The following is a 71,272-nucleotide window of genomic DNA, read 5'->3' as shown; positions in this document are numbered from 1 at the left end:
ATACAGAAAACTCGAGTAGACAGGTGGTTTGGATGTAAGAAAACCAAGATTTTATTAAAACAGAAAATAAAACAGTCTTATAAGAAGTCACTAGTATAAAATACAGGCAAATACAAAATAACTATATTATACAGGGAATGGGGAACACACGGCACATCGAGGGAAAACAAACTACTTTAACAATCCCCTTATCCTAATCCCACAACCTATACCTAACCAGATTAAGCTATGAGGGGCCAGAATTCATGCTCACCAATCCAAAGCAAAGCCAACTGTTAACGGGTACAGGTTTTGAAGTTTGGTCTTTTGTCTTCTTAGGTACCCCATCGCCACGTGGTCTTCAGGGGCGCGCTGCTGGAGCTGCTGCTGCGACACACCTTCTGCTCCTCCGCCATCGTCGTCGTCTCGTCGTGATGGGTTCTCCTCTTCTTCTCCCTCGGATGGTCGTCGCCGGTAGCGTTGTGCCTATAGGGCAGTTGGCAGTTATTACTGCCTAGATTTTTCTACCCAAGCGTTAAAACGCCAGTATATTCGTTGTGGCATGGACACCTGCATTTTCGCAGTGCTCAGCAAATGTTCATCTCACCAAGTGCCAGCTTAATACTAGATGCTTGGCCTCATCAATATGTTTTTCGCTGCCCTGCTCTGCTCTTATCGAGTTGTCACCGTCTTCTTCGTCTCTGTCTCATTCGCCTCATTTCCTCTGCCCTCTCTCGTGGCTTGGGTGTCCTGGGTGACTTTGGACTCGGGTCTCATTTCACTCCCCTGCGCTTGGTATGGATGTCTTTGACTGTTGAAAATTTACTGCGGGGAGTGAGGAGAGAACCCGCCACGAGGCCAGGGCACGAGTTCAGGTGATGGCTGCCCAAGGCCCAACAAGAGGTCAGAGTCGAGAGAGCAGAGAGCAGAGTGCGATTGCTACTGGGGGCCTACAGTTATACTCCTTTCGATAGCCCCTTCTCTGCACGCCAAATCAGGTTAGTTCATTGTTTCAATTTTGGCAGGCTGTTTTAAATGATTATAGCAATCTAAGTTAGCTGGATTTAGATGTCAGTTTACCGCACCTAATGGCCTGATGTCCGGGCTGTATTGTTATTAATGCATTCAAATCGGCCTGTCCTGCCTTGACAGCTCCCATAAGCTGTTTCTGATTATTTATGCAGACAACTCAATGACCTCAAGTATAGGCCTAACTGGTTTTGATCTGTCTACGATCTGGCGTAATGCATATTCAATGTTTGCTGTCTGGTTTCCAAACACAAAGTCCTTTTTCACAGAAACTGCATTTTAAGTTTCGATTTCCCCAAAGCTGCTTGTGCTGCCACAGAGTCCAAGCTTTTAAAAATCTTGCAGGCTTTTGGTCACGAGGTGCGGATGCCATCTTTTGGGTACCCTTTTTGAAATGTCCCTTTTATTAATAACCTTGGGGGAAATGTGGGAATTTTGTGAATCTTACAATCTGGGGCAATCCAGCATCACCTCTATTGGCTTATATTAAAATAAACCAAGACTTGACCAATTCACCTCATCCAATCAGCTACTTGACCTCAACAGATCACTGCAGACTGCATCAGACAGTAGGTCATTTTACCCTGTTTAGATCTGGATCCAATCTCACTGTGAACATGTCTCCAATCTTTTTTAGGGCCTTGCACAATAAGGATTGTAAAAGAGCCCACGTGCAGCTTTAAAAACTACAGGAACTTGGCCTTATGTAGTGCCTATAAAATTGTAAACGTCCCATGGTGCTTCACAGGAGCGTTATCAAATAAGGTTTGACACTGAGCCACATATGGAGATTTTAGAACAAGAGTCCAAAAGCTTGGTCAAAGCGGTAGGTCTTAAGGAGCGTCTTAAAGGAGGACAAAAGCAAAATACTGCAGATGCTGGAAATCAGAAATAAAAACAGAAAATGCCGGAAAATCTCAGCAGGTCAGGCAGCATCTGTGGAGAGAGAAACTGAGTTAACGTTTCATCAGAACTTAAGGTTGATGACTGCTTGCCAGCGTCTTAAACGAGGAGATAGGTAGCGAGGAGGAAAGGTTTAGGGAGGATATTCCAGAGCTTCGGGCAAAGGCAGCTGAAGGCACGGCCGCCAATGGTGGAGCAATGGAAATCGAGAATGCGCAAGAGACCACAATTGGAAGAGCACAGAGATCTCGGAGCGTTGCAGGGCTGGAGGAGTTTACAGAGATAGGCAGGGGTGAGGTCATGGAGGGATTTGAAAACAAGGTTGAGAATTTTTAAATCAAGGTGTTACCAGACCAATAGTCAATGCAGGTCAGCGAGCACAGGGGTGATGGGTGAACGGGATTTGGGGTGCGAGTTAGAATATGGCAACAGGGTTTTTGATGAGCTCAAGTTTATGTAGAGTGGAGAATGGGAGGCTGGCCAGGAGAACATTGGAATAGTCAAGGCTAGAGGTTACGAAGGCATAGACGAGGGTTTCATCAGCGGATGAGCTGAGCCAATTTCGAAGTCGGGCAATGGTATGTGTTGTGTATGTACCTTTAAGGGAATAACTGGTCTTAGACTGCAGAACCGGCAGTGACCACCCCTGTATAAAAGGCCCTAGCAGGCTTCTGTAGTTTCAGTTTCAAGCTGCCTCTTGTTCAGTAAAGTACCTGTTAAACTGTTCTCCCGAAGTCCGTGTATTATTGAGACGCGGACTTTACAGTGGCGACGAGTAAGTTCGAACTCACCTGCAGTGTGGCATCATCTCACAGGGATCTCGCCTGAAAGGAAGGTCCTGGAAGGTCGTAGTCTGAGCAACGGGCGGCGACCGAGGGCAACCGCCCAAAGAATCCATCGGTGTTTGGAGAATTGCGGGAGAGACTGTGGTTCCAGCGAATCATGCTGGTAGCAGGTAGCGCGCTGACCCTTCCGGACTGCGGCGGGCTCAAGCTCGATCGAGCGGCTCTACAAATCGGGCCGCGCAGCGTCGCCAGGAAAAGAAAACAGGAGAGAGAGGGTGGAGCACACAGGGCGCGGTCAGTGCTCGGGAACAGGACAGCAGAGAGAAACTAAACGGGGGGGAAGGAAAGCGAGACGTGCCGAAGCTGCGGGTCGCCGCCATTACCCCGTAGAACGCTAGGAGCAGCGTGGCAGTAAGGGGAAGAAGCAAAAACGTGGGAGGCGCCATTTTATCCCGTTGGGGAAGAAGCAAAAGCGCGGGAGGCGCCATTTTATTCCATTGGGGAAGAAGCAAAAGCGCGGGAGGCGCCATTTTAAATCGCCCAAGGTGCCGAAAAGTGGCAGTATCACTGCTTTCGACAACGAGGTAGAAGACTGGATCACGTATGCAGAAAGAATCGAAGTGTACTGCAAGGCAAATTAAGTGGCCGATGGAAAGAGGGCGTCGGTATTATTAAATCTGATGGGTGCGAGTACGTACGGCCTATTGCGGAATTTAATTACCCCAGCTAAACCAATGGAGGAAACTTTTGAGGAGTTTGTTCATATCTTACAGGAAGATTCAAGTTCCATAAAAGAAACCAGCACAAAGATGAGAGCAATGCTGACTATCTTACGGAACTACGCAAGTTATCGAAGCACTGCCAGTTCGGAGCAGGACTGGCAGACACCTTACGGGATAAGTTTGTCTGCGGGCTCCAGAGTGAAGGAACCCAGAAACGACTACTTTCAAAAAAGGACCTGACGCTAGAACAGGCTTTCAGCGTGGCAGTATCCTACGAAGCAGCAGCACGGGGAGCTGCGGAAATACAACAGAAACCACAAGAATACAGCGCTAACGAAATGGCGTATGGAGCCGAAAAGTGCTATCGCTGCGGCAGAACAACCCATGAGCAGAAGGACTGCTGGTTTAAAGACAAAATATGCAGGCAATGCGGGAAAATGGGACATATAGCAAGATTCTGCAGGTCGGGAAAGAAGACCAACACGACAAGAACTACTAAGGAACAGTACAGGAAAGTAAAGAAACTGACAGATAGTAGTTCCGAAGATCAGGAGAGTGATAAGGACTCCGGGAGCAGGCGACTAAGTTGTTTAAAATTACACAACGTGATCGCAAAAGAAGATCACCGAACCATTTGGGTCACCCTCAGGATAGCAGGGTCCCCAGTGAAGATGGAATTGGACACAGGATCTGCCCTAACTGTCATGAATCGACGAGACTATGAGCGGCTATTCTCACACATACCCTTAATGGACACATCCATTGTATTTAAGACATACACGGGGCAAAAGGTCTACCCCAGAGGAAAAATAAGGGTGCCAGTTGAATATAACAGAAAGGAAACACAGAAACTATACTTGTATATACTACGAGATGGAGGACCACCATTATTGGGACGTGAATGGATCCGAAGACTACAATTGGATTGGCATTCCATTCTGGCACTAACTGTGACTGACAAAAAAGATGATGACGTCGCACCTGGATGTCTGTCACAAATTCTATCTGACGTGGAAGAGGTGTTCCAACAAGGACTTGGGACTCGAAAAGGAGTAAAGGCAACCATAAAGACTCAGGATAACGCAACCCCAAAATTTTTCAAGGCCAGACCGGTGCCATACGTGATACACCCAGCTGTGGAAGCTGAATTGGAGAGTCTGGAGCGTTCGGGGGTGCTGTCTAAGGTGGACTGGAGCGAGTGGGCCACACCCATCGTTCCTGTAATGAAGAAAGCATTGAGCAGCACGCCTGGGGAGCCAAGGAAGGCTCGCATCTGTGGGGACTTCAAGGTGACTGTGAACCCAGTCCTGCACACAGTACAGTATCCGCTTCCGCGGATAGAAGATATTTTCGCCTCACTATCTGGAGGGAAACATTTTACAAAGATTGACCTGGCTCAAGCGTATCTACAAATGGAGGTGGAAGAAGCATCAAGGAAATACCTCACGATAAACACTCACAAAGGCCTTTACCAGTACAATCGACTGGTATTTGGGGTAGCATCGGCCCCGGCTATGTGGCAGAGGGCCATGGAACAAGTCCTGCAAGGGATCCCGGGGACCCAGTGTTATTTGGACGACATCCTGGTTACGGGCGAAAATGACAATGAACACCTTGCCAACCTGGAACAGGTGTTCACGAGATTGCAGTAATATGGGCTACGAGCCAACCGTCCCAAATGCGAGTTCTTCAGGAGACAAATCTCGTATTGTGGCCACATGATTGATGAGGAAGGGTTGCATAAGTCGCCGGACAAGATTGAGGCTGTAGTCAAGGCTCCAGCACCAGAAAATGTGTCGCAACTGAGGTCGTTCCTCGGGTTGGTGAACTACTACCATAAGTTCTTGCTGAATTTATCTACAATTCTGCACCCACTGAACGCCCTCCTTCAAACTGGTGTAACATGGAAATGGAGTGATGAGTGTAAGCGTGCCTTTCAGGAATGTAAATGCCAAATCACTTCAAAAGAAGTATTGCCCCACTACAACCCAACACTACCGATTCGGTTGGCATGTGATAGCCTTTGCATCACGCTCGCTAACCTCAGCCGAGCGTAACTACGCCCAGATTGACAGGGAGGCCCTCAGCCTGGTGTGGGGGGTGAAGAAGTTCAATCACTATCTGCATGATCAGAAATTCACCCTACTGACTGATCATCAACCCCTGGTCTCAATTTTTAACCCAAAGAAGGGCGTTCCGGTGATGATGGCTGCAAAGATGGTCACTTTTTCTAGGGGCACATCAGTATGACATAGAGTACAAAGGTACGAAACAACATGGAAACGCTGATGGGCTGTCGTGCCTACCGTTGCCTACGGCGGAAGAAGCACCTGCAGTGGACCCTGTGGAGATATTCCATGCGACCATGGTCGAATGTTTGCCTGTTACAAACGCAAGTATTGAGAAGGAAACCCGAAATGACCCGACACTCTCTCGGGTCTATGATTTGACGGTGAAGGGATGGCCAGCATATGGCGACTCACTGTTGCCAGCATTCTCGCCAAGGAGGGAACAGCTGTCAGTGTGCCAGGGAACCTTGATGTGTGGATCCCGAGTGGTAATTCCACCCAAGTTGAGAGATAGCGTACTCAATGAGCTTCACAAGGGTCATCTGGGAGGGGTAAAAATGAAGAGCCTAGCCAGGGCGTTTGTGTGGTGGCCGGGAATCGATAAAGAAATCGAGGATATGACCAAGAGATGCACAGGATGCCAGAAGGTCCAAAACCCTCACCCCAGGCCCCGCTACATCCATGGGAGTGGCCCTCATCTCCATGGCAACGGGTACACATTAATTTCGCTGGTCCATTTATGGACTCAATGTTTCTAATCGCTGTGGACGCCCATTCGAAATGGCCAGAGGTCATTAAAATGTCCTCCACCACCACGGAGAAAACTATTGCAGTCCTAAGGACCATCTTCGCCAGGAATGGGTTACCAGAACAGGTCTGTTCCGACAATGGCCCACAGCTTGTGTCGGAGGATTTCCGGAGGTTCCTGAATAATAATGGGGTGAAACATTACACATCTGCCCCATATAATCCAGCCACAAATGGATTGGCTGAGAGGTTTGTTCAGACCTTTAAAAAGGCCATAAATGCAATGTATAATGATGACATACCACTGCAACACAAGGTGGATAACTTCCTGTTTGCTTACCGGAATGCGACACATGCAGTAACCAACCAAACTCCAGCCGTACTGTTTTTCAACCGGAGACTAAGATGTCGCTTGGATTTGCTCAAACCAAACATAAGACGAGATGTTGAGGATAAGCAGTTCCAGCACATAAATGAGAAGCCAACCAGGAGCTTCAAGATAGGGCAACCAGTCTTGGCCCGCGACTACCGAACAGAAAAATGGCTGCCAGGCACGATATGCACACAGCAGGGACCACTAATGTACACAGTGGACGTTGGAGAGAGCATCGTGAGACGCCATGCTGACCAGATTCTAGAGTCACAGGAGCAAGCCAAACCTGTACCACAAGCATGTGCACCTGGTAATGAGCCCGAAGTACAGATTGCGTCTACCTCAGAAGCAGGGGTATTGGAAGCTGACGAACCAACCAATGACAATGAGCCAGAATTGACTCCACCGCCAGAACAGGATACTCGAGAAAGGTGCTATCCAGTCCGGATCAGGAAGCCTCCTCAAAGACTGAACTTATAAATGACTATTTCAGTTGATATATATATTACTGAGGAAATTGTAATTGTAATTAGTTATTATTTAGTTGTTAAATGAATGTTATGTACTGTTTATCTAAAAGGGGAGGAATTGTTGTGTATGTACTGTTGTATCTGTGTGTTAATAGAGACACTGAAGGCAGGAGTTGGTTTCACAGGTGTTTACTGAACAAAGTCTGGAGGTGAACTAACTGATACAACACAATATACAGGCTTATATAGCCCGAGTGGCCATTACCAGCATTACAGTACACAGGGGGCTCTTAAAGGCACATACACTACAATTCCTCCCCTTTTAGCCAACCAGTACATAATATTTTAAGTAATCATTAATTACATGTTACAAGAACAATAATCTACACATTGCTGCAGTTAATCAATTATAAGTCAGTCTCTCTGGAGGCTTCCTGACTCGGTCCGGATAACGCCTCGGTGGTGTAGTAGTTTCTGGTGGTGTAGTAGGTTCTTTTGGCAAGGCTGATTCGGCTTGAATGCCAGTGTCGGGTTCATCTGGTTCCAGTATCACCGGATCGGAGGTAGATACTATGGGTATCTCTACTTCATCATTAGGCGTATAGAGTTGTGGTGTAGGTTGTCCCTTTTCAGATGACTCTATGATCTGGTCAGCATGGCGCCTTATTATGCTTTCTCCAATGTCCACGGTATACATCAGCGGTCCTAGTCGTGTGCAAATAGTTCCAGGCTGCCATTTCTCAGTACGGTAGTCCCGGGCCAAAACTTGTTGACCTATCTGGAAGGTTCTAGTTGGCCTTTCATTCATGCCTTGAAATTGCCGGTTCTCCACGTCCCTTCTGATGTTTGGCTTGATCAAATCAAGCCGGCATCTTAGGCTTCTATTGAAGAACATCATGGCGGGAGTTTGGTTTTTAACCATATGTGTTGCATTCCTGTATGCAAACAAGAAGTTATCTACCTTATGCTGAAGTTTTATGTCTTCATTACCCATGGCCTTTATGGCCTTCTTGAAGGTCTGGACAAACCTTTCAGCCAATCCATTGGTGGCGGGATGGTATGGGGCGGACGTGTAGTGCTTAACCCCATTGTTTTTTTAAGAACTTCCTGAATTCTTCGGACACAAATTGCGGTCCATTATCAGAATAGATCTGTTCAGGCAGCCCATTCCTGGCAAATATGGTCCTTAACACTGTGATGGTTTTTTCCGTGGTGGTGGAGGACATCTTTATTACCTCCGGCCACTTGGAGTGTGCATCAACCGCGATTAAGAACATTGAGTCCATAAATGGACCAGCAAAGTCGATGTGTACCCTTTGCCATGGAGATGAGGGCCACTCCCATGGATGTAGAGGGGCTTGTGGTGGAGCGTTTTGGACCTTCTGGCATCCTAGGCAGCTCTTGGTCATTTCTTCGATGTCTCCATCGATACCTGGCCACCATACAAACGCCCTGGCTAGGTTCTTCATTTTCACTCCACCCAGATGCCCCTCATGAAGCTCCTTTAGCACTTTATCCTGGAGTTTGGGTGGAATCACCACTCTGGATCCACACATCAAGGTTCCTCGGCACACTGACAGCTGTTCTCTTCTATGCGAGAATGCTGGCAACAATGGTTTGCTATGTGCTGGCCATCCCTTCACTGTTAAATCGTAGACTCGTGAGAGAGTCGGGCCATTTCTCGTTTCCCTTTCAATGGCAGAATTTGTTACTGGTAGACATTCGACTATGGTAGAGTGGAACATCTCCACTGGGTCTACTGTAGGTGCCTCTTCTACCGTTGGCAACGGTAGGCGCGATAAACCGTCAGCATTCCCATGCTGTTTTTATCCTTTGTATTCTATGTCATATTGGTGTGCCCCTAGAAAAAGGGACCACCTCTGTAGCCTTTGCGCTGTCATAATGGGAACACCCTGTTTAGGGTTGAATATGGAGATGAGGGGTTGATGGTCAGTCAACAAGGTAATTTTTTCTCCGTGTAGGTAATGGTTGAATTTCTTCACTCCCCATACCAGGCTGAGTGCTTTCCTGTCGATTTGGGCATAGTTACGCTCAGCTGAGTTCAATGAGCGTGACGCAAAAGCTATCGGCCGTTCCGAGCCATCAGGGAATCTATGCGATAATACCGCTCCTACGCCGTAAGGGGATGCATCGCACACCAGTCTGATTGGCAGTGATGGGTTGTAATGAGCCAAAACTTCCTTGGACGTGATTAAGTCTTTGCATTTATGGAAGGCACGTTTACAGTCTTCGCTCCATTTCCAAATTACTCCTGTTTGTAGCAGTTCATTAAGAGGGTGCAGAAGAGTTGATAAGTTCGGTAAAAATTTATGATATTAATTTATCAATCCCAGGAACGACCTTAATTGTGAAACATTTTCAGGTGCTAGGGCTTTTATGACCGCTTCAATTTTTTCAGGTGACTTATGCAACCCTTCCTCGTTAATTATGTGGCCACAATATGATATTTGTTTCTGGAAAAATTCACACTTGGGGCGATTTGCTCGTAGGCCCCGTTCTCTCAGCCTAGTGAGCACCTGCTCCAAATTGGCAAGGTGCTCGTTGTCGTTTTCTCCTGTTACAAGGATGTCGTCTAGGTAGCATTGAGACCCCGGAATCCCTTGGAGGACTTGCTCCATAGCTCTTTGCCAGATAGCTGGAGCTGATGCTACTCCGAAAACCAGTCGATTGTAGTGGTACAGGCCTTTGTGTGTATTTATCGTGAGATACTTTCTAGAGGCCTCTTCAACCTCCATCTGTAGATATGCCTGTGCCAAGTCAATTTTGGTGAAACGTTTCCCTCCGGATAGTGAGGCGAAAATATCTTCTATCCTCGGAAGAGGATACTGTACTGTGTGAAGGACCGGGTTTACAGTCACCTTGAAGTCTCCACAGATGTGAATTTTTCTCTGTTCTTCAGATTTATCATTATTCAACGTTTTCTTCATGACCGGGACGATGGGTGTTGCCCACTCGCTCCAATCTATCTTGGATAATACGCCTGCCTTTTCCAAATTCTCCAGCTCTGCCTCGACTGCTGGACGAATTGCGTATGGCACCGGCCTTGCCTTAAAAAACTTGGGAATTGCCGCATCTTCCACTTTTATTGAGGCGGTGATGCCTTTAATGGTTCCTAGTTTCTCTTGAAACACTTCCTTGGCGTTGGCCAAGATGTCTTTTAATCGTTCAGGTATGACATCATCATCATTTTTTTTCTTACTGGTCACCGTCAGTGCCTGAATGGAGTGCCAGTCTAAACGTATCTTCCTGGTCCATTCACGTCCCAATAGCGGTGGACCACCATCTTGTAGAACGTATAAATACAACTTCTGTATTTTGTTGCCGTTGTATACAACAGGCACCCTTATTTTTCCTTTGGGGTATACTTTCTGCCCCGTATATGTTTTCAAGATAATGGATGTGTCTTTTAAAGGTATATGCGGAAATAGCCGCTCGTAATCCCGTCGATTTATGACGGTCAGAGCTGATCCTGTATCTAGCTGCATTTTAACTGGCGACCCTGCTATCATGAGGGTAACGCAAATGGTCTGGTAATCTTCTTTGGCAATTACATTATGTAATTTGAGACAGCTTAGTCTCTTGTTTCCGGAGTCGCTATCATTCTTCTGGTCTTCGGAGCTACTGTCCGTCATCATTTGTACCTTTCTGTACTTTTCTTTATTGATTTTTTTTTCCTGTCCGTGGATTTTTTTTGTCCAGATCGGCATACCCGTGCAATGTGTCCAATCTTTCCGCATTGCCTGCATGCTTTGTCCTTGAACCAGCAGTCCCTCTGGTCATGGGTGGATCTGCCGCAGCGATAACATCTCTCAAAACCCTGTGTCATTTCCTGGGTGCCGAAGTCCTGTGTCTTTTGCTGTATCTCTGCAGCTCCTCTTGCGGCTGCTTCGTATGATACAGCCATACTGAAAGCCTTGTCCAGTGTCAAATCTATCTCAGAGAGCAGCCTTTTCTGTGTTCCTTCACTTAGGAGACCGCAGACGAATTTGTCTCGAAGAGAATCTGCCAGTCCTGCCCCGAATTGGCAGTGCTTTGACAGCTTTCATAATTCGGTGAGGTAATCAGCATTACTTTCATTCTTGTGCTGATTCCTCTTGAAGAATTTGAATCGTTCTGCTATCAGCAGCAATGTTGGGTTTAAGTGCTCCTGTAGGGTATCAACAATTTCCTTAAAATTCTTGTCCTTTGGTTTGGCTGGAGTGATTAAGTTTCGTAACAGCCCGTATGTCTTTGTGCCCATTAGATTTAGAAGTACTGACGCCGTTTTATCATTTTCTATTCCATTTGCTGTGCAATATACCTCCACTCTTTCCACATATGTGGTCCAATCCTCTATATCGTTATCAAAAGCATCAATATTGCCAGCCTTAGGCATCCTGGGAAAAAAATGGTGCTTCCCGCGCTTTTCTTTCTTTCCTTCAGAAAAGATTGGGTGCTTCCTGCACTTTCCTGCCGCTGCTGCTGCTGACAACGCTGTTTTCCGCGGTTTTTAAAAAAAAAATTGTATTTACAGGTGGAGAGTCGTTCCCGCCGGATTCTCTTGGACTTTTCACCCCCCTCTGCTACATCCGAACACCGACCTGCATTGCAGCGCCGGCCGTCTCCCGAGTGCTCCCCCCCATCTGTTTCTGCTTGCCTCCGCCTTCGCTGCTTGGCCTCGCCGCAGAGCCAGCCGATGGAGCCCCAGCCCACCCAGGAAGGATTATTGCAGTACTTGCCACCAGCTCGGCTAGCTGGTGAAACCACAGTTTTTTTTTCTTGCTTTTCTTCGACTTTGGACTTCTGAGGAATCGATGTCCTTGAGGTGCTGCCGAATTGCAGGTAAGTCCGTTTCCAATTCGTCGCCACTGTTGTATCCGTGTGTTAATAGAGACACTGAAGGCAGGATTTGGTTTCACAGGTGTTTACTGAACAAAGTCTGGAGGTGAACTAACTGATACAACACAATATACAGGCTTATATAGCCCGAGTGGCCATTACCGGCATTACAGTACACAGGGGGCTCTAAAAGGCACATACACTACATGTACCTTTAAGGGAATAACTGGTCTTAGACTGCAGGACCGGCAGTGACCACCAATGTATAAAAGGCCCTAGCAGGCTTCTGTAGTTTCAGTTTCAAGCTGCCTCTTGTTCAGTAAAGTACCTGTTAAACTGTTCTCCCGAAGTCCGTGTATTATTGAGGCGCGGACTTTACATTATGGAGGTGTAAGTAGACTTCTTTCCGTTACCTGTTATCACGTTACTCAATAAAATATTGGTCTGTATTTATTTGAAGTTGTAAAGTATGATTAACGTTACATCAGTTGAATACAATACATGTTCTTTAAGAGGCTGTACATGTTTCTTTCCTTATATCCTGTTTCAGTACATCAAAAAAAAAGCTGAACTTGTCTCATTCCCATAGACCCAGATTGTTCATGTTTATATGGATTGTGAGAGGTTGTAGCCCCTCATCCATTATTTGAAGGGCCTGCTCTTCGATTTCTGGCTGCACTTCAGTCCCACGCTCCTGATCTTTGGTCACCCGGTGCGGAGGGGAGCGGGCAGGTCGGGGGACCTCCTCGTTGGACTGCTCCTGGGCCTGGCCTAAGTGGCCATTAACTGGTCCAGGCAGTGGGCGGTCGGGGGGTCGTTTGGCCCGACTGCCTGCCTCTGTTCCGCAGCCACGTTTGCGCCTGGGTGGCCCTGGAGATGGAGCACGCGGTGTCCGCCAGCACGCTCGAGACCTTCCGAGACAGGTGGGCACCACAGGGACTGGAGAGCATTGTTTCCTCGGCCGATGTAATTTTAATTTAAGTTGTTAAGTCTTATTTAACATTTTGTTAAGTTGCAGCTAAGTTGTACACCAAAAGAGAGGGAGGCTCCGCTCGACGATGCAGAGAGCACTGCAGATGGAGAAGAGTGTCAACCAGAGTCTGCCAGATCTGCACAAACCCTCCACTAGAAGTGCCGACCCTCATCTGTGTGAATTCCTGGAGACCCACTATCTGGATGACCAAGTGAAGACGACCAAGAAGCTTGGAGTTCACATCACCAATTTGTAGAGACTGGGTCCCCTGCCTTGTAGGCATGAGGGCTTGTGACTTTGTACAAAGAGCTGAGAATTGAACTCTGTAATGTCATTCACTGCAAAATGTTCAAATTTTAAAAAAAGAAAAAAAAATCTGCATGAACAAGTGAAGATGATCAAGAAGCTTGGAGATCACATCACCAATTTGAAGAGACTGGGACCCCTACCTCATAGGGAATGACAACTTGTGACATTGTACAAAAAGCTGAGACGCTCTGTAAATGTCATATACTGTAAATAAAATGTTCACATTTTAATAAAATAAATAAATGACAGAACCAAAAGATTTATTGCCAAAAAACCCCACAATTTTAATTTAATTTTTAAAGTTTTATTTAAAGTTTTATTAATTTACAGTTGATTTAATTAATCAAAATGTTAAAAGGTTGATTTGTGCAATCAAAAGAAGCACCCCAGCCAATCAAATTCTAATTTAGTTTGTTGCTCTTTTGATTAAACAAATTGACTGTAACTTAAGAAAATATTAAATAAAACAAAACAAATTAAATTAAGATTTTGTTGCTAATTTAGTTTGTTCAGTTTTATTTCATATTTTACTAATTTACAGTCAATTTGGTCAATCACCCCCACTTGAAAGAGTAGCCACACCTGGTCCAATTGTTTTCAGGTGACTGCAGGCTGTGTGTATAAAAGGGGAGCAGTGGGCTCCACCTCAGTTCACATTTGAGCTGCAGTAGTTAGCATTATGGGGTAACGAGTGAAGGGTTTGTTTCCGCTGTTGCTTTTGGTTGGAGCTGTTTGTTGCTCTGATACTTGGCAGCAGTTTAGAAACTGGGACTTCCCATGGAGCATTGAGAAGGCCCCTTCTGTCCCCCCCCCCCCCCCCCCCCCCCCCCCCCCCCCCCCCCCCCCCCCCCCCCCCCCCAGGACCAGCTTTTGGTTCACTTTTCAGTGTGTCTGAGGGGCGAAGTGTGTCTCCACTGCAGACTGTGATGGTGCAGTGTGGAGAGCAAAACCTGCTGGTCACGGTACAGATGGATTTATTTGGAACCAGGCACCTAGTTAAAGCAGCTGATCTGACCTTGGGGACAACAGGTTGTCAGCCAACTAGGATCTACTTTCTAAACCACACCGTTCTATTTGAACATGGGCTCCATGAATGTGGCAGCACAGTAAAGGTAATGTAATTTCTGATTAAAACCTTCTGCAACCAGTGGATCCCTGGGAGGAGGCTCGTGTGAAGCATAAACACTAGCATAGGCTGATTGGGCTGTTTGTATGCTGTATGTTCTATGTAATTCTATGACCTGTAATGATTAACAGTATGATTTAAGTTTTAAATTAAACTTTAGTTTTGATTGAACTGCATGGTCAGAATATTGGGGGCACATGTGGTGGTTTTAGCCTGATTCAACCTTTTATTGGTTGAATCAAAACTGGGCAGCTGGACCAAAGAGCCAGGTTAATAGACTGTCTTTAACTGTGGTGGGTGTGAAATGAAGGGTTGTAGCTACATGGGGGGAATGTGCAGATTTTAAAATCTTTTAATACAAAGTCAATTTCTGAGAAACAGTTGGGGTTCCATGAAGTTCTGGATCCTGTTGTAGGAAGGATCATGGGAAGCGCCTAGTCAATATTCAAGAGATGCTTGGGGAAGATTGAGGCATTTTTCATCAAGTTGAGGTGTCTGTAGTTCAGACACAACTTGCTTCTGGTGAAATGGTGATGAGGAAACCTAGACTGAAGACAATCCTTTGGAGGAATTCTCTGGCTTGTTGGATGAATTCTCTGGTTTGTTGGGATGTGGACTGCTGTTCAGTACTTGTGTCTGGGAACCAAATGGAGCAGTTATCCCATTTGGCATTATCCCAGGTCACTTCCTCCCCAGGTCACTTCCTCCCCAAACCCCATTTGTCTGTCACACAACCATCTATTTAAGCCACTCCTTAAAACCTACTTATTTGACTAAGCTTTTAGTCACTTTTTTTTTTTTTGTTAACTTCCCTGTGAAGTGCCTTGATGTTCTTCCTATGAACGGTGCTATCTAAATGCTTCAGGTGGATGACTGAGGTGCCTCCTCTTTCCCTCCCACCCCTCCCACCCCTCCCTCTCCCCCTCCCTCTCCCTCCCCCCCTCTCCCTCCCCCCCTCTCCCTCCCCCCCTCTCCCTCCCCCCCTCTCCCTCCCCCCCTCTCCCTCCCCCCCTCTCCCTCCCCCCCCCCCCCCTCTCCCCCCCCCCCCCTCTCTCCCCCCCCTCCCCCCCCCCTCCCTCTCCCTCCCCTCCCTCCCTGGTGGCTTACAGTATCTCTTAAAATGGAATTGGATGGTTTTATATTTGGAAGGAGGAAAAGGGCTGGGTCTCTAATTTTAATTACTTAATTAATGTATGAAGGGCTGAGTGTTTGTTGTTCACAGAACACTGTCCTCTTGCCCAAGTCTACTGTTCTGTATCTGACACTAAAGATCTCCTCTCTCTCTCTCTCTCTCTCTCTCTCTCTCTCTCTCCCAGATGACTGAAGACCTGCTGATTTACACCACCCACCTGTCCTACAGGCCAAGCCCTATTGGAGGCGTCATTGTGAGAACCAATGGAGCAATTGTCCCTATTGAGTGCCATTATCCCAGGTGAGGTGCATGATTCAGAGGTTCTTTTTTAATCCCCCTCCAATTTGGGGTAGGGGTGTTATGGGGAGGGTATAGTGGGGTTTGAGAATTGGAAGTAAAGCTGGCCGCCTTCCCACAGGACGAGGACGGTGAGCAGCAAAGCAATCGTGCTGACCTGGGTCCCATTCTCCTCCTCCAAAGGGGCAGAGGGAAGTCTGTTCTCCCTGTGCCTGATGACTGGTAAGTGTATAGGAAAGAGCCATATTCCAAGAAATACACCATCCTATGAACAGATTTCTGGTATTAATACATGACATATTGGGTTTAGAAGTCTGGAAAGCTTTGGCAACACAAGCTATGTCACTACAGGCTTCTGAGATCAAATGAAGTGTTGACACAAGCTGTAAACACCACACAAGCTTTTGAAATGGTAATTGATTGTTAACGCTGAGACACAGACCCTATTGAAGAAGCCAATGCTTGCTTCTGAGATGTCTGCAGTTTTGGAAAAACACAAAAGCAATGCCCAAGTAAAGTGTTAAAAACTGACACTTCAAACAGGAACACAGATTATTAAAAAACATGTGCCTGTGATAAAAGTAATTTCAAATGAAAGACAGGAAACAGAAGTCAGTAATATAACTAACTAGATGGCTAGGAAAACCAACACCCTAGTTGGAAGTGTTTTTGATTTGCATGTTGTAAAAGGTACAAACAGAAGACTTTTAAAATTTGACTTCAATAGATGACACCAAGCAATCACATGGTTTTTGAATTGAAAATGGAATAGTTAGTAGACACAACATTTGCTTTCAAACCGCAAAGGTGATTTTAGAAATTGAATGGAAGCCCTTCGGTAAGAATGGCATCAAATAAATGACTCATTTTTTATGGTAAGTTTTGAAACACCTGTACAACAGAGAAGTCTGCAAGCTAACAGTTGAAATGACTAAGAATAGAAAATAATTCTAGAGAATGACTAGAGATAATTAGCTTACATCAGCAGAAAACTTCAAAGGATAAACGACAAAGCCTAAAAATAGCTTTTCAGATGGAAAGTCAGAAGTCGCTGGAAAGAGCAAGTGTTTGTCAACTTCAGAGGCAGTGTCTAAGTTTTTAACTGAGTCGCAGGGATCAAAAAGGTACTTTTTGTTTGATTTTTGGTGGATATTCTGCATTAAGAATAATAGAAATGTAAAAATGTACAAAAGATTTGAGAATCAGGATCTCTGAATAAGAAATGTAAGCTATTTGTATTTTGAACTGAGGAGTTGCAGATGCTGGGGAGTATTCCAGACCCTCATACTATCTGGAAGGTTACAGTCTAGTTAAACTTATTAAAGTGCTGTCTGGAGGATGGTAATGTCTTTACATCATTCCTTTAGGGAGAGATAGACTGGAACTTTAGACCCAATTAAGCACCTTAGAATTTGGCTATTTCTAACTTCAGTTGACGGTGAACATCTGGGGAACACGCCTGATCTGGGGTAGGCCAAGAAGGGCTAGGACTAGTAATTATCCCTTCAAGTGATGGCTGATAGTCTAACTTGCCTGTCTTTTACCTGTTCCTTGGAATCAATGGGAGGATGCTTGTGTGAAGCATTAACACCAACATGGACCAGAATGGCCTGCTTCTGTGCTGTTAATACTATTTTTAATCTTTCCCGTTCTCTTTTTTTCCCCCCCCCCCCCAATCTCATCCAGATGACTGGAGTGTAGAGCGTGCCTCCAATATCTACCTCCTGGGTGACCTCATTCACATCGAGGCCTCTGTTGTGACCATGAAACATATGCCACTGAGGCTCTACATTGACCGCTGTGTAGCTAAACTGAGCCCAGACCAGGACTCCACCCCCAGATACCACGTCATTGACTTCAACGGGTAAGGTCTTTAGCTGGGCTCCACGATCCCATAACTGATTGGCTGCTGGGATCCATTCTCAATGATGCAGCTCTGTGACCCTCTTTCCAGTTGCCTGTTGGACAGCTGAGGCGAAGACTCCTTTCCTCTTTCGTGTCTCCGCGAGATCACCAGGACAAGCTCCAGTTCAACCTGGATGCATTCCGCTTCTTTGAGGATGACCAGAACTTGGTAAGAGGAGGCCAGATGTTGATGGTAAGATGATGAGCATTGACGCTGAGTAACTCCTGCATGTTTCTTCTGCAGATCTTCATCAGTTGCCACCTGAAAGTAGCTGCAGCAGATCAAAAGCCAGATTCAGTCAACAAAGCTTGTTCCTTCCAGAAGCCAGCCAACCAGTGAGCAATCTACCCTAGAATGGGAACCTCTTTCTTTTTGAAATACAGATGCACTCTGACCAATGGCTTGCTTCCTTGTTCAGATGGTCCCTGGTGACTGAAGTGGACCGGTCCCCGGTGGAAGGATCCAATGCGGTTTGTGCCTGTTGTGATGGGGGCAACTGCAGAGCCCAAGATTGTGATCTGGTGGAAGACTGCCCTCCAGGTGCAGGAGGGAGCTCCTATCTGAGCTTGGTATGTTGTGGTGGTATTGGGTGTTGAGGCTATTGTTGGATGTTTGTCACTGGATTGAACTAATTGTTGCAGAGTTGGAGCCTGTGTGGGAAGGTGAGGCCTCCCTCAGACCCCTGATTATTCGGGATGCTGATCTGAAGGACATGGGAAGTGAAGCTGTAGGTTCTGAGTTCTTCTCCAGGTGAGTGTTGATTTTTTATGAAACCTCAATTCTAGTCCTGACTCCACTGGCTTTTCATTCTCTGTAGGTTCTGAGGTTCTTCTCATGGCTGTGAAGTTGGCAGCAGGAGCCCTGATCTCTGGTGGCCTTCCTAATGTTCAGGAAATTCAACTGAATCATTTCCCTCAATTGGGTGCTTCCATTATTTGTCAAAAAAATGGTTTAATAAATTTGAAATGTGACTTGTGCTTGAGTTATAGTCTTTGGTGATGAATTGGATTAAGTACACTGGTCTTGGTGGTTTGAATTTCAGTTGTCTTAATTGGTTTCCCCAACATTTTTGCTTCAGAGGCCCCTCTCCTGTGTTAAATCCCACAGACCCCCTGGAGCTCAACACAAGTACTGTGTAAAAATTCAGTGCCGCTCCCACTGCTATTGTAACACTGCAGAAAGTACTGGTCCCCACTCCCTCTTTCCCTCCATGACCCCACCCCACGCCCTGCAAGCCACAACTCCCTTACTGACTGTTCTGGCACATTAGTCAGTCCCAGTTCTCTGCTTAATTGTCAAACAGCCTTTTATCCACCTGCAATATTTTTATAACTAAAGTAAGCGTACAAGGAAAACACTTAGGACTTTTTTGCTTCCAAATTGGTCACCGCAGTGTTAAGATTAATCTTGGAAGGTTGAAATCAATCCCAGCTGGAGGCTAACATTAAGGTGGACAATCTGGTTTGCCTGTGATGAACTCCTTGGTAGAGCAAGACTGCCAACATGCAAGGTATAGGCTTGCAGGTGAAAAGTTAGGTGCCAAAGGGCTCCCTCATAACTATACTACAGTGTGAGTCAATGCTTTGAGGACAACAAGAGAAAATGATGGTGTAGGAGAAATTAGTGCAGATTAATTGAGTTTGCAAACTGTTTGTTTTGCTGCCAATTATCATAATGGTGACATACTCCACTGGTCTTCCTCCACAAAGCTCTGTCGAGATGGAGTGAGGAAATTGAATCAGAGACTAAGGTCCAGAACTTAAATAAAGGGAATTACAAGGGTATGAGACGGGAATTGGGTAAGATTGATTGGGTGGTGTTTCTGGGGGGATTGACAGTGGATAGACAATGGCAAGCATTCAAAGATAGAATGGAAGAATTCCAGAACATGTTTATACCGGTTTGGCACAAAAATAAACCTAAAAAGGTGACTCAACCGTGGATAACGAGGGAAATTAGGGACAGCATAAAATCAAAAAAAAGGGCATATCAACTGGCCAAAAAAAAGCACCAGACCGGAAGATTGGGGGCAGTACAAGATACAGCAAAAGAGGACAAAGGGATTAATCAGGAAGGGGAAAATAGAATACGAAAGTAAACTTGCAGCAAACATAAAGACAGACTGCAAAAGCTTTTATCGGTATATCAGGAGGAAAAGACTGGTAAAATCCCAAGTCGGTCCCTTGCAGTCCGATTCGGGAGAATATATAATGGAGAATAAGAAAATGGCAGACCAATTAAACTCATACTTTGGTTCTGTATTCACAAAGGAGGACACAAATAACCTCCCAGGAATATCGGCAAACATAGGGACTAATGAGAGGGAGGAGCTGACAGAAATTAGTATCTCTAGGGATATGGTGCTGGGTAAGTTGAGGGGACTGAAGGCCGACAAATCCCCGGGGCCTGATAAACTACATCCTAGGGTACTTAAGGATGTGGCCCTGGAGATAGCAGATGCTCTAAGGATCATCTTCCGGAACTCCATTGACTCGGGAACAGTACCCGTGGATTGGAGGGTAGCTAATGTTACCCCAATATTTAAAAAGGGGGGTAGAGAGAAAGCAGGGAATTATAGACCAGTAAGCCTTACATCGGTTGTGGGCAGAATGCTAGAGTCCATTATTAAGGATAAAATAGCGGAGCACTTGACAAATGGGGAAAGGATCGGACAGAGTCAACATGGATTTACAAAGGGTAAATCGTGTTTGACTAATCTGCTGGAATTTTTTGAGGAAGTAACTGGTAAAATAGATGGGGGAGAGCCAGTGGATGTGGTGTACCTTGACTTCCAGAAAGCCTTCGATAAGGTTCCACACAAGATTATCATGCAAAATTAAGGCTCATGGGATTGGGGGCAAAGTATTAACATGGATAGAGAACTGGCTGGCGGATAGAAAACAGAGTTGGAATAAACGGCTCGTTTTCGGAGTGGCAGGCAGTGACCAGCGGGGTGCCGCAAGGATCTGTCCTGGGACCCCAGCTGTTCACAATATATATATAAATGATCTGGATCAGGGAATTGGATGCAATATTTCCAAATTCGCTGACGACACTAAACTAGGAGGAGGGGTGGGCTCTGATGAGGATGTCAGGAGGCTACAGTGCGATTTGGACAGGTTGGGGGAATGGGCGGATACGTGGCAGATGCACTATAATGTGGATAAATGCGAGGTTATCCACTTTGGGGGTAAAAATAGGAGGGTAGATTATTATCTAAATGGCAACAGATTGGGAGATGGGGAAGTGCAGAGGGACCTGGGTGTTCTTGTGCACCAGTCACTGAAGGAGAGCATGCAGGTGCAACAGGCGATTAAGAAGGCAAATGGTATGTTGGCCTTCATATCAAGGGGGTTTGAGTATAGGAATAGGGATACCTTACTACAGCTGTACAAGGTGCTGGTGAGACCGCATCTGGAGTATTGTGTACAGTTTTGGTCGCCCCATCTGCGGAAGGATGTTCTTGCCATGGAAAGAGTGCAACGGCGATTCACCAGGCTGATACCTGGAATGGCGGGAATGACCTACGAAGAGAGATTAAATAGTTTGGGCTTGTACTCACTGGAGTTTAGAAGATTGAGAGGGGATCTCATCGAAACATATAAAATTATGGCAGGCCTGGACAGGCTGAATTCCGAGAGAATGTTTCCAATGGCCGGGGAGCACAGAACCAGGGGCCACAGTCTAAAAATAGCGGGCAAATCATTTTAAAACAGAGATGAGGAAGAATTTCTTCACTCAGTGGTGAGCCTGTGGAATTCCCTGCCACAGGGCTGCAAAGGCTAATTCAATAAATATTTTCAAGAGAGAATTGGATATATTTCTGAAGGCTAAGGGGATTAAGGGTTACGGAGAAAAGGCGGGGACGGGGTACTGAACTGGTAAGATCAGCTATGATCTCAGACGAAGATCAGCCATGATCTCATTGAATGGCGGAGCAGGCTCGAATGGCCTACTCCTGTTCCTATCTCTGTTTCTATGTTTCTAAGACAGTGACTCATGTTTTGACCCCAGCAGCTCCTTGCCCCTTCATTTGATTTTTATTTGCGTGTCAAAGGACGATCATTCAAATCTGAAGCAGAGCTGCCACTGGCTAACATGAACAGTTATTGGATACTCTAACTGGGTAATAGCTGCTGCTGGTCACAGATGGCAGTGAGGGTACAAGGAGCGAGGTGTTAAAATAAAGAGCAACTGGATCAATTAGACTGGGGGAGGGGAACACCAACCCATGCAGCATTGTTGGGTGGGGCACATTAAGTATTGCAGGGAACTGGAGAGTGGATGACTGGCAGCTTGCGCTGGGGATCTGCGACTAGCACCGCCATCTTTTTCCCTTCAGGGGGCCTGGGCTTAGTGGCAGCTGCTGCCAGCATCTCTCAAATGTGTGTGGGATGGTGGAGAAACTGATGTCGGGGCTAGAGCCACCAGTTTGTTTAGTTCGTTCCTACCTTTTTTAAAGCTTTTTTTAATCCAAGGCCCCTTGCAATCTTCTCATGAACCCATGGTCTAAAAGACATGATCAGTTTTGGAGGCTTATATTTTACTGACCTATTCACCACTTGATTTGGGCAGTTGAACCTATGCATTTCCTGGAGTAATATTGTGGCATCAAAAGATGGAACCTGCAATCATACAGCACAGAATGAGGCCATTTGGCTTTGTGCTTGTGCTGGCTCTTTGAATGAGCTCTCTGATTAATCCCAGTCCCCTGCTTTCCCCAGGGCTGTGCAATTTTCTACCCATCAAGTATATTTCCAATTCCCTTTTTGAAAGTTACTATTGCTTCTGCTATCTTTGCTCCTGTTATCCTCTTTAGGCTGTGCATTCCAGGTTATTATATCTACTTACTGCTAATATTTTTCTCTTCTCCCCTCAGGTTTAAAGAGGATTGGCAAAAGAGCCAGTCATCTGGTTACTGACCCTACTGCCAGTAAGTTTTCTCCTCCTGCCTCCCTTATCAAAACCTTCATAATTTTGAAAGCCTCTATTAAATTGCCCCTTCAATCCCTGCTCCTCTGGAGCAAATAGTGTGACCTCTTTAAATGGATGAAAGTAAGTAATAGGGAGTTGCTGTCACCTTGCTACAGAAAGTAGATGGGGTTACAGACACCCAGCATTCAAGTCAGCTGGGAAGTTGTTTGAGCAGGTTATAGTCTCTCTCCTGTGCAAAGGGAATAAACCAAAACAGCATTTCCTTAATTGGCCATCTTGCTCAATGTCCACTGCAGGTGGTTGTGTCTTGGCCTCCATGTAATGTGTTCCACATTTAGCATCCATTAATGGTTAGTTGTAATTGTGTTTAATTTTTATGTAACATACTCCCCACCACCAAAACTGGTTAGTTACACAAGGGTGGCTAGTGAAGTCAAACTGTGGTTTTGTAAAATCAATTTTTTTTTTCCCCATTTAAATTCTGAAATCTTGTGCCTTCAGCTGTCTGGAATTCCCTCTCTGCACTTCTCTCTCCTCAAGCCGCTCATTAAAATCTACCTCTTTGACCAAGGTTACCTGTCCTGAAGTCGTCTTTGGCTCAGTGTCAATTTCTGTCTGCTTTCGCTCCTGTTAAGTGCCTTGGGACGTCTTGCTACATAAATGCAAGTTTGTGTTAACAGCCATAACTCCAGGAGCTTTCAAAGGAGTCTGTCCATTCTGCAAGTTGGATTAATTCAATCCAGACTTGTGCTGCTTGTGTAGCAGTAGAAGATGGTGTTTAAGGGAGAGCAATGTGCACAGGCCAAGTTCTCTGGCAGAAGCAGCAACTGGAAACGTGATTCCCTTGGTGGGTTCATTACAGACCCACTGGTCTAAAATGAGAATTGCTCTCACTTTTAGCAAGTGTGTGCAAGTTGGAGGGGGTAATATTGATGTGCGACTGCATCCCAGCCTGACATAAACTGGGAATAGCCAAATGGTGAGGGCTCCTTGCTTGTCCATATGATGCATGACTGCTTCTTGAGTCAATGGAGTGTGTTGGTTGAAGGGTATTTATTGGGGCATCAGAACTGCTAAACTCTCTATCCAATAGTGCCATGGGATCTTCATTTACCTGAATAGGAACAAGTGTGAGCCATCCAGCCCCTTGAGTGTATTCTGCCATTTAAATCGACCATGGCTGATCTGGATCTTGACTTCATCTAGCTGCCTTGGTTCTATAAACTTGCATATCCTTACCTAACACACATCCATCAATCTCTGTTTTGAATTTTTCAATTGAGCCCCAGCCTCCACAACCATTTGGGGGAGAAAGTTTCAGATTTCCACAAACCTTTGATGTTTTGCTTGATATTGCTCCTGAACATCCTAGATTTAAATTTAACATTAAGACCTTGTTCTGGGTTCCCCTACTAGAGGAAATAGTTTTTCCCTGTCAAATCCTTTAATGATATACATCTCTATTAATTCGGGTTCGGGCCGCATTTCGTCGCCCGGATCCGACTTCTGTACGCCGCCGCAGAGTGTCTGATTAAAGTTAATGGGTCCTTGACGGCGCCCCTTCGCTTCGGGAGGGGGGAGCGTCAGCGATGCCCCATGTCTGGTCAGTTATACGCCATTTGCGTGGAGACATTCCTGCGCCTCTTGCGGAAGAGGTTGACGGGACTGGCTCTGCAAGGGCCGGGCGTGGAGGTGGTCCCCTCGGCTTACGCCGATGACGTGCTCCTCACGGTCACGGATTCCGCTGACTTGCGGAGGATGCGGGAATGCCAGCAGATTTACTCGGACGCATCCTCCGCCAAGATCAACTGGGAGAAATGTTCCGGACTCCTGGTGGGTCAGTTGCGGGTGGACTCCCTGCCGGAGGAGTTCAGGCCTTTCGCCTGGAGCACCACGCACCTCCTCTATTTGGGAGTCCACCTTAGCCCTGCCGAGGACGCCTGGCCGGCAAACTGGCAGGAGCTGGAGGCCAAAGTCACCGCTCGCCTAGGACGCTGGACAGGACTGCTCCGAGTGTTGTCCTACAGGGGTCGAGCGCTGGTCATAAACCAGCTGGTGGCTGCCATGTTGTGGTACCGGTTGGTCACTTTGATCCCTCCCCCTGCGTTTGTCGCCAAGATACAGAAGAAGCTCATCGACTTCTTCTGGGACAAAAGGAAGCACTGGGTCTCTGCTGCGGTTCTGTCTCCCGCTTAGGGAGGGCGGTCAGGCGCTGGTGTGCCTTCGCACCCAGGCGGCGACTTTCCGTCTTCAGACGCTGCAGAGATACCTGTACGTAGAGAATCCTCCGAGATGGTGTGCGCTGGCGACGTTTTTCTTCCGCCAGCTGCACGGCCTCAATTACGACACGCAGCTCCTGTTTGTGAAAGTGGGCTGCAGGCGTGCCGGCCTGCAGGAGCTGCCTGTCTTCTACGAGGAACTATGGGTTTGGAACTATGTCGCTTCCAGGCGGAGCTCTCCCCCGTCAGGAGTGGCGGCTCTCCTTCGGGAGCCGCTGCTCAGGAATCCGCACCTCCGTGAATGTGGGTTCGGGCGGCTGGCGGAGGGTGGGGCTGTGGCTGGCGGTGTGACCAGAGTCGGGGACCTGCTCGATGTCGGAGGAGTGGGCTGGATGGCGCCGGAGGAGCTGGCGTGGTGCCTGTCCTGGGCCAACGTCCGGCTCGCGGCCGAAGCCATCGAGTCGGTGAAAGTGGCACTGGGCCCCGATTCCACTAGGTGTATCGAGGCGGCTCAAGCACGTGGGGCGATCCCGTCCGAGCTTACCCCCGTCCGGACGGAATTCCTTATTGGCGCCCGGCCCCGAAACTCCCCTCGGGAGCCGGCGCCTCACAACTTGAGCCGTCTCGAGGAAATACCCTCCGTGCCTTTTCATTCCGCGCGGAGGGGTTTCCTGTACGGGCTGCTCCTGCACACTCTCCACTTTGCCATCTTCGTCTGCCGTCCAGACACGCCTTGGCGTGGCGTCTTGCTGACTGGCGGTGGCGGAGGTCCCCAATGGAGGGCTCTCTACGCAGGAGTCCTCTCTTGTTCCATCGGGGACTTGGCCTGGAGGGTGTTGCACGGAGCGGTCCCGTGCAATAAGGTTTTAAGTAGGTTCACGGACTCCCAGGCCGCCTGTGTTTTTTGCGGCCTGGAGGAGTCCGTTTTCCACGTTTATATGGAGTGAGAGGTTGCAGCCCCTCTTTCACTACTTGAAGGGGCTGCTCCTTGATTTTTGGTTGCACTTCAGTCCCACGCTCTTGATCTACGGTCACCCGGTGCGGAGGGGAGCGGGTAGGCTGGAGGACCTCCTTGTGGGCCTGCTCCTGGGCCTGGCTAAAAGAGCAATCAATTGGTCCAGGCAGCGGGCGATCGAGGGGGTCATCCAGCCGGATTGCCTGCCTGTCTTCCGCGGCCATGTTCGCGGCCGGGTAGCCCTGGAGATGGGGCATGCGGTGTCCGCTGGTACGCTTGAGTATTTCCGCGACCGTTGGGCGCCGCGGGGGCTGGAGTGCATCGTCAATTTGGAACACCAAATTTTAATTTGATTTATTAAGGTTTAGTTGAACTTTTGTTTATTTACAGTTGACCTGGTTTAAATTTTAAATTTTGGTTCAAATAAAAAGAGGACCTCCAAGTAGTAAAGACCTGTTGTACTTTATTCTTGTAGTCTGTGTCAGTAATTAATCTTAATACAACTGGAACACACAGAGTTAACAGTGGCGACGAGTCCGATTCTTACCCTGCGGCAGTTTATATCCACAGCGGCTTCGTCCACAGAACGGGCGTCGAAGAGAGGCATCCACCCTCATCACCCTGCTGGAAGACACGTCGCGCGGCAGGCATCGAGAACCCGGAGTGCAGAAGACATCCTGAACTCGAAGCCTCCATCAGCGGCAGTCAGCTATCTTCTTTCTAGCTCGGTAGTGGGTAAGCCGGTCAGCGACGCGAGCAGAAAGTCGGCCGCGTTGGCTGTACAGACGAGGGGAGGAAGATGGAGGAATAAGGGTGGTGAGATCGATCGTGACCGGAGATAAGGGCCGGGCCGCATTCGGGCCGAAAGGCGCAGCGCGGGGACATCGATCGCGGTTGGTGATAAGGGCCGGGCCACTTTCGGGCCAAAAAGGCACAGCGTCTGGGGCGACTGAAGGCGCGAGAGCCGCGGTGAAGGCGAATGCAGCCGGTGCTAATAACCGGGCTGCAAGAAGGGCTGCGAGGCGCGACATCGGGGGAAGCGCAAGTGCCCGAGGGAGCCGCGGTGAAGCGGAGACAGCGTCGGGGGAGTTACTAACCGCTGGGAAAGGGGAGCAGCAGCGGAACGCCATTGCAGCCAGTGGGTGAAGACCGCCAAGCGCGGGAAAACCGCCATTATGTAGGCGGAGGACGAAGACAAGAGCGGGAAGCCGCCATCTTGGGATAAAATAAATTGCAACGATGCCTAAATATGGGAACATTGATACCTTTGATAGCGACATCGAGGATTGGGCCATGTATGTAGAACGCATACAAAATTATTGTAAAGCAAATAAAATCCCAGATGCAGAGAAAGCACTAACTTTATTGAACTTAATGGGTGCAAAGACATACGGGCAATTGAAACACCTTTTATCACCAGATGAACCGGCAGATAAGACACTCGAGGAGATTGTTACTGTCCTGAAAAATCATCTAAACCCCACGCCGCTGATGCTGGCGGATCGATTTAAATTTTACAGCAGAAGGCAGCTGAAGGATGAAAGCAATGCTGAATATTTAATGGAATTGCGTAAGCTAGCAAGGTGCTGTCAGTTTGGAACGGGACTGACAGAAGCGCTAAGATAAATTTGTGTGGATTATTAAAAGAAGATACACAAAAGCGACTGCTCGAGGAGAATGAGCTGACGCTTGAGAAAGCGGTCACTATGGCAGCAGCGCACGAAGCCGCAGCGAGAGGCACGGCAGTAATGCAGCTACGGTCACCGGAACTCAGTACAAATAAATTGGGTTTGAGTACTGTAAAATGTTATCGTTGTGGAAAGACAACACACGATCAGAACCAGTGTTGGTTTAAAAACTAAGAATGCAGAACGTGTGGCAGGCTTGGCCACATAGCTAAAGTATGCCAGTCAGGAAAGAAGACCAGCAACAAAAAGTCACCGCAAGGAAAATACATAAAGGTACACAAGGTGACAAAGAACAGTTCGAACGAACAGAAGTCAGATTCAGACGCCAGCAGTAATGAACTGGGTAGCTTAAGAGTACACAACGTTGGTAAGGATGCAGATCTCCAGACAATTTGGGTCACTCTTCAGATAGCAGGAGTCCAAGTAAAGATGGAATTGGACACTGGATCGGCATTGACGGTCATGAATAAGAAAGATTACAAAAGGTTATTCCAACATATTCCCCTACGGGATACGGAGATTATATTGAAAACGTACACGGGGCAAAGAGTGTACCCCATCGGAAAGATAGAGGTAAAAGTGGTCCACAAGGGCGAAGAAAGCCAAGTAATGGACTTATGTGCTACCTGAAGGAGGTCCACCACTACTGGGACGGGAGTGGATTAGGAAAATGAATATGGACTGGCACTCCTTAAAAGCACTAACGGTAGATTCCGGGGAAACAGATGTCAAACCTAAACGATTGTCCAAAATATTGGATGATGCTAAAGAGGTGTTCCAGCAAGGACTGGGAACACTGAAAGGAATTACGGCAAACATCAAGATTGATGAACGTGCACAACCAACATTTTTCAAAGCCAGACCGGTACCCTATGCAATACGACCTACTGTAGAAGCGGAACTGGAAGCGCTAGAATGTTCAGGCGTACTGCCTAAGGTAGATTGGAGTGAGTGGGCTATGCCCATTGTTCCCGTTATGAAACGTCCTTCGAGCAACAAGCCAGGAGAACCAGGGAACGTTCGCTTCTGTGGAGATTTCAAGATCACCGTTAATCCGGTGCTTCACACGGTGCAGTATCCGCTTCCGCGGATTGAGGATATTTTTGCTTCGTTGTCTGGTGGGAAACACTTCACCAAGATAGACCTGGCGCAGGCGTACTTGCAGATGGAGGTTGAAGAAGAGTCACGCCAGTATCTCACGATCAACATGCATAGAGGTTTTTACCGGTATAATAGGCTGGTTTTTGGAGTGGCATCGGCTCCGGCAATTTGGCAGAGGGCCATGGAGCAGGTATTACAGGGAATTCCAGGCACAGTTACCTGGACGATATTCTGATTACAGGTGATGGTGATGAAGAACACCTCGCAAACTTGGAACTGGTGCTCAACAGACTGAAAGAGTATGGACTTCGAGTTAATCGGCAGAAATGTGAGTTCTTTCAGAAGCGGATCTCGTACTGTGGTCATGTCATTGACCGGGAGGGGCTTCATAAGTCTCCTGACAAGATAGATGCAGTTGTAAAGGCTCCCGCTCCGGATAATGTCTCAGTTGAGGTCGTTTCTGGGATTGATTAACTATTACCATAAGTTTCTACTGAATCTATCCACGGTACTGCACCCGCTGAATGTTCTTATACAGAAGGGGGTACCATGGGAATGGAGCGAAAACTAAGAAGGCATTTCGCAAAAGCAAAGAATTGATTACCTCAGGAAGTGTTGGCTCACTTCAACCCGACACTGCCTATTCGGTTGGCTTGTGATGCTTCTCCATATGGTATTGGGGCAGTACTCTCTCACGTTGCCAAATGGCACGGAAAGGCCAGTCGCGTTTGCATCCTGATCATTGACCTCCGCTGAGCGCAACTATGCGCAGAGCGATAGGGAGGCTCTCAGCCTTGTATGGGGAGTGAAGAAGTTTAATCATTACCTGCAGGGCCAAAAATTCACACTTCTGACAGACCATCAGCCGTTGGTATCCATTTTTAACCCTAAGAAGGGTGTTTCGGTGATGACAGCACAGCGACTCCAGAGATGGTCCCATTTCCTAGGGGCACATCAATATCAAATAGAATTCAAAGGTACAAAGCAGCATGGCAATGCTGATGGGCTGTCGCGCCTGCCACTACCTGAAGCAGAAGAGATGATGAAAGTTGACCCTGTTGAGTTATTTCATTCGACCATCATCGAGTGCTTACCAGTCACCAATGCAAGTATTGAAAGAGAAACCAGGAACGACCCGACACTGTCCCGTGTTTACGAGGTGAGTGTGAAAGGATGGCCAACACATGGTGATCCTCTGTTACCGGCATTCTCGGCAAGGCGAGACCAGCTGTCCGTCTGCCATGGTACTTTGATGTACGGGACAAGAGTGATTATTCCTCCCAAGTTACGGGAAAGAGTTCTAAAGGAACTGCATGACGGTCATCTGGGGGGAGTTAAGATGAAAAGTCTTGCTAGGGCTTATGTATGGTGGCCGGGCATTGACCAACAGATAGAGGAGTTGACAAAAAGCTGCGCTGGGTGCCAAAAAGTGCAAAATGCACCTCCGATCGCACCACTACACCCATGGGAATGGCCTTCAGCCCCATGGCAACGCGTACATCTTGACTTTGCTGGTCCATTCATGGACTCCATGTTCCTAATTGCGGTGGACGCACATTCCAAATGGCCAGAAGTGATCAAGATGAATACCACTACTTCAGAAAAGACAATTGCGGTGTTAAGAACAATATTCGCAAGGAACGGATTGCCAGAACAGATATGTTCGGACAACGGACCACAGTTCGTGTCGGAGAATTCCAAAAATTCTTAAAGAAGAATGGGGTGAAACATTATACCTCTGCCCCATATCATCCGGTGACAAACGGGTTGGCCGAGAGATTTGTCCAAACATTCAAAAAGGAAATAAAGGCCATGAACGATGATCAGATTCCGTTACAACACAAGGTGGACAATTTCCTAATGGCATATCGAAACGCCGCTCATGCAGTGACTAACCAAAGTCCTACCATGATGTTTTATAACTGGAGGTTGCGGTCCAGGTTGGACTTGTTAAAACCAAATGTGCGGAGGGAAGTGGAAAACAAACAGTTCCGGCATATTAATAACCAAGTCCACTCGAAGTTTTGACGTAGGACAACCAGTGTTGGCAAGGGGCTATGGAAACGAAAAATGGCAGTCCGGAACAATTCGGGCCAGACAAGGACCTCTGATGTACACAGTAGATATTGGTAACAATGTGATAAGGCGTCATGCGGATCAACTGGTAGAATCAAGAGCAAGGGTCGAACCCATGGTTGTGACAGGGACAACTGTGGAAGACGTTAATGAACCTGAAGCATCTACCTCGGCAGGGACTGTACCTGATGATGACGTCCAATACATAGGAAACGAACAAGAAGAGTCACCTCGGCAACAAGAATCAGAGACCACTGAAAGGCGTTATCCAAACCGAATCAGAAGGCCTCCTGAGAGACTGAACCTTTGAACTGTTTATACCTGAAGTTATATATGTATATATGTTATTATGTTATGTTAAATGGGGATATGACTGTTAAGCTAAAAAGGGAGGATTGTGGTGTATGTAACCTGTTCCACCTTAAGAGAACTTAAGCCTGTTCCACCTTAAGAGATGTACTACTTTCTCTGGCTGCTGTATATGTAATACCGGTGGTGACCACCAGTATATAAGTACTGTAGTGATGTATTTAGTATAGTCCCTACCTCCAACCAGTAAAGACCTGTGCTTTTCTGGCTGTCTCAAGCAGCAAGAGGAGAAGGAGCTGCCAAAGCAAGAGAGTGGAGAGTGGTGGTCTCCTGACCAGGAAGAGGAGTAGCTGAAAGATAGATCACCACCTCCACCTCCTCCAACATCTTCAAACAACTGAGGTGCCTGGAGAGATTGGGCAGAGGAGGAGAAGGAGAAAGGAGGTCTACATCAACATCAACTGGGGAGAGGCCTTTTCTATCACTGCCTCCCCAAATTGGCCTCCACTTCAGGAGAGAGGGGAGAGAAATAACAGAAAAAAAAAAAACCACCAACTGTTTGGAAGGAGGGAAGATTCATCTCGTTTGAAACATCTACAGGTGGGTGTTATTTGGGGCACTCTCCCAAGACTTTGTATTTTAGGTGGGGGGAGAAAGAAGAAGCAAGGCCGTGTGTGCGTGTGCTAAGGCACCTCAGTCCCATCACCTTTTATTAATTGCCTATTGAGCAGAGGGGAGAGGGCCCCTCCCCCAATTTCATTCAGTAAGGGGAGAGGTGTGTCCTCATTTTAATCAGCTCCCTCTGCTCAATAGAGGACAAAAAATATATATATTACCTGAGGCCATTAACACCTTCAGGCCTGTGACTTGGGGTGAGTGTAGCCCTTAAAAATGCACCCCAGAATGGCGACAACATCTTCGCCGGTGGCGGGGCAAGCCAAGACTTATGCGGGAGCGGCAGCCACAGCTGCTTCTGCTGCCCCGTCACCATTTAAACTCATAACGAAAAAGCTTGGGGTGAAGAGCTACACTCACCCCACTATGACCATCGAGGCCTGCGTCAAAGCCATGGCTGGGGTTGTCGGCCCCTCCGCCATCGTCGCGGCCTCAAAAATGTACGGGAAGGCTGTGTTCTTCCTGGGGTCGGAGCGGGCGGTGTCCCTGGCCGTCACCAAGGGGCTCACCGTGGGCGGGACCTTCCTGCCGGTGGATCCTCTCGAGGCCACCGCGCAGAGGATTGTCATCTCTAACGTCCCGCCCTATGTTCCCGGTGAGCTCCTCCTTCCCCATTTGCGTCAGCTTGGGGAGGTGAGGTCGGGGATCACGCCTATCCCGCTCGGCTTCCGGGAGACCAGCCTTCGCCACGTCTTCTCCTTCCGGCGCCAGCTGTTTATCCAGCTGGCGCGGGAGGAGGACACTGACTGACGGAGCGTTCGTCGTCCTCCACGAGGGGACCGCCTATCGCGTCTTTTGGATGTCGGACGGTGTGCGGTGCCACGCCTGCAAGGAGGTGGGGCATATCAGGAGGAACTGCCCTGCCTCCAAGGCCGCCGGATCATCTCGTGCGGCCGAGGCGGGCGCCGCCGCTGCTCCTCCCCCCGGGTCTGCCCGCGCGTCAAGTACGTCTGATGCGCGGTTGACGTCGGGGGCCGATGCCACCAAGGCCTCCGGCGGGGGGGAGGGAGCGTGTCCGGTCGGAAAAAAGGCGCGGGGAAAGAAAAAACACCTTAGGGCGGGTCGCCCCGTGGATGGCGAGCCCTTGCCCCTTGAGCCCCCTTACACCCGCGCTCCTCGCGGAGTTGACCGGGGCAGATGCGAGCGGGAGGGGCCTCGTGCCCGAGCCTGTGGCCGCAACCGCCGCAGCGGTATTGCCATTACCTGCGGCAGGGCTCGGGCCCGACAAACCTGCTCCGCCGGAGGGTGTTGAGGAGGAGGCCTTTGCAGACATGGAGGTCTCCCTCGCTCCCTCCGCGCTAAAAAGAAGGCGCGACACCCTGGATGAGGAGGAGGACCGGGAGGAGGAGGGTCCCTCCAAACAGGGGGAGTCGTCGCCCGCCGCGGGTGCTGCGCCCCCCCCCCCCCCCCCCACCGCTGTCACCATCACCGGTGATCGGCAGGGGTCGCCTGTCTCGCCTGTCCCTCGGGAGGCTGAGGCAGATGTGTCTGTGCAGCACGTGCCTCCCGGGGATGAGGACAAGACCCTGCCCGTGGGGGGGGTCGCGGATCAACCCGCGGCTGAAATAGACTATTTATCGGTGCCGTTACCCCTCGACGGGTCGGGCGGCCTGGGGTCTGGGTCGGGCGAGTTTGAAGAAAGTGAGCTCGCCCAAAGCGGCCCGGTCATTTCCCAGGGGCTGGTCGAGGATTTAGCCAAAGGCGCCCCATCTGCCGGGTCAGAGGCCGGTGGCGCGGAAGAGGAAGGCCCTCTGGCTGTGTCTCGGGCGCCGGACGTCCTGGGGGAGTTCGGATTTGTGTTGTCCCCGATTTCTCCGGTCGATCTGGTGTCTGGGGCGGAGGGGGGCTCCGAACCACTGCCGCAGTCTTCTGGCCCGGCGCCCCCGGCGGAGCCCAGGGAGAATTCCTCCGCCACCGATCCTGGGGGGTGGGATCCGGGCGGAGGCGGGGCCGGCTGTTGCGGCCGAGCCGTCCGCTGCGCACTGCGCGGTGGGCGGGTCGGCCGCTGGTGACGACCCCCTGGAGGAGGATGGGGACTCGGTGATGGGCACGGAGGACGAGTCGGACTCCGGCGCCGACGAGGCGGTGGACGACCTCGTGCCCCTTGCCAAGTCTCCCCTCATTCCCGCAAGGGAACTCCGGGATTTTATGGCCACGTGCCTGGGTCGGCGCGGGAAGGTCCGGCTGGCCCTCGACAGGTGGTCGGAGCTGGCGCTGCTCATTGATTCCGTCCGCGCCGCCGTTAAGACTATGGACGCAGACGAGGGTGTGAACCCACTTGAGCTGCGTCGGCTCAGAACATTTCTCACTGGGCTGCTGAGGAGGTGGTGGCTGACTAGCGGCTGCGCTTCCTCCCCCCATTAGTTGTAGGTAGATGTTGCACTATGCTTCTGACATGAAGATAACCATAGCCAGCCTCAACATCAACGGCAGCGGGGAGGCGCGCCGCAGATTCAATAACTTCTCGGTCCTTCGGGACGGGAAATATGCGATGTGCTTCCTGCAAGAAACCCACACCGTTCCGGGAGACGAAGCCACGTGGCTCCTGGAGTGGCAAGGAGGGGTCAGCATGAGTCACCTCTCCAATAATTCCAGCGGGGTGGCTATCTTGCTGGCCCTGCATTTTCAGCCGGAGATCTTGGGGGTCAAGGAGCACGTGCCGGGCCGCTTGCTCCAGGTCACTGTTCGCCTGGGGGGCGTGCCGCTCCATCTAGTGAACGTGTATGCCCCTCAGGCCGGTGTGCAGCAAGTGCGCTTCTTTGAAGAAGTGTCCGCTCTTCTGGGCTCCATCGACGTGGGCGAGTGCGTCATCCTCGGGGGGGGATTTTAACTGTACCCTCGAGGCGAGGGACCGTACGGGTCCCCCGCGATGCCCGCCGGCGATGGAGAAGTTGAGGGACCTGGTCGGGTCCTTCGACTTGGTGGACGTCTGGCGAAATCTTCATCCCGACTCCAGCGCCTTCACTTACGTGAGGTCTGGAGGAGGAGGGTCCAGAATCGACCGCCTCTACATTTCCCGGGCGTACGTATCCTGCGTTCCGGCGGCTTCCATGTGGCCGGTGCCTTGCACGGACCACCACCTGGTGTGGGCGGAGCTCGTCCCGCTGCGCGCTCGGGGAGGGTCCGCGTACTGGCACTTTACCAACCTGCTGGAGGACGCGCGGTTCCGGGATTCGTTTCGTCGGTTCTGGGCCGACTGGAGAAGGAAGCAGGGGGGCTTCCCCTCCTTGAGGCTGTGGTGGGACGTGGGCAAGGCTCACGTGCGTCTCTTCTGTCAGGAGTATGCGAAGGGGTCGACCAAGAGGCGGGAGGCCCGGGTCGGGTGGTTGGAGAAGGAGGTGCTCGACCTGGAGTCCCGTCTCGGTCAAGTCGTCGGGGACTCGGCCCTGCGGAAGGTGTACGAAGAGAAGAAGGGCGCGCTGAAGGACCTGCAGCTCGTCGGGTCCCCAGGCGCGTACGTGAGGTCGCGGATCCAGCTCCTGCGGGACCTGGACCGCGGCTCCCCCTTCTACTCGCTGGAAAAAAGACGAGGGGTCCGTAAGCAGCTCTTGGGGCTGCTGGCTGACAACGGATCTCTGGTCTCGGATCCGGAGGGAATCAGCGCGGAGACCCGCGCCTACTACGGGGCTCTGTTCTCTCCGGATCCGTCCAGCGAGGATTCACGCAGAGTTTTGTGGGAGGACCTGCCGAAGGTCAGTCCGGAGGGCGCCGAAAAATTGGACGCTCCGCTAAGCCTGGCGGAGCTGACCGACGCCCTCCGCCAGCTCTCTAGGGGAAAGTCCCCGGGGCTGGACGGGCTGACCGTGGAGTTCCACAGGGCGTTCTGGGACGTCGTGGGGGGCGACTACGCGCGGGTCCTGGGGGAAAGTTTGGTGACCGGGGAGATGCCCCTCTCTTGGCGCAGGGCGGTCATTGTCCTGCTGCCTAAGAGGGGCGAGCTCCGCCTCCTCAAGAACTGGCGTCCGGTCTCCCTCCTTAGCACGGACTATAAAATCTTTGCCAGGGCTATGTCTGCTCGCCTTGGCACCGTGCTGGCCCACATGATCCACCCCGACCAGTCCTACACGGTCCCGGGAAGGACCATCCACGACAACATCCATCTGGTCCGGGACTTGGTCCACCACTCCCAGAGGGCTGGTCTGTCGGTCACCTTCCTCTCCCTGGATCAGGAGAAGGCGTTCGACAGGGTGGATCACGAGTATCTTTACGGGACTCTGCGCGCATTCGGGTTCGGGACGCATTTCGTCGCCCGGATCCAAATTCTGTACGCCGCCGCAGGGTGTCTGATTAAAGTTAACGGGTCCTTGACGGCGCCCCTTCGCTTCGGGAGGGGGGTGCGTCAGGGATGCCCCATGTCCGGTCAGTTATACGCCATTTGCGTGGAGCCATTCCTGCGCCTCTTGCGGAAGAGGTTGACGGGACTGGCTCTGCAAGGGCCGGGCGTGGAGGTGGTCCTCTCGGCTTACGCCGATGACGTGCTCCTCACGGTCACGGATCTCGCTGATTTGCGGAGGATGCGGGATTGCCAGCAGATTTACTCGGGTGCACCCTCCGCCAAGATCAACTGGGAGAAATGTTCTGGACTCCTGGTGGGTCAGTGGCGGGTGGACTCCCTGCCGGAGGAGTTCAGGCCTTTCGCCTAGAGCACCACGCACCTCCTCTACTTGGGAGTCTACCTTAGCCCTGCCGAGGACGCCTGGCCGGCGAACTGGCAGGAGCTGGAGGCCAAAGTCACCGCTCGCCTAGGACGCTGGACAGGACTGCTCCGAGTGTTGTCCTACAGGGGTCGAGCGCTGGTCATAAACCAGCTGGTGGCTGCCATGTTGTGGTACCGGTTGGTCACTTTGATCCCTCCCCCTGCGTTTGTCGCCAAGGTACAGAAGAAGCTCATCGACTTCTTCTGGGACAAAAGGAAGCACTGGGTCTCTGCTGCGGTTCTGTCTCTCCCGCTTAGGGAGGGCGGTCAGGCGCTGGTGTGCCTTCGCACCCAGGCGGCGACTTTCCGTCTTCAGACGCTGCAGAGATACCTGTACGTAGAGAATCCTCCGAGATGGTGTGCCTTGGCGACGTTTTTCTTCCGTCAGCTGCACGGCCTCAATTACGACACGCAGCTCCTGTTTGTGAAAGTGGGCTGCAGGCGTGCCGGCCTGCAGGAGCTGCCTGTCTTCTACCAGGAACTACTATGGGTTTGGAACTATGTCGCTTCCAGGCGGAGCTCTCCCCCGTCAGGAGCGGCGGCTCTCCTTCGGGAACCGCTGCTCAGGAATCCGCACCTCCGTGAATGTGGGTTCGGGCGGCTGGCGGAGGGTGGGGCTGTGGCTGGCGGTGTGACCAGAGTCGGGGACCTGCTCGATGTCGGAGGAGCGGGCTGGATGGCGCCGGAGGAGCTGGCGTGGCGCCTGTCCTGGGCCAACGTCCGGCTCGCGGCCGAAGCCATCGAGTCGGTGAAAGTGGCACTGGGCCCCGATTCCACTAGGTGTATCGAGGCGGCTCAAGCACGTGGGGCGATCCCGTCCGAGCTTACCCCCGTCCGGACGGAATTCCTTATTGGCGCCCGGCCCCGAAACTCCCCTCGGGAGCCGGCGCCTCACAACTTGAGCCGTCTCGAGGAAATACCCTCCGTGCCTTTTCATTCCGCGCGGAGGGGTTTCCTGTACGGGCTGCTCCTGCACACTCTCCACTTTGCCATCTTCGTCTGCCGTCCAGACACGCCTTGGCGTGGCGTCTTGCCGACTGGCGGTGGTGGAGGTCACCAATGGAGGGCTCTCTACGCAGGAGTCCTCCCTTGTTCCATCGGGGACTTGGCTTGGAGGGTGTTGCACGGAGCGGTCCCGTGCAATAAGGTTTTAAGTAGGTTCACGGACTCCCAGGCCGCCTGTGTTTTTTGCGGCCTGGAGGAGTGCGTTTTCCACGTTTATATGGAGTGAGAGGTTGCAGCCCCTCTTTCACTACTTAAAGGGGCTGCTCCTCGATTTTTGGTTGCACTTCAGCCCCACGCTCTTGATCTATGGTCACCCGGTGCGGAGGGGAGCGGATAGGCTGGAGGACCTCCTTGTGGGCCTGCTCCTGGGCCTGGCTAAAAGAGAAATCAATTGGTCCAGGCAGCAGGCGATCGAGGGGATCTTCCAGCCGGATTGCCTTTCTCTCTTCCGCGGCCATGTTCGCGCCCGGGTGGCCCTGGAGATGGAGCACGCGGTGTCCGCTGGTACGCTTGAGTATTTCCGCGACCGTTGGGCGCCGCGGGGGCTGGAGTGCATCGTCAATTTGGAACACCAAATTTTAATTTGATTTATTAAGGTTTAGTTGAACTTTTGTTTATTTACAGTTGACCTGGTTTAAATTTTAAATTTTGGTTCAAATAAAAAGAGGACCTCCAACTAGTAAAGAACTGTTGAACTTTATTCTTGTAGTCTGTGTCAGTAATTAATCTTAATACAACTGGAACACACAGACTTAACAGGTGCGGGGGCTGGGAGCGGGAGCAGGGGCAGGGTCAGGGGCTGGGAGGAGGGGCTGGGAGCAGGGGTAGGGTCAGGGGCTGGGAGCGGGGGCTGGGAGCGGGGGCTGGGAGTGGGGGTAGGGTCAGGGGCTGGGAGCGGCGGCTGGGAGTGGGGGTGGGGTCGGGCTGGGAGCGGGGTTAGGTTCAGGGGCTGGGAGCGGGGTATGGTCGGGCTGGGAGGAGGGGCTGGGAGCGGGGGTAGGGTCGGGATGGGAGCGGGGGCTGGGAGCAGGGGTAGGGTCGGGCTGGGAGCGGGGGCTGGGAGTGGGGGCTGGGAGTGGGGGTAGGGTCAGGGGCTGGGAGTGGAGATGGGGTCAGGGGCTGGGAGTGGGGTCTGGGAGCGGGTGTGGGGACATGGGCAGGAGCGGTGCCTGTGGGAGGCTCGATTGCCGCAAGACTCTCCAATGATAATCCAGAGAGAAGGAAAATTCTGCAATAATATGACCTCTGACCCGGGGCCTGGTGAAGACGGACATTCACAGGCCCAGGCTGAGTGCGGCCTATGGGTGGGGAGGGGTCGCTCTGGCTCCCTTCCTCACCTCTGCGGTCTTGTCCATGCTTGGGTGGTCCTGGAGAGGGAGTGTGTGGTCCCGACCAGTCCACTTGAGGCCTCCCGCGACCGGTGGAAAGTCTTATCGACATGAGTAATAATATTATAATTTAAATTTTGAGTTTATTTTTGTTTAATTGGAGTTAATGTTTAATTATATTAGTGGTGCCGCCTCAGTTCGAGGGGCACTTGTAGTTGCCTCTGTTGGTGTAACTGGGGCAATCCAGCATCACCTCTACTGGTTTATTAAAACAAACCAAGACTTGACCAATTCACCTCATCTAATCAGCTACTTGACCTCAACAGATCACTGCAGACTTCATCAGGCTGTAGGTCATTTTACCCTGTTTAGATCTGGATCCAATCTCACTCTGAACATGTCTTCAATCTTTTTATGGCCTTGCACAATAAGGATTGTAAAAGAGCCCACGTGCAGCTTTAAAAACTACAAAAACTTGGCCTTATGTAGTGCCTTTAAAATTGTAAACATCCCATGGCGCTTCACAGGAGCGTTATCAAACAAGGTTTGACACTGAGCCACGTATGGAGATTTTAGAACAGGAGTCCAAAAGCTTGGTCAAAGAGGGATGTCTTGAGGAGCGTCTTAAAGGAGGACAAAAGCAAAATACTGCAGATGCTGGAAATCAGAAATAAAAACAGAAAATGCTGGAAATTCTCAGCAGGTCAGGCAGCATCTGTGGAGAGAGAAACTGAGTTAACGTTTCATCAGATCTAAAGGTTGATGACCTCTCGTCAGCGTCTTAACGGAGGAGATAGGTAGCGAGGAGGAGGGGATATTCCAGAGCTTAGGGCAAAGGCAGCTGAAGGCACGGCCAACAATGGTGGAGCAATGGAAATCGAGAATGCGCAAGAGACCATAATTGGAGGTGCACAGTGATTTCGGAGTGTTGCAGGGCTGGAGGAGTTTACAGAGATAGGCAGGGGTGAGGCCATGGAGGGATTTGAAAACAAGGTTGAGAATTTTTAAATCAAGGTGTTACCTGACCAACAGTCAATACAGGTCAGCGAGCACAGGGGTGATGGGTGAACGGGACTTGGGGTGAAAGTTAGAATATGGCAGCAGAGTTTTCGATGAGCTCAAGTTTATGTAGAGTGGAGAATGGGAGGCTGGCCAGGAGAACATTGGAATAGTCAAGGCTAGAGGTTACGAAGGCATAGACGAGGATTTCAGCAGCAGATGAGCTGAGGCAATTTCAAAGTCGGGCAATGGTACGGGTGTGTAAGTAGACTTCTTTCAGTTACCTGTTATCACATTACTCAATAAAATATAGGTCTGTATTTATTTGAAGTTGTAAATTATGATGTAAAGTTAATCAGTTGAATAAAATGCATGTTCTTTAAGAGGCTGTACATGTTTCTTTCCTTACATTCTGTTTCAGTGCATCAAAAAACAAAAGCTGAACTTGTCTCATTACCATTGACCCAGATTGTCCATGTTTATATGGATTGTGAGAGGTTGTAGCACCTCATCCATTATTTGAAGGGGCTGCTCCTCGATTTGTAGCTGCACTTCAGTCCCACGCTCCTGATCTTTGCTCAGCCGGTGAGGCGTGGAGCGGGCAAGTCAGGGGATCGCCTCGTAGGACTGCCCCTGAGCCTGGCCTAAGTGGCCATTAACTGGTCCAGGCAGTGGGCTGTCGAGGGTGTCATTTAGCCCGACTGCCTGCCTCTGTTCCGCAGCCACGTTTGCGCCCGGGTGTCCTTGGAGATGGAGCACTGGCCTTCCGCGACTGGTGGGCACTGTGTGGACTGGAGTGCATCATCACCCTGGCCGGTGTGATTTTAGTTTAATTTGACATGTCTTAAAATGAATTTAAGTATTTTAAGTTCCCTTACAGTCCATTTGTTCGGTCAGTAGAGCGGGAGGCTCTGCTCGGCGATGCAGAGAGTCCTGCAGATGGGGAAGAATGTCAACCAGAGGCCGCTGGATCTGCACAAACTCTCCACTGGGAGCGCTGACCCTCATTTGAGTGAATTCTGGAGACCCACTATCTGGATGAACAAGTGAAGATGACCAAGAAGCTTGGAGACCACATCACCAATTTGAAGAGACTGGGACCCCTGCCTCATAGGGAATGATGGCTTATGACTTTGTACAAAGAGCTGAGATGCTCTGTAAATGTCATATACTGTAAATAAAATGTTCACATTTTAATTAAAAAAAAGAAAGAATCAATGGATTTATTGCCAAAAAACCCCCACAATTTTAATTTAATTTTTAAAGTTTTATTAATTTACAGTTGATTTGATTAATCAAAAGGTTAAAAAGTTGATTTGTGCAATCAAAAGAAGCACCCCAGCCAATGAAATTCTAATTTAGTTTGTTGCTCTTTTGATTAAACAAATTGACTGTAACTTAAGAAAACATTAAAGATAACTTAACAAATTAAATTAAGATTTTGTTGCTAATTTAGTTTGTTCAGTTTTATTTCATATTTTACTAATTTACAGTCAATTTGATCAATCACCCCCACTTGAAAGAGTAGCCACACCTGGTCCAATTGTTTTCAGGTGACTGCAGGCTGTGTGTATAAAAGGGGAGCAGTGGGCTCCACCTCAGTTCACATTTGAGCTGCAGTAGTTAGCATTATGGGGCAACTAGTGAAGGGTTCGTGTCCTCTGTTGCTTTTGGTTGGAGCTGTTTGTTGCTCTGATACTTGGCAGCAGTTTAGAAACTGGGACTTCCCATGGAGCATTGAGAAGGCCCCCTTCTGTCCCCCCAGGACCAGCTTTTGGTTCACTTTTCAGTGTGTCTGAGGGGCGAAGTGTGTCTCCACTGCAGATTGTGATGGTGCAGTGTGGAGAGCAAAACCTGCTGGTCATGGTACAACTGGATTTATTTGGAACCAGGCACCTGGTTAAAGCAGCTGATCTGACCCTGGGGGCAACAGGATGTCGGCCAACTAGGATCTACTTTCTAAACCACACCGTTCTATTTGACTATGGGCTCCATGAATGTGGTAGCACAATAAAGGTAACGTGGTTTCTGATTTAAAAACTTCTGCAACCAGTGGGTACCTGGAAGGAGGCTTGTGTGAAGCATAAACACTAGCCAAGCATTGGCTGAATGGACTGTTTGTATGCTGCATGTTCTATCTAATTCTATGACCTGTAATGATTAACAGTTAACAGTATGATTTTAATTTTTAATGTCAACTTTAGTTTTGATTGAACTTCATGGTCAGAATATTGTGGTGAGGCCTCCTTAGATGAGGGGGCACATGAGGTTTTTTCCTTATTCAACCTTTATTTGTTGAATCAAAACTGGGCAGCTGGACCAAAGAGCCAGGTTAATAGACTGTCTTTAACTGTGGTGGGTGTGAAATGAAGGGTTGTAGCTACATGGGGGGAATGTGCAGATTTTAAAATCTTTTAATACAAAGTCAATTTCTGAGAAACAGTTGGGGTTCCATGAAGTTCTGGATCCTGTTGTAGGAAGGATCATGGGAAGAGCCTAGTCAATAATCAAGAGATGCTTGGGGAAGATTGAGGCATTTTTCATCAAGTTGAGGTGTCTGTAGTTCAGACACAACTTGCTTCTGGTGAAATGGCGATGAGGAAACCTAGACTGAAGACAATCCTTTGGAGGAATTCTCTGGCTTGTTGGATGAATTCTCTGGTTTGTTGGGATGTGGACTGCTGTTCAGTACTTGTGTCTGGGAACCAAATGGAGCAGTTATCCCATTTGGCATTATCCCAGGTCACTTCCTCCCCAAACCCCATTTGTCTGTCACACACAACCATCTATTTAAGCCACTCCTTAAAACCTACTTATTTGACTAAGCTTTTAGTCACTTTTTTTGTTAACTTCCCTGTGAAGTGCCTTGGGATGTTCTTCCTATGAACGGTGCTATCTAAATGCTTCAGGTGGATGACTGAGGTGCCTTTCTCCCTCACCACCACCACCTCCTCCCTTTGGTGGCTTAAGATATCTCTTAAAATGGAATTGGATGGTTTTATATTTGGAAGGAGGAAAAGGGCTGGGTCTCTAACTAATTTAGTTAATCTCTCACGCAGGACATCAAGAAGCACCTGGCGTCAATCAGCGACCAACCGGAGTTCCACACCGAGGCGGGCAAGGTGCGAGAGAACATCAAGAAGAATCGCTACAAGGACATCCTGCCCTGTAAGGCACACCGAGTGGGCCAAGGCTGGGCGTGGTTGTGGGGGAGAAGGGTTCTTGGCCAAGGGTTGGGGTCTTGGGCACGGTGTGAGGGATTGGGTTCCCAAACAAGGGATGTTATGCTAGAGATTGGTTCGATTAGGCTTATATTTGCTAGAGTTTAGAAGAATGAGAGGGGATCTCATTGAAACTTATAAAATTCTAACAGACTAGATGCAGGAAGGATGTTCCTGATAGTGGGGGAGTCCAGAACCAGGGGTCACAGTCTAAGGATAAGGGGTATGCCATTTAGGACAGATGAGGAGGAATTTCTTTACCCAGAGAGTGGTGAACCTGTGGAATTCTCTACCACACAAGGCAGTAGATCTCTCTATCTCTCTAAGCGTTCCCCTCATTAGCGACCGTGTGAGGTCGACCAATCGGACGGGCGCGTGCCATCCTACAGTTGAGTGTCGAGTGACTCGATGATTGACCAATCCTACGCTTCGGTGACCTGACCGGTCGACCAATCGGTGCATGTGTGGGCGGGCCTTATCCTTCTGAACCAAGGTGAGTGGCCGCCATCTTGATTTTTCGCAATTTTTTTCCCCCACACTTTGTCAGGGAACTAAAGTAAATATTTTAATGATGTTAGGGAATTAAATAACAATTTAATAGGAGGGGGGGGGGGGAGAGCCTTGGGAAATCGCGCGGGGGAGGGTAGGTGTGGGGGAGGGAGACAGGGGAGGGAGGGATAGGACAAGGAGAGGGGGGATACACAGCGGCAGGGAGACCAAGCGCCCCAAAATTGCCCTCGCAACGTGGGGCTCCCCAGCTAGTTAAATATATTCAGGAAGGAGTTAGATATATTTCTTAAGGCTAGAGGGATCAAGGGATATGGGGAGAAGGCAGGGACAGGGTACTGAATTTGGATGATCAGCCATGATCTTATTAAATGGCAGAGCAGGCTCGAGGGGCTGAATGGCCTACTCCTGCTCCTATCTTCTATGTTTCTATATTTCTGTTAATTAACGTATGAAGGGCTGAGAGTTTTGTTGTTCACAGAACACTACACTTTTGCCCAAGTCTACTGTTCTGTATCTGACACTAAAGATCTTCTCTCTCTCCGATGACTGAAGACCTGCTGATTTACACCACGCACCTGTACTACAGGCTGAGCCCTATTGGAGGAGTCATTGTTAGAACCAATGGAGCAATTGTCCCTATTGAGTGCCATTATCCCAGGTGAGGTGGATGATTCAGAGGCTCTTTTACTTTCCCCCTTCCAATTTGGGGTGGGGGTGGTATGGGGAGGGTGTAGTGGCTTTTGAGAATTGGAAGTAAAGCTGGCTGCCTTCCTTCCCACAGGAAGAGGATGGTGAGCAGCAATGCAATCGAGCCAACCTGAGTCCCATTCTCCTCCACCAAAGGGGCAGAGGGAAGTCTGTTCTGTGTCTGATGCCTGGTAAGTGTAAAGGAAAAAGCCATATTCCAAGAAATACACCATCCTATGAACAGATTTCTGATATTAATACATGAAATACTGGTTTTAAAAGTCTGGAAAGCTTTGGCAACACAAGCTGTGTCAATACAGGCTTCTGAGATCAAATGAAGTGTTAACACAAGTTGTAAACACCACACAAGCTTTTGAAATGGGAATTGATTGTTAATACTGAGACAAAGACCCTGTTGAAGCCAAGGCTTGCTTCTGAGATGTCTACAGTTTGGAAGAAACCCAATAGCAATGCCCAAGTAAAGTGTTAAACTGATACTTCAAACAGGAACACAGAATATTAAACCATGTGCCTTTGATAAAAGTAACATCAAATGAAAGACAGGAAACATAATTAGTAATATAACCAACTAAGATGGCTAGGAAAACAAACACCCTAGTTGGAAGTGTTTTTGAGTTACATGTTGTAAAATGTACAAACTGAACACTTTGAAAATATGACTTCAATAGATGACACCAAGCAATCGCATGGTTTTTGTATTGAAAATGGAATAGTTAGTAGACATGACGTCTGCTTTCAAACAGCAGAGGGAATTTAGAAATTGAATGGAAGTCCTTTTGTAAGAATGGTATAAAATAAATACTACGGTCATTTTTTTTTATAGGTTTTGAAACCCCTACACAACAGACAGAAGTCTGCAAGCTAACAGTTGAAATGACAGTAAGAATAGAAAAGAATTCAACAGAGAATGACTAGTTAATTAGCTTACATAAGCAGAAAACCTCAAAGGATAAACCACTAAAGTCTAAATAGAGCTTTTCAGATGGAAAGTCAGAAGTTGCTGGAAAGGTAAGCATTTCTCAACTTGAGTCAGTCTCTAAGTTTTTAGCTCTTTGTCTCAGGGATCAAAAAGGTACTCTGATTTTGGTGGATACTCTGGATTAAGAATAATAGAAATGTAAAAATGTATGAAGTTAAGATTTGAGAATGAGGATCTGAATAAGATATGTAAGCTATTTGTATTTTGAACTGAGGAGTTGCAATTGACTCAACACCTGTTCACTGCATGTCGGCTCTTAAATAACACTATTTTTAGAATTGTCTCAAGTAGTATTTCTGCAACAAATTCGCAAACTCAATTTCTGTACACACTTTGGTGAGTTGTAGATTCTGGGGGAGTATTCTGGACCCTCACAATATAGAGTCATAGGCCTAGATATTGGGTTTTGGCTTAGCCAGGGCTTTAGCGCCGGAAGTTAGTGCCGGCGCTAAGTCCCCCTGCGTGCGCCAAAAATTCAGCAGGGCCGCGCCCAAACGGCTGCCAGCGCTACTGAAGGGTCTTTGCGGCGGTAAATCGGCGCTAACTGCCGTTTCGCGCCGCAATTCTGGCGCTGCGGCACCCGATGCGGTGCGGCAGGCTCGGGAAGTGCAGGCCTCCTCCTTCCCTTAAGGAGGAGCTGCCTGCACCCGGCCGCGGCCCGCGCAAATCTGTCTAAAAATGAGCCCGGCACCTCGGACAAGTGCCGGGCTTGCATCTGTTCCGGGGGGTGGGGGGGAGAAGTCCGGGGAGGGAGCTGCGGGCAGGCGGCCGGCGGGAAAGCGGCCGGCCGCCGCGGGGCCTTTAATGCGCCGGCGCAAACTCATGCAAGACTCTGTTGCCAGAGTCTTAGTTGAAGCGGCCGCAACTGAATTTCGGCGCTAGGGCCCGTCGGCATGGCAACCGGGACGCTGCGCACACCGATGACGTCATCGGTGCCGGCGCAGCGCTACCGGTGCAACGCCGATTTAGGGCCCCAGGGAATTTTTAAACTGGCCATAACTCTGGCGCTAGCGCCTCAAAAGCGGCGCTAAGGCAACTGAATTTCTAGGCCAAAGAGTTTTACAGCACAGAAAGAGGCCCTTTGGCCCATCGTGTCTGCGCCACCCATCCATCCCTGTCCAGTCTAATCCCATTTTCCAGCATTTGGTCCATAGCCTTGTATGCAATGGCATTTCAAGTGCTCATCCAAATGCTTCTTGAATGTTAAGGGTTCCTGCCTCTACCACCCTTTCAGGCATTGAATTCCACATTCCAACCACCCTCTGGGTGAAAAAGTTCCTCCTCAAATCCCCTCTAAATCTCCTGCCCCTTACCCTGAATCTATGCCCCCTTGTTATTGATCCCCCACTAAGGGGAAAAGTTCCTCTTTATCTACCCTATCTATGCCCCTCATCATTTTGTACAACTCAATCAGGTCCCCCCTCAGCCTTCTCTGCTCCAAGGAAAACAACCCCAGCCTGTCCAGCCTCTTCATAGCTGAGGCGCTCCATCCCAGGTAACATCCTGGTGAATCTTCTCCGCACCCTCTCCAAAGCAATCACATCCTTCCTATAGTGAGGCGACCAGAACTGCACACAGTACTCCAGCTGTGGCCTCACCAGCGTTTTGTACAGCGCCATCATAACCTCCCTGCTCTTATATTCTATGCCTCGGCTAATGAAGGCAAGTATCCCATATGCCTTTTTAACCACCTTATCTACCTGCTCCGCTGCCTTCAGGGATCTATGTACATGTACACCAAGGTCCCTCTGACCCTCTGTACTTCCTAGGGTCCTACCACTCATTGGCCTAGAAATTCAGTTTGGACGCTATTGCGGCGCTAAAGTCGGGCGCTCATCAAATTTAGCGGCCGCCGGAAAGTGCAGGCGAGCTCGCCGAAATTCAGTAGATTTGGCCAACTTTTTGGCCGAGCGCTGCAAAAGGCGTTGGAACCCTGTGTTCAGGCGCTAATCCGGCGATGCAGCCTGATAACGCCGATTCCGGGCGCAGCGCAGGTGCGATCATGTGGTGAGTGTCAGCAGACACCCTGACGCCGGCCAGCTCTTAAAGGGGGAAGGGTCAACTTTGACTGCAGCCACGCCCTGCATGCTGTAGCCCTGCAACTAGGCCTCAGGACTGGTTGTGTGCCATATCAACGCCTGGAGGTCATGGAGAGGGCCCGTGAAAGAGCCCAGCGGTTCTCTGAGCATGCGCTGGGTGTGCTCCTTCATGGGGTGCGCAAAAGAAGACGGGTCGTGTGCCCGGCTAGTGGCAGGAAGGCTCCCAGGAGCCAGTTCAGGGAGGCGTGGACCAAAATTGGCCGGAGGGTCTCCTCCAACTCCGATGTTCCCAGGAGTGCGGACCAGTGCCGCAAGAAATACAATGACCTATGTCGGCTGGTCAAGGTGAGTACCCTTTCCAATGTCCCCCTCATCCTTGCATGTGCACCTCCCATTAGGGCCAAAGGGACATCCAAGGTCTAATGCCCAGCCCTGCTGCCGCTGCAATGGCACTTGCATGTTAATCAATAGCTCTTTCTGCACTTACCACACTGTGCAAGCTATTCCACCATGGGAGGCCTCACCCACAGCAACAGGGCACCACACTGTGCAAGCTATTCCACCATGGGAGGCCTCACACACAGCAACAGGGCACCACACTCTGCAAGCTATTCCACCATGGGAGGCCTCACACACAGCAACGGGGCACCACACTGCAAGCTATTCCACCATGGGAGGCCTCACACACAGCAACAGGGCACCACACTCTGCAAGCTATTCCACCATGGGAGGCCTCACACACAGCTACAGGGCACCACACTGTGCAAGCTATTCCACCATGGGAGGCCTCACACACAGCTACAGGGCACCACACTGTGCAAGCTATTCCACCATGGGAGGCCTCACACACAGCAACAGGGCACCACACTGTGCAAGCTATTCCACCACGGGAGGCCTCACAGCTACAGGGCACCACACTGTGCAAGCTATTCCACCATGGGAGGCCTCACACACAGCAACGGGGCACCACACTGTGTGCAAGCTATTCCACCATGGGAGGCCTCACACACAGCTACAGGGCACCACACTGTGCAAGCTATTCCACCATGGGAGGCCTCACACACAGCAATGGGGCACCACACTGCAAGCTATTCCACCATGGGAGGCCTCACACACAGCAACGGGGCACCACACTGTATTTAGACGCCCTCCTTTCTCTTGCAGGCCAAGCTGGCGAGGAACGCCAGGAGCCTGCGTGTCACTGGTGGAGGCCCTCGCGATTACCAGGAGCTAACGGCTCTGGAAGAGAGGGTGGCCTGACTGCTGCGTCACCCGGTGATTAGGCCTGTGGCACTCGGCGACGCCGACCCTATACTGGAACCCACTGGTAAGGACAGGACCGGGTGCACCTCTCTCCTTGCCCTCGCGCATCAGATCTACATCCTTCCCCACTGGCCGAAAAATGCGCATAATGCACCAATGCGGCCTCCCTCGCTGTCGGCCTGTCCTCACTCTAAAGCTACACTTGTGCCTTCCTGCTTTCAGCTGGTGAGGAGGAGGTGCTCCCTGAAGCCCACACAGCCAGGCCCTCGGAGGCGGAGGACGTCGAGGAGCAGCAGGAAGGCGCCACCTCGGGGGAACCCTCCTCCGCTCCAGGAGATGGCAATGAAGGGGAGACGTCTGGCGTGCCGGAGAGCCAGGGGGAGGCGGGGGAGGGGAGCCCCGAACCTGGTCCCAGTGGCATGGACGCACGCGGCAAGGCTCCGGCGGCACACCAGCCTTCTGCCCAGAGGGGGGAGGCGGTGGAGGGGAGGGCAGAACCTGGTCCCAGTGGCGTGGCCGCACGCGGCAACGCTCCGGCGGCACGCCAGCCTTCTGGCCAGAGGGTGGAGGCGCCCTCCAGTCCGGACTCGGACGTCGCCCAGGAGGTGCGCCTCCTGGACGAGATGTCGGCGGCGTCGGAGCGCCGGCACGTCGAAATCATGGAGGTGGTGGCACAGATGCCTCACGCCATCGAAAGCCTCGCTCAAAGTGTGGTGGCTTTCAGCCAATCCCAGGCCAGGGGCCTAGAGCTATTCGCAGCAGCGCACGCCAGGGGGGTGGAGCTCCTTGTGGCAGCGCATGAGGGGGGTCGAACAACTCGAGGCAGCGCAGCACGCCAGTCGCCAGCTGAGAGGTGCTGTGCAGACAATGGCACTGCAGATGCGGGGACATGCCGGCGCAGTTGGGGCACTGACTTCTGCCACCCTCGCACTGGCGCGGAGGTGTCGCCAGGCCAGCCGCCGCCCTGCTGCTGCGCACCGGTCTGGCGACCAACAGTTTGGTGCGCTTGCTCCCCGGCCAGGCCGGCCGAGTGCACGTGTCTGGCGACCAGCGCGCGCCTGGCATCACCCACCTTGTCCCCATTGGTGCAGGCGAGCCTGCGACTCCCCCAGCCAAGGTGCAAGGAGCTACTGCAGCCAGTGAAGAGGGCCACCCACAGCTGCAGCAGCCACCAGCCGGCCCCTCCCGGGCCCGCCCTCGTGTAGGCCGACCCCCAAGGGCATCTGGCGAGACGCCTTGTCGCCCTGAGGATTCTTCCCCCAGCCTCACGGCCCAGCTTGAGGCGCAGCAGCAGGACGGGCCGGGGCAAAAGACGGCTGTCGACAGACTCGCCCTCTCGCCACACCGAATAGAGTGTGTTGAGCGAGGGTTTGGGTGATGCGGGGGCTTCTGTTCTGGGGGGCATTATGTGGTTTGGTTTTATGGGGGTCTTTGTGTTGTGGGGGGGGCTTGTTTTTTAGGCCAGTGACGAAGGCCATTTGGATGGTGATGTTATGTTAGTCCTCCCCAGGTTTTGGGAGTGACAGAAGTTTGTTACTGTTTTTTGGGGGTCTTCTCTGTTTTGCTCTTCCATGTGGGAAGGGCCCTGAGTTTTTGAAATAAAGATGTTTATTTATTCCCCATGTGCAGGTGTCATGTTTCAAGTGGTTGTTGGGTTAACCGGCTGAGGGCTTGCGAAGCGGCTGCGTTCAGTGGGCCAGGCCATTCCCTGACAGGGGGCCTAGAAGTGTCGAGCAATAAGCCCCCGGCGGACGGCCCTTGGACCTTGTCGCTCCCTCCTGGCCTGGTGCTCCTCCTCCTCGGGGTCCTCCTGCTCGTCCTCCTGAGGTGGTGGGGCAATGTCAGGTGGCAGTGCCTGAGTCCTGCGGATAGCCAGGTTGTGGAGCATGCAGCACACCACGACGAACTGGGAGACTCTATCCGGCGAATACTGAAGAGACCCGCCCGAACGATCCAGGCAACGGAACCGTTGCTTGAGGACGCCTATCGTTTGCTCTATTAGGTTCCTTGTGGCTTGATGGCTTTCGTTGTATGCCAGCTCCGCTGGGGTCCTGGGCGCGCGGAGCGGGGTCATGAGCCATCTGCACAAAGGGTAGCCCTTGTCCCCGATAAGCCATCCCCTTGGTGGAGGCTGTGCCTGGAACATGTCAGCCACAGTAGTCTGGCGCAGGATAAAGGCATCGTGGCTGCTTCCTGGGAAGCGGGCGTTGACAGCTAGGATGCGCTGCCTGTGGTCACACACCAGCTGCACATTTAGGGAATGGTAGCCCTTCCGGTTGCGGTATTGCTCGGCATTGTGGATAGGTGCCCGCATAGCCACATGCGTGCAGTCAATGGCGCCCTACACCATGGGGAAGGCCGCGATCCTGGCAAATCCGAATGCACGCTGCTCCTGCTTGTGTTGGGTCATGGGGAAGGAGATGAATTGGTGCCTCCTCGCGAAAAGTGCTTCGGTGACCTGTCGGATGCAGCGATGCGCGGCGAACTGGGAGATGTTCGCGATGTCCCCAGCAGCGGCTTGGAAGGAGCCGCTTGCATAAAAGCTGAGAGCCACCGTGACCTTCACTTCCACCGAGAGAGACGCCCTGGACATGAGCTGTGGCTGCAAATCTGCATGAAGCAGCTGGCAGATCTCTTCAACCACCTCCCTTCTGAAGCGCAGCCTCTTAACACAATGCGCCGCAGTCATGGTGAGATATGAGACCTGCTCCCGGTATTGCCTGACTGGGTAAGGCCTACGTTGGCGACGCCTAATGGCCCCTCTGCGTCTAGGCATGCCTGGCCCCCTCTCAAAGCGTCTGCGAGCCCTTCGCACAAAATGTAGGAACTGAGGGTTGGCCCCCCATGCAGCCCCCATTACAAAGTTCCAAACAGCAAAATCACAAGGATGCAAATGTCAAAGCACTGGCTAGAAGCCAAAAATACCTCTCCTATGGTGTCCGAAATCAGTAATCTCTGTGCCTTGCTCTCTGTGCAGAAATCCAAACCAGTCAAGTCATTGCAGCGAAATGGCTGGCTTTTATGGGTGAGTGGATGTGCCCTTTAATTAGCGCTCCCCGAATCCCACAGGGCCTCTGAGTTCCATTTCACAGTTCTTAGCAGCGCCACGGCCACATCGGCCGGGCGCCACTGAATTTCCGGTTTGGGGCGCACAAACGGCGTTGCACGACGGAATGACGTCATAAGATGCGCGCGCAGCTGAGCGGGCGCTAACACTTTGCGCCGGCGCTAAAGCCCAGCTGAATTTTGGCGTAGGCGCAGATCCGGCGGTGCCCGGGCGCTAAGTGGATAGCGCCGGAAATCTGGCGCTAACGGCTGGCGCAAACAGCTGAATTTCTAGGCCATTGTGTATTCCCTTGCCTTATTTGTCCGTCCAAAATGCATCACCTCGCACTTTTCAGGGTTAAATTCCATTTGCCACTTTTCCGCCCATCTGACCAACCCGTTTATATCGTCCTGTAGCCTGAGGCTTTCCTCCTTGCAATTTACCACCCCACCAATTTTCGTGTCATCTGCGAACTTACTGATCATACCTTTTTACATTCTCATCCAAATCATTTATGTTGATCACAAACAACAAGGGACCCAGCACCGATCCCTGAGGTACCCCACTGGACACAGGCTTCCAGTCACAAAAGCAACCTTCGACCATCACCCTCCTGCCACTCAGCCAGTTTAGGATCCAACGCGCCAAGGCACCCTGGATCCCATGGGCTCTTACCTTCTTGACCAGTCTCCTATGCGGGACTTTGTCAAAAGCTTTACTGAAGTCCATGTAAACCACATCCACAGCATTTCCCTCATCCACCCCTGTAGTCACCCCCTCGAAAAATTCAATCAGATTTGTCAGACATGATTTACCCTTGACAAAGCCATGCTGACTAGCCCCGATTAATCCTTGCCTCTCCAAGTGGAGATTAATTTTGTCCCTCAGAATTTTTTCCAATAATTTCCCCACCACAGATGTTAGACTCACTGGCCTGTAATTCCCAGGTTTATCCCTGCTACCCTTCTTGAATAATGGTACTACGTTAGCTGTTCTCCAGTCCTCTGGTACATCCCCTGTGGCCAGAGAGGTTCTGAAAATGTGTGTCCGAGCCCCTGCAATCTCCTCCTTTGCCTCCCACAGCAGCCTGGGATACATCTCGTCCGGGCCTGGGGATTTATCCACTTTTTGGCCTGCTAAAACCGCTAGCACTTCCTCCCTCTCGATGCTAATATGTTCAAGTATGTCACAGTCCCCTTGCCCGATTTCTATGTCTGCATCGTCTTTCTCCATAGTGAACACAGATGCAAAAAATTCATTTAAAACCCCGCCTACATCCTCTGGCTCTACACACAGATTGCCACTTTGGTCCCTAATGGGCCCTACCCTTTCCCTGGTTATCCTCTTGCCCTTAATATACTTATAAAACATCTTAGGATTTTCCTTTATTTTGCTCGCCAGTGTTATTTCATGGCCCCTCCTCGCCCTCCTAATTTCTTTTTTAAGTATGCCCCTGCACTTTTTATACTCCTCTAGGGCTTCTTCCGTCTTTAGTCTTTTTTGTAACTGCCAAAAGCCCCCCTTTTATTTCTAATGCATTTTTGTATATCCCTTGTCATCCAAGGTTCCCTTTGCTTGTTGGTCCCACCCTTGACCTTTACAGGAACATGTTGGCGTTGTACTCTCTATTTCCCTTCTGAAAATCTCCCACTGTTTTGATGTGGATTTTCCTATAAGCAGCTGCTCCCAGTTCACTTTGGCCAGATCCTGCCTTATCATATTAAAATCGGCCTTCCCCCAATTTAGAACCCTTATTTCCGGGCCGTCTTTGTCTTTTTCCATGACCACCTTAAATCTCACCAAATTATGGTCACTGTCGCCAAAATGCTCTCCTACTGACACTTCCACCACTTGCCCGGCTACATTCCCCAGAATTAGGTCCAGTACCGCCCCTGCTCTTGTAGGACTTTCTACATGTTGGCTCAAAAAGCTCTCCTGGATGCACTTTAAGAATTCTGCACCCTCTAAGCCTTTCACACTCTGACTGTCCCAATTTATATTGGGGAAGTTGAAATCCCCCACTATTATTACCCTATTATTTTTGCACTTTTCTGAGATTTGCCTACATATCTGTTCCTCTAGCTCCCCCCTGACTGTTTGGGGGCCTATAGTACACTCCCAGCAAAGTGCTTGCCCCCTTTTTGTTTTTAAGTTCTACCCATATGGCCTCATTAGAGGAACCCACTAATATATCATCCCTCCTTACAGCAGTAATTGACTCCTTAATTAATATTGCAACACCCCCTCCCCTTTTACACCCCCCTCTGTCTTGCCTGAAGATTCTATACCCCGGAATATTGAGCTGCCAGTCCTGACCCTCCCTCAACCATGTCTCCGTGATAGCAACAATATCGTACTCCCATGTGCTCAACAACAACTTCAGTTCATCCGCCTTATTTGCAAGACTCCTTGCATTAAAATAAATGCCTTCCAGCCCTGCCATATTCTCTTTTGCCTTCACATATTTGCTCTGCCTTCCCAGCTGACTTGTTTTTCCCTCTGTATTTGGCTGTAAATCACCCCCTACTATAGCTCCACTCTGTACCCCAACCCCCTGCCAAGTTAGTTTAAACCCTCCCCAGCAGTGCTAGCAAACCTCCCCGCAAGGATATTGGTTCCCCTCTGGTTCAGGTGTAAACCGTCCGACTTGTACAAGTCCCACCTTTCCCAGAAGCAGATCCAGGAAACTAAAGCCCTCCCCCCTGCACCATCCCTTTAGCCACACATTCATCTGTTCTATCTTCCTATTCCTATACTTACTAGCACGTGGCACCGGGAGTAATCCAGAGATTACAACCTTTGAGGTCCTGCTCTTTAATCCTTCACCTAGCTCCCTAAATTCTTGCTGCAGGACCTCATCCCTCTTTTTACCTATGTCGTTGGTACCAATGTGGACCACGACCACTGGCTGTTCACCCTCCCCCTCCAGAATGCCCTGCAGCCGCTCAGTGACATCCTTGACCCTGGCACCAGGGAGGCAACAAACCATCCTGGATTCACGTCTACGGCCACAGAAACGCCTATCTGTTCCCCTTACTATAGAATTCCCTACCACTATTGCTCTCCCACTCTTTTTCCCCCCTTCCTGGGCAGCAGGAGCACCCCCAGTGCCAGGAAGTTGGCGGCTGCTGCTGCCTTCCCCTGGTGAGTCATCCCCCTCAACAGCATCCAAAGCTGTATACTTGTTGAAAGGGGGATGTCCGCAGGGGTTCCCTGCACTACCTGCCTGCCTTTGTTGCTCTGCCTGATGGTCACCCCCTGTGCTGCCCTACCCTGAAGTGTGAACAACTCGCTAAACGTGCTATCCACGAGCCTCAGCATCGCGCATGCTCCAAAATTCATCCACCCGCAGCTCGAGCGCCACAATGCGGTCTACAAGTAGCTGCAGCTGGATGCATTTCCCGCACACATGGTCGTCAGGGACACTGGCAGCATCCCTGACTTCCCACATAGAGCAGGAGGAGCAGAACACGGGTCTGAACTCTCCTGCCATGACTTACTCCTTTAATTAATTTTTAAAATTTATTCAATACCCCAGTTACAGGTATGCTCTAGGGTGTTTTATTTACCAACTATCCCCACTACACCACAGAATTTTAACACCACAGAATTCAAGCTTGTATTGAAAAAAGAGAAATACTCACCAACCAATCACCTACCTGCTCCCTGGTGACGTCACACACTGATTACTTTTTACCTCTCTCCCGCTTCTGAGTTGGTAAGCCTCGCCGCTCTCCGGTTTTTATACCGGTCTCATCCCGCTGGTCCCGACTGGTCTCGGGCCTCGCCTCTGGTTTTTATACCAGTCTCACCACGCTGCTCCCGACTGGTCTCGGGCCTCGCCGCTCTCCGGTTTTTATACCGGTCTCACCACGCTGCTCCCACTGGTCCCGACTGGAAGGTTACAGTCTAGTTAAACTTATTAAAGTGCTATCTGGATGACAATAATATATTTATGTTCCTTTTAGGGAGAGCTAGTCTAGAACTTTAGACCCAATTAAGCATCTTTATAGAATTCGGCGACCTCTAACTTTAGTTGATGGTGAACGTCTGGGGAATATGCCTGATCTGGGGTAGCCCAAAAAGGGCTATGAGTAGCAATTATCCCTTCAAGTGATGGCCAATAGTCTACCTTGCCTGTTTTTTACCTGTTCCATGGCATCAATGGAGTTGGATGAAGAGTGGGAGGATGCTTGTGTGAAACTTAAACACCAACAGAGACCAGAATGGCCTGTTTCTGTGCTGTTAATACTATTTTTAAACTCCCCCCCCCCCCCCCCCCCCTCATCCAGATTGTAGGGGGCATCCTTTACCTGGTTTGCAGTAATTTACCTGGTCAGGCAGCCTTTTGCCACTGCGCTGTGACCAATTCCAATCAGCGGTTTCGAATCGCTAAACCCCTCCTTCCAGTTCTGACTGGAGGAACTTATAATTAATGATATATTAAAATGGACAAATGGTCTGGATGCAAGAAAGTCAAACTTTATTAACTAAAGAAACTACACCACATGATCAAAGTAATCACGGTAAAATTGCTTATAGGGGAGGAAAAACAGACACACAACGAGGGAAATCGACTAAAATACCCAATTCTAACAAAAATCCCACTCTACTCCCACCCTTATGCCTATCCTAAGTTGCCTTGCAAAAGGCCAGAAAAATATATACTCACCACTGCAATGTCAGCCCTGTGCCCTGCGAACTTAGATCTTCACTGCCCCAAAGTAAAGAAACACCCCAGTGTTTTAAAAGTAAACTGCTGGTGTTTTACTTCAGACAGACTCCCATGCTGTGGAGGCACACAGAGGCAAGGCCAGAGAGAGATGCTTCTGAGAAGCTATCTCTTATACCCCAATTTTGGGGCTGAAATGTTCCTGCCCAGATCCAGGGGTTTCTGGGTTAAAACAAAAGGGATCCAACTGTCCCCATTGTCCAGTAATGGGTGATTCAAACCCATTCATTTTAAACTGTACCTTTCCTCAGTTGAAGTGTCTCTTTTCAAATGTCTGTGCTGAGCTTTGAATGTAAAGCTGCAGTTTAAATGTGCCTTCATTCATCCTGATGATGGGTTTTGAATGGAGTTGTATTACTATGTAAACAGCTTGGGAGAAGTGTAAACAGAAACCCATTGTCTTGTGGTCGGCTGAAACCTCAGTCAAGTGATTTAATCCCTTGTGCAAACATCCTTGTAGCAGTTTCTGTAAACAAATCGATTGTCTCTGCAGGGAGGGAACTTCCCAAACTGCCTTTGATTGGCAGATTCAAATGGGCTACTCCCCAGTGTAAACAAGCAGCTTGTAGGCTACCAGACCCACCCAATACCACAGGGTGACTGACAGCATATGAATGGAGCCCAAGCTAACAGCCTGTCTGCCCTTTTTGAAATTCTGTTTCCATGAGGTCTGGTCAGACATTTTTAACATTCCAAAACTCAAGAGTACATCTTTTAATAAAATGTACAATCTTAAAAGTGAGAGATTTTCACAAAGTTCTTTGATTCCAGTGCCCAAGTGCCGCCTAGCTTACGAGCTTTTTAACGCAGCCTTTTTGCGGTTCTGGGCATGTTAAAACATTGTCCAACCCAGAGACAATTTAAATCACACAAGTCTTCATCCACGATGTGGATTAATATTTTCAGGTGCTGAGGGGATTTTGCGATCCCTACAAGATGACTGGAGTGCAGAGCATGCCTCTAATATCTACCACCTGGGTGACCTCATTCACATCGAGGCCTTTGTGACCATGAACCATTTGCCACTGAGGCTCTGCATTGACCGCTGTGTAGCTACACTGAGCCCAGACCAGGACTCCACACCCAGATACCACGTCATTGACTTCAACGGGTAAGGTCTTTAGCTGGACTCCACGATCCCATAACTGATTGGCTGCTGGGATCCATTCTCAATGATGCAGCTCTTTTCGACCCTCTTTCCAGTTGCCTGTTGGACAGCCACAGTTAAGACTCCTTTTCATCTTTCATGTCACCGTGAGATCACCAGGACAAGCTCCAGTTCAACCTGGCTGCATTCCACTTCTTTGTGGATGACCAGGACTTGGTAAGAGGAGGCCAGATGTTGATGGTAAAATGATGAGCCTTGACGCTGAGTAACTCCTGCATGTTTCTTCTGCAGATCATCTTCAATTGCCACCTGAAAGTAGCTGCAGCAGATCAAAGGCCAGATTCAATCAAAAAAGCTTGTTCCTTCCAGAAGCCAGCCAACCGGTGAGAAATCTACCCTAGAACGGTGAACCTCTTTCTTTTGACATACAGATGCACTCTGACCGATGGCTTGCTTCCTTGTTTAGATGGTGACTGAATTGGACCAGTCCCTGGTGGAAGGATCCAATGCAGTTAGTGCCTGTTGTGATGGGGGCAACTGCAGAGCCCCAATTTGCGATCTGGAGGAAGACTGCACTCCAGGGGCAGGAGAGAGGTCCTATCTGAGCTTGGTATGTTGTGGTATTATTGGGTGTTGAGGCTATTGTTGTATGTTTGTAACTGGATTGAACTAATTGTTGCAGAATCAGGGCCTGTGTGGGGAGGTGAGGCCTCCCTCGGACCCCTGATCATTCTGGATGCTGATCTGAAGGACGTGGGAAGTGAAGCTGTCGAGTCTTCTGAGGAGGTTCCGAGTTCTTCTCCAGGTGAATGATTTTTATGAAACCTCAATTCTAGTCTGACTCCTGACTCCATTGGCTTTTCGTTCTCCGCAGGTGATGTAGGTTCTGAGGTGCTTCTGGTCGTGGCTGTGACATTGGCAGCTGGAGCCCTAATCTCGGCCTCTCTGGTGGCCTTCCTAATGTTCAGGAAATTCAACTGAATCCTTGTAAGGTTCACAAAATTTCGGCAGCCCCCGAAGATTATTTGATTAAAGAAAACCTGGTTGGCATGTACTTTAAAAACCCAGGACATTAAAGATGGCTGCAGCCTGCCTCGTGGCAAAGGAGAAAAGACAGCCTGTATGAATATAAAAGCAGGATCTCACAGCACTGGCTGGCACAAGGTACTTGAAGCTGTCAATCAACTGCAGTTAGGAAGTTTCAACATGGAACAAAGGAAGCCCTCAGCAGTGTTGACTCAAGGGCTTAAGTGATTGCTGTCAATCTAGTTGCAGTGAGGCTGTAATCACAGAACGAAGGATTGTTTGCACTAACATTCAAGTACTCTTTACCGAGCACTCAAGAAACCAGCGGGACATTTTTCAAACTGGGACAGCTCTATTCACAAACCAGTTAAACGAATGGGAAACTCATTCAAACCCATTACGGTCAATGGGGACAGATCGGTCCCTTTTGTGTAACCCAAATATGTCCAGATTTGGGTGCAAAGATAAGGGGCTAAAAATTCAGTGGCCTGCGCCACCAGTTTTCGCCCAGAGGGCTTTTGCGCCACTGTGCAAACCTACCGCGATATTTAGCGGGGCGCTACTGGCGGCGTTAGCCAGTAGTGCTGTGCCGCCACCGATGACGTCATCGGTGTGCGCAGTGCCCCGCTGGCCATATTTGGTTGCTGCCACCTCCCCCGCGCCGGCCGCAAACAGCGACCGGTACACGGGGCCTACCTGTGCCGGTAGTGGGGCGAGTTAAGGTGGAGGTGCGGCCGGCCGCTTTTTCGGCGGCCGCCTGCCTGCACCTCCTTCCCCGGCCTCCTACACCCCCCGCCCCACGCGGCATTGCCGGCTGTTTCCAGAGAGCCCGGCACTTCTCCTTGGTGCCGGGCTCATTTGCCGGCACTCGCGAGCGGGGATTGCGCTGTTGCAGGCACCTCCCCCTTAAGAATGAGGAAGGCCTGCAGTACCGCAGGCTGCCGTGCCGCAGCGGGTGGCGCTGCGGCACTTTACATGCTGATATTCAGTTTCAGTGCCCCAAGCGGGGCGCCGAAACCCTTGTATAGCGGCCGGCTTCCACTTGGGGTGCTGAAACTGAATTTCCCACTGGTGCAAGTGGCTCTGCATGCAGCGGTAATTCCAGCGCCCAGGCGAGCTGGGCGCCCCTAACTGAATTTCTAGGCCAAGGGCTCCTAATGGGGTATAAAGGTAGCCCCTCAGGAAGCCAATCTCTCTAACGCCTTGCCTCCAGTGCCCTGCCTTCAAGAGGAATGTCACAGCCCGCCCAAAGTGGAATACCCGCAGTTACTTTTGAATCACTGAGGTATCTCTACTTCAGGCAGTGAAAAATCCAAGGCAGCCCGCAGGGCACGGAGCAGGTGTTTCAACATCACAGGCTGGTGAGCATAAACTTTCTGGCCCATTACAAGGCAACCTAGATAGGTATAAGGGGTGGGAACTAAAGGGGAATTTTGTTAAATTGTTGTTTTACTCAATTTTCCCTCGCTGTGTCTGTCTTTTCTCCTCCATTAAGTAAAGGTGTGCTGTATTCATAATTATTTTCACTGTATAGCAATTTATTCTTTATTTCAATAAATGTTGCTTTTCTTTGCACCCAACCACTGGTCTCGTCTTGTCTACATCGCTACTGAAATAAGTCCAGCGGTCAGAACCAAAGGGGAAGCGATTCGAACTGCACGGGGCTGGAACAGCTCAAACACGGCTGACTGACCAGGCAAATACCCCATACCAAAAAAAAAACCCTATATCTTTTCCATCAATTGGGCGCTTCCATTATTTGTCAAAGTGTAATAAATTTGAAATGTGATTGTGCTTGAGTTATAGTCTTTGACGTTGAACTGGGTTAAGTACACTGGTCTTGGCGGTTTGAATTTCAGTTGTCTAAATTGGTTTCCCAACATTTCTCCTTCAGAGGTCCCCCTCATGTTCAATCCCACAGACCAACCTGGAGCTCAACACAAGTACTGTAAGAATTCACTACTGCTATTGTAACACTGCAGAAAGTACTGGTCCCCACTCCCTCTTTCCCTCCATGAGCGCCCTCAAGCCACTAATCCTTCACCGACTGTTCTGGCACATTAGTCGGTTCCAGTTTGCTGCTTAATTGTCAGTCGAACAGCCTTTTATCCATCTACCATATTTTATAACTAAAACAAGCGTACAAGGAAAACACTTTTTTATTAAGGACTGATTTTTCTTTTTTTTGGTCACAGCAGTGTCAAGATTAATCTTGGAAGGTTGAAATCAATCCCAGCTGAAGGCTAATGTTTGGGTGAACAATCTGGTTTGCCTGTGATTAAGTCCTTGGTAGAGCAAGACTGCTAACATGCAAGGTATAGGCTCACCGGTGAAGAATGAGGTTAGGCACCAAAGGTCAACCAGCACCCTTGTAACTATACTAGTGAGTCAATGCTTTGAAGACAACAGGAGAGAAAATGTGGGTGTAGGAGAAATTAGTGCAGATTATTTAAATGAGTTTGCAAACCGTTTCAGTTTTGCTGCTAATTGTCCTAATGGTGACATATTCCACTTGTCTTCCTCCACAAAGACAGCAGCTCATAGTTTGACCCCAGCAGCTCCTTGCAGCTGCTGCCTATTTCCTTGCTGCTTCATTTGATTTTTTTATTTGTCCTTGCATGGTCATAACTGTGAAATCATTTATATCTGAAGCAGAGCTGCCATTGGCTAATTTCAACAGTTACTGGATACTCTAGTCTGTTGTAGCCAGAGCCACCAGTTTGTTTAGGTCGATTCCTATCATTAAAGTTTTTTAAGCCCAAGGCACGTTGCGATCTTCTTGCGACCCTCTGGTCTAAAAAGACATGATCAGTTTTGGAGGCCTATATTTTACGGACATTTTCACCACATACCACTTGTTTTGGGGAGTTGAAACTATGCATTACCTGGAGTAATATTTTGGCTAAAAGGATGGAAACTGCAATTGTACAGTGCAGAATGAGGCCATTTGGCCCTTTGTGCCTGCACTGGCTTTGAATGAGCCCTGCTTTCCCTAGGGCTGTGCAATTTTCTACCCATCAAGCATATTTCCAATTCCCTTTTGAAAGTTACTATTACTTTTGCTATCCTTGCTCCTGTTATCCCTGTCAGGTGGTGCATTCCAGATTATTATATCTACTCACTGCTTCTATTTTCCTCGTCACCCCTCTGGCTCTTTTGCCAATCATCTTTAAATCTGTCATCTGGTTACCGACCTCCCTGCCAGTAGAAACCGTTTTCTCCTCTCGCCTCCCTTATCAAAACCTTCATAATTTTAGAAAGTCTCTATTAAACCTCCCCTTTTAATGAACTTTGTGGCAATCTCTGCTCCACTGGAGCAAATATTGTGACCTTTAAATAGATGAAAGGAATAGGGAGCTGCTGTCACTTGGTACAGAAAGTAGATGGGGTTATAGGTACCCAGATTTCGGTCAGCTAGGAAGTTGTGTGAGCAGGTTATAGTCTCGCTCCAGTGCCAAGGGAATAAAGCAAAACAGCATCTCCTTAATTGGCCATCTTGCTCAATGTCCACTGCAGGTAGGTGTATCTTGGCCTCCATGTACTGTAACTCTGCTGAATGTGTTCCACATTTAGCATCCATTAAGGGTTAGTCTTTTTTATAATTTTTATGTAACATACTCCACACCAGCCAAACTAGTTAGCTCCACAAGGGTGGTTAGTGAAGTCAAAAAGTGGTTTGGTAAAGATCAATTTTTTTTTCCCCATTTGAATTCTGGTGTCTTGTGCCTTCAGCTGTCTGGAATAACCTCTCTCTCTAAGGTGCTCATTAAAATCTACCTCTGATCGAGAGTTTGGTTACATGCCCTGAAGTTGTCTTTGGCTCAGTGTCAATTTCTGTCTGCTTACGCTCCTGTGAAGTGCTTTGAGACGTCTTGTTATATAAATGCAAGTTTGTGTTAACAGCCATAACTCCAGGAGCTTTTGAAGGAGTCTGTCCATTCTCCAAGTTGGCTTAATTCAATCCCAAGTCACATGCCTCCTTATGTAGTAGTGCAAGCTAGTAGGATGGTGTTTAAGGGGAAAGCAATGTGCACAGGCCAAGGCAATAGCACCAACTGGGAAAATGATTCCCTTGGTGGCCTTCATTACTAATCCAGTGGTCTGAAATGAGAATAGTTCATCACTCTCTCATATATATATATATATATATATCAAGGGTGTGCAAGTTGAAAGGGGGTAATAGTGATGTGAGACTGCATCCCAGCCTGACATAAACTAGGACTAGCCAACTGCTGAGAGCTCCTTGCTTGTCCATATGATGCATAACTGCTTCTTGAGTCAGTGGAGTGTGTTGGTTGGGGGATATTTATTGGGGCATCAGGAGAACTGCTAACCTCTCTATCCAATAGTGCCATGGGATCTTCTACATTTACCTGAATAGGAACAAGAGTAAGCCATTCAGCCCCTTGAGTGTGTGCCACCATTTAATCAAACCATGGCTGATCTGGATCTTAACTTCATCTACCCACTTTGGTTCCCTAAACCTTCATACCCTTACCTAATGCAAATCCATCAAACACAGTTTTGAATTTTTCACTTGAGCTCCAGCATCACCAGCCATTTTGGGGGAGAGTGTTCCAGATTTCCACAAACCTTTGTGATGTTTTCCTTCATGTCACCCTTGAACATGAGATTTAATTTTAACGTTATGACCCCTTGTTCTTGGTTCCCCTACCAGAGGAAATAGTTTTTCCCTATCAATTCCTTTAATGATATACATCTCAATTAGATCACCCTTTAACCTTCTTTACTCAAGGAATACAAACCTAGCCTATGGAGCCTGTGCTTGTAATTTAATCTTGTTGGCCCTGGTATCAGTCTGATAAATATTGGCCAGCACACGTGGAGAACTCCCCTGCCCTTCCAATATTGCCTTGGGATCTTTTATGTCTGCTCAAAATGAGCAGATGGTGCCTCGGTTGAATGTTCCATCCAAATGACGGCACCTACGACGGTGCAGTGCTACTTTAGTACTCGACTGGCATATTGGCCTGGATTCTGTGCTCTAGTCTCTGGAGTGGGACTTGAACACAGATCTTCTGACTCGGAGGTGAGAGAGCTACCCACTGAGGCAAATTCAATGACTGATCGCCTCTTGTAGTACTGAGGCCAACAGAATTGAAAATCCCAAGTTCGATGCTTGGTCCACTCAGTTAGCTTATCTCAGCAAAGGGAGCAGTGTGGGGAAATACAGTTGGCTTCTGCCCCTTGGGTAGAGAGGAGACAAGTTAGCCAAAGGTTCCTGCTCTTAATCACACCCCTGGAAAGTGCAGGTGTGAGGACAGGATTCAAAATTATGATGCTGCCTTCCCCTCTCCACCCCCAATTTCCTCCCTCCCACAACCGCCATGGTCAAATATAGTGAACACACTCATTGGCTGCTGTTCATGTGAGCCCAGCCAATCAGGGTGAGGAAGCTCAGTAATAATCCGCACCTTCAGGAGAGGGGAATAAAGGAGCGGAGAACAAAAATACCCAAACTAAAACAAATTGACCTCTCGCATTCAGGGTATGAATTCAACCCAGTCTGATGGAATAGAAGTCTCCATACTCACTCTCTGCTGGCTTTAATATTCTCGGGTGAAATAAGTTTGAAGATAGCCTCAACCTTCTTCACAACCTAGACCCATAGCACAAAACTAACTCACAACCAGGTGATAAAGCTGGTGCTAAAATGATCAACTTCACTCTCTGAGCTCACAATGAGTGTGTGGTGTGAGGTGGAATAAAGAGATGCTGGTGTTAGGGGCTCTTGACCTTCTGAGGTTGGGGTTAGAGGTCATTGTTGGGGTTAGCATTCCTCTCCCAAACCTCTCCACCCCGATGATGTAAAGTTTGAGATTCCGCTAAGAAGATGACCGGCTGTGAGAAAAAACCACCAGTCCTGGATATCAGGTTGCCAACCCTCCAGGATTGCACTGGAGTCTCCAGAAAATAAAGATTAATTTCCAGGAGACTGGAGCGAGTATAAAATATCATAGCGGCATTAAAATAAATTGTGTCTTTTTTATTTTCTCTGAGCACTTTTGTTTATTAATGACAAAAATAGTGGAGAAGGCTGTTTGACAGTCAAGAATCACCCAATCAGGAAAAGCAGAGTCTGTCTGCTCTCCAATCAGTGTGGGGAGGCAGGGTGCCACCTGGATGGATGTGTCGGGTGACCAATGGTGAATGAGTGAGGGTGGGGCAGTTGGAGGTCATGTGAGTAAACCTCAAGGAATATGCCCAAAGCAGAGTTGGTAAGTCTGCCTTGGTATCTGAGCACACTGGCTGGGTTACCACCTCTGCACCTTATCCATGCATACAGTAGTTTTGTATATCACACTAGTCGATCTCCTGGTGTTCTTCATGGGGAGTCCATGAGCTCTCTCTTGATCGCTATAAGGGCCCTGCATGACTGTACACAATAGAGGCCTAACACGTCAGCTGTGGCTCAGTGTGTAGCATGCTCGCCTCTGAGTCCGAAGGTCGTGGTTTCATGTCCCACTCCAGAGAGTTGAGCACGTAATCCAGGCCAACACTTCCAGTGCAGTGCTGAGGAAGTGCTGCACTGTTGGAGGTGCCGTCTTTCGGATGAGACGTTAAACCGAGGCCCCACCTGTGATTCTGTCATTACAACAGTGACCACACTTCAAAAGTACTTCATTGGCTGTAAAGTGCTTTGGGACATCCTGGGGTTGTGAAAGGCGCTATATAAACACAAGTTCTTTCTTTTCATTGGGTGTAGAAATGGATTGCCCATTTTACCATAGTATAACCACATTAAAACATGGCGCATCGAGACACTCCCTCCAATGGGGCCACGCCCCACCACCTGAGCACGGCCTCTGCCAAAACCAAAGCACAAGTTCCCGAGAGGGAGGTAAAGCCCCCAATAAACCAGAACCAGCTTCCTCCACATCTTCCTGCCAAGGTGATGAACAACACACCACAGCACTCCATAAACCAATGAATCAGCAAGGCCAGGAATTATAGCAGGGTCATTGGTTGACTTGTCCCCCTTCAGTAACCTAGAGACACGGAGGCAAATTGATAACCGCCATGGCCAAAATTAGTAAGCTCACAACCTGTCAGGAAGTCAAACGGGTCTGCTTGTCTGTATGGTTCAGTTCCACACTGTCCATCCTGAGTGAGCCATTGGGTTGCAGGTGAGGGATCAGGTGTGAAGGAATGAGCCATAAAACCATTCAGAGAAAGACACCATTCTATGAACGAATTCTGGCCTTATTAAAACATGACAAACTGGGTCTGGAAATCTGGAAACCTAACGATGAAAAATCTGTGATAGCATTCTGGCTATTGAGATAACATAGTGTTGACACTGAATCAATAACCTTATTGAAACAGAAGGTTAAAGGCTCCTGACAGTCTGAACCTTTGGGAACAAGACAATAGTTCACCCTATATAAGGTGCTCTAATTTACACCTCGTAAAGAAGCACATAGAAGTAACAAACATCTGCCTTCGTAAAAATGATACCAAGTAAAGCGCACCTGCTGTTACACTGTTTTTTATAATAAGCTTAGAACACCTAGAGGAGAGACATAATTCTGTAATGCTACCAGCTGAGGTGACTGTAAGAACTGCAGGGTCAGCAGAAAAATGACTAGAGATAATTAGCTTACATCAGCAGAAAACCTTAAAGGAAATACCACTGGATAAGGGTATAAATATTGAACTCTCAATTGGGATAGTAGACTCGCTTTAAATGGCAAAGCGATTCTCGGCTTCAGAGCCAGCTCTGTAAGTCTCCAACTCTTTGTACCTCAGGAATCAAAGGTACTGTATTTGATTTTGGTGGATGTCCTGGGAGGCTGGCCAGGAGAACATTGGAATAGTCAAGGCTAGAGGTTACGAAGGCATAGATGAGGGTTTCAGCAGCGGATGAGCTGAGGCAATTTCGAAGTCGGGCAATGGTAAGTAGACTTCTTTCAGTTACCTGTTATCACAGTAGTCAATAAAATATAGGTCTGTATTTATTTGAAGTTGTAAAGTATGATTAACTTTACATCAGTTGAATACAATGTAGGTTCTTTAAGAGGCTGTACATGTTTTTTTTCCTTATATTCTGTTTCAGTACATCAAAAAAGAAAAGCTGAACTTGTCTCGTTCCCATAGACCCAGATTGTCCATGTTTATACGGATTGTGAGAGGTTGCAGCCCCTCTTCCATTATTTGAATGGGCTGCTCCTCGATTTCTGGCTGCACTTCAGTCCCATGCTCCTGATCTTTGGTCAGCCGGTGCGGAGGGGATTGGGCAGATCAGAGGACCTCCTTGTAGGACTGCTCCTGGGCCTGGCCAAAGTGGCCATTAACTGGTCCAGGCAACGGGCGGTCGAGGGGGTCGTTTGGCCCGACTGCCTGCCTCTCTTCCGCAGCCACGCTTGCACCCGGGTGTCCCTGGAGATGGAGCACGCGGTGTCCGCCGGCACACTCGAGGCCTTCCGTGACCGCTGGGCACCATAGCGACTGGAGTGCTTCATCACCCCAGGAATCCAAATTTTAATTTAGTTTGTAAGTTTAATTTGATGTATTTTTGTTAAGCTACAGTTATTGATCGCACCAAAAGATCAACATCAGCCCGCAATCCCACGGAGCATACAGAGATATTGGGGCCTCTTTACAATAAACCAATAAAGGTCACACTGGCTCAAAAGAGTCAGCTCCACCCTCCTCACTAAAGTGATCTCCAAAAGTTCCCCTTGGAGATCTCTCTTTGTCTGCTGGGGACTTGTCTTGGAGGCTGTTGCATGGGGCACTCCCATGCGGTGAGGTTTCTCTTTGTTCAACAGGTGCTGCTGCTACAGAGAGAGTCTCTCTGTGAGAGGAAGAGGAGGAGGAGCTGTCTGCTTGTGCTACAGAGCAGCCTGGAGAGAGGATGGAGAGAAAGACAACAGAAGGGAGCATTCAACCACTGCCTCCATTGGCTGCTGCCGTTCATTGCTCTCCATTTTGGGAGAGGGGAGAAGAAATAACCCAGTCTCTGGAAATAAACCAATCAGTAAGATTATTTTTTTTTTTTTAGATTGAACAATTTATTTACAGTTAATGACATTACAGAGCCCAGGTCTCAGCTCTTTGTACAAAGTCACAAGCCATCATTCCCTGCTAGGCAGGGGTCTCGCACACAATTATATAAACACGCGTATTAACCACAGTAAGCTTGATCCCAGTAGTCACTTTAATCGCTCTCTCCCAGAGTGAGCTTGCCAAGCAGGCACTCTCCCACACCATTCCCGGGGCCTCCCAGTCTCCCCAAGCCGGTGATGGAACCCCCAAACCTCCCGATCATCCCCACCTGCCCATCCAAATAGTGGGTCTCCAGAAAGTCACACAAGTGAAGATCGATGCTCCCAGTGGAGAACCTGTGCAGGTCCAGCAGACTCTGGCTGACACTCCTCTCCATCCGCAGAGCACCTCGCACCGCCCCCAGACCGACGCTCCACCCATCCTGCCCTGGCCTCTTGATGGCTGCCAAGACGATTCGGCCTCCTCGCCGACACTGGAACTTCATCGGCCTCTCCTCTTCTGACCTCAGTAGGCACAACAGTAGTGGTGGTCTCCACACTGCCCTCTGTCTCTCTGGCTCCTCCTCCTCCTGGTCACAGAGAGAGACCAATCCTCTCCTCCCTTCTCCTTGCTGAGACAGCTCGAGGCAGTTGTTCCTCTTTTGATTGGGTGATTAACAAATCAACTGTAACTTAAGAAAATGGCAAACAAAACTTAACAAGTCAAATCAAGATTTTGTTGGCTGGGGTGATGATGCATTCCAGTCCGTGTGGCGCCCACCGGTCGTGGAAGGCCTCAAGTGTGCCGGCGGACACCGCGTGCTCCATCTCCAAGGCCACCCTGGCATGGACATAGCCGCGGAAAAGAGGTAGGCAATCAGGCCGAACGACCCCCTCGACCGCCCGCTGCCTGGACCTGTTTACAGCTGTCTTTGCCAGGCCCAGGAGCAGTCCTATGAGGAGGTCCTCCGACCTGCCCGCTCCCCTCTGCACTGGGTGACCAAAGATCAGGAGCGTGGGACTGAAGTGCAGCCAGAAATCGATGAGCAGCCGCTTCAAATAATGGAAGAGGGGCTGCAACCTCTCACATTCCACATAAATATGGAAGACGGACTCCTTTAGGCCATAAAAATGGCAGGTGGCCTGGAAGTCCGTAAACCTGCTTAAAAGCTTATTGCAAGGGACTGATCCATGCAACACCCTCCAGGCCAAGTCCCAAATAGAAAAGGGGAGGACTCCCACATAGAGAGCCCTCCATTGCGGACCTCCGCCTCCGCCGGACGGCAAGATGGCACGCCAAGGCATGTCCGGACGGCAGGCGAAGGTGACAAAGTGGAGAGTGTGCAGGAGCAGCCCATACAGGAAACCCCTCCGCGCAGAGCTAAAGGGCACGGAGGGTATTTCCCTGAGGCGGCTCAAGTTGTGATGCGGCGGTTCCCGAGAGGGGTTTCCGGGCCACGTGCCGATGAGGAATTCCGTCCGAATTGGCGTCAGTTCAGACGGGATCGCCCCACATGCCTGAGCCTCTTCGATACACCTAGTTGAGTCGGGGCCCAGTGCTGCTTTCAGTGACTCGATGGCTTTGGCCGCACGCCAGATGCTGGCCATGGACAGGTGCCGTGCCAACTCCTCTGGCACATTCCAGGCCGCTCCTCCGCCATTGAGCAGGTCCCCGACTCTGGTCACCCTGCCAAGAACAGCCCTGCCCTCTGTCAGCCAGCTGGTTCAGCAGTCGCGGAGGTGCGGTTTCCTGAGCAGCGGCTCCCGAAGGAGAGCCACCACTCCTGACAGGGGAGAGCTGCGCCTGGCGGCAACACTTTTCCAGACCCATAGCAGTCCCTGGTAGAAGACAGGCAGCTCCTGCAGGCTGGCACGTTAACCGCCCACATCCACAAAGATGAGCTGCGTGTCGTAATTGAGGCCGTGCAGCTGGCGGAAGAAATACGTCGCCAGCGCATAACATCGAGGAGGATTCTCAAAGTACAGGTAGCTCTGCAGGGTATGGAGATGGAAAGTCGCCGCCTGGGTGCGAAGGCATGCCAACGCCTGATCGCCCTCCCTAAGCGGGCGACTCAGAATCGCGGCAGAGACCCAGTGTTTCCTTTTGTCCCAGAGGAAGTCGATGAGCTTCTTCTGCATCTTGGCGACAAAACCAGGGGGTGAGTCAAAGTGACCAGCCGGTACCACAACATGACGGCCAGCAGTTGGTTTCTGACCAGCACTCGACCCCTGTAGGATAACACTTGGAGCAGTCCTGTCCAGCTCTTGCCAGTTCGCCGGCCAGGCGTCCTCGGCGTATAACAGACCGGACATGGGACATCCCTGAAGCATCCCCCTCCCGAAGCGAACGGGCGCCGTCAATGACCCGTTAACTTTTATCAGACACTCCACGGCAGTGTAGAGAAGTCAGATCTGGGTGACAAAATGCGTCCCGAACCTGAATGCGCGCAGAGTTCCGAAAAAGTACTCGTGATCCACCCTGTTGAACACCTTCTCCTGATCCAGGGAAAGGAAGGCGACCGACTGACCAGCCCTCTCGGAATGGTGGACCAGGTCCCGGACCAGACGGATATTGTCATAAATGGACTGGCCCAGGACTGTGTAGGACTGGTCGGGGTGGATTATGTGGGCCAGCACGGTGCCAAGGCAAGCAGGCATGGTCCTGGCGAAAATCTTATAGTCTGTGCTGAGGAGGGAGACCCGACGCCAGTTTTTTAACAGGCGGATTTCGCCCTTCTTAGGCAGCAGGACGATAACCACCCTGCGCCAAGAGAGGGGCATCTCCTCGGTCGCCAGACTTTCCCGCAGGACCCACACATAGTTGCCCCCCAAGACGTCCCAGAACGTCTTGTGGAACTCCACGGTCAGCCCGTCCAGCCCCGGGGACTTTCCCCTCGAGAGCTGGCGGAGGGCACCGTTCAGCTCCGCCAGGCTTAGTGGGTATCCAATTCCTCGGTGCCCTCTGGGCCGACCTTCGGCAGGTCCTCCCATAAAACTCTGCGCGCATCCTCGCTGGACGAATCCGGAGAGAGCAGAGCCCCGTAATAGGCCCGGGTCTCCGCGCTGATCTCCTCTGGATCCGAGACCAGAGATCTGTCGTCGGCCAGCAGCCGCAAGAGCTGCTTAAGAACCCCCCGTCTTTTTCTAGTGAGTAGAAGAAGGGGGAGCCACGGTCCAGATCCCGGAGGAACTAGATTCGCAACCTCACGTACGCGCCTCGGGACCTGGCAAGCTGCAGGTCCTTCAGCGCGCCCTTCTTCTCTTCGTACACCTTCCGCAGGGCCGGGTCCTCGATGGCTTGACCGAGACGGGACCCTAAGTCGAGCACCTCCCTCTCCAACCGCCCGACCCGGGCCTCGCGCCTCTTGGTCGACCCCTTTGCATACTATTGACAGAAGAGATGGACGTGAGCCTTGCCTACGTCTCACCATAACCTCAAGGAGGGGAAGCCCCCCTGCTTCCTTCTCCAGTCAGCCCAGAACCGGCGAAACGAATCCCGGAACCGTGCGTCCTCCAGCAGCTGGTTATTAAAATGCCAGTAGGCGGACCCCCCCGGCGCGCGCAACGGAGCGAGCTCCGCCCACACCAGGTGGTTGTCCATGCACGGCACCGGCCGCATGGAAGCAGCCGGAATGCAGGAGACGTACGTCCAGGAAATGTAAAGGCGGTCGATTCTGGACCCTCCTCCTCCAGACCCCACGTAGGTGAAGGCGCTGGAGTCGGGATGGAGATTTCACCAGATGTCCACCAAGTCGAAGGACCCGACCAGGTCCTTCAACTTCTCCACCGACGCCAGGCTGCGCGGGGGACCCGAACGGTCCCTCACCTCGAGGGTGCAATTAAAATTCCCCCCGAGGATGATGCCCAAAAGAGCGGACACTTCTTCAAAGAAGCACACTTGTTGCGCACTGGGCCGGTGGGTGTACACATTCACTAGATGGAGCGGCACGCCCCCCAGGCAAACAGTGACCTGGAGCAAGCGGCCCA

At 49.9% G+C, this 71,272-nt stretch overlaps 1 protein-coding gene and 1 pseudogene across 2 annotated transcripts; both read left to right on the top strand.

Moving 5' to 3' along the window:
- The first annotated feature begins 15,640 nt into the window (after nt 1-15,640).
- LOC147110951 (zona pellucida sperm-binding protein 3-like) lies at nt 15,641-18,403 on the top strand (annotated as a pseudogene). The gene is made up of 5 exons (XR_015079887.1): nt 15,641-15,756; nt 15,875-15,975; nt 17,440-17,617; nt 17,708-17,827; nt 17,903-18,403. The product of XR_015079887.1 is annotated as a zona pellucida sperm-binding protein 3-like (transcript).
- A 23,072-nt stretch (nt 18,404-41,475) lies between these two features.
- Nucleotides 41,476-57,638, top strand: LOC147110950 (zona pellucida sperm-binding protein 3-like). The gene is made up of 4 exons (XM_085999986.1): nt 41,476-41,661; nt 42,705-42,813; nt 57,403-57,467; nt 57,543-57,638. The coding sequence occupies exons 1-4, from the start codon at nt 41,476-41,478 to the stop codon at nt 57,636-57,638; spliced, it is 456 nt and encodes a 151-aa protein (XP_085856112.1).
- The last annotated feature ends 13,634 nt before the right edge of the window (nt 57,639-71,272 follow it).

Source organism: Somniosus microcephalus, chromosome 11, assembly GCF_052327205.1.
Source record: "Somniosus microcephalus isolate GS21.2 chromosome 11, FLI_Smic_1.0, whole genome shotgun sequence".
In the NCBI taxonomy this organism is placed as follows: Eukaryota; Metazoa; Chordata; class Chondrichthyes; order Squaliformes; family Somniosidae; genus Somniosus; species Somniosus microcephalus.
The sequence above is the reverse complement of the archived record's forward strand: the minus strand, read 5'-3'. Positions and strand labels throughout refer to the sequence as shown.

Coding starts and splice junctions, on each gene's coding strand:
- LOC147110950 (XM_085999986.1), top strand. CDS start 41,476: ATGGTGCAGTGTGGAGAGCAAAACCTGCTGGTCATGGTACAACTGGAT. Junction 41,662..42,704: donor AATGTGGTAGCACAATAAAG/GTAACGTGGTTT, acceptor TCTCTCACGCAG/GACATCAAGAAGCACCTGGC. Junction 57,468..57,542: donor TTGTGGATGACCAGGACTTG/GTAAGAGGAGGC, acceptor TTTCTTCTGCAG/ATCATCTTCAATTGCCACCT.